At 43.2% G+C, this 72,089-nt stretch overlaps 1 protein-coding gene across 1 annotated transcript; it reads left to right on the top strand.

The window, feature by feature from the left end:
- Window positions 1–13,656: 13,656 nt before the first annotated feature.
- On the top strand, window positions 13,657–44,106 carry LOC106587771 (leucine-rich repeat and immunoglobulin-like domain-containing nogo receptor-interacting protein 1-B). The gene is made up of 2 exons (XM_045708913.2): window positions 13,657–13,941; window positions 39,458–44,106. The coding sequence occupies exons 1-2, from the start codon at window positions 13,930–13,932 to the stop codon at window positions 41,315–41,317; spliced, it is 1,872 nt and encodes a 623-aa protein (XP_045564869.1). The 5' UTR covers window positions 13,657–13,929; the 3' UTR covers window positions 41,318–44,106.
- The last annotated feature ends 27,983 nt before the right edge of the window (window positions 44,107–72,089 follow it).

Below are 72,089 nucleotides of genomic sequence, written 5' to 3'. Positions count from 1 at the left end.
GGTTGCTTCGGCAGAGGCACCCGGACCCGATGTCACCCCTCCAAAAATAAAAAATGAATAAAAAAATCCCTGGTGACAGGTGTGCGTAACGATGAGCAACCTGGCAACCTTGAGTGCCAGAGAGGGGGAGCGGGAGCAGACGTGACAGGATATCTGTTCAACCAGAAACTGAATTGCACCCACCTGGTGTCCCTGGTCTAAATCAGTCCCTGATTACATGAGGAAAACGAAAAGAAGCAGTGGAACGAACTGGCTTCCAAGTCCACAATTGAATTTGAGGGGTCTAAAGTATACCACGGTGGTCATTTATGATTTACTCTATAAAACAGCATAATTACATACCATGTAACGTAGCACATCTCTTACACTACATCTCTGGTTGATACTGGAGCAAAGCAGAACGTCTATTACATTCTAATAAAGACTTTGGAGTTGAAATGTTCATGACATTCTGATAGCAATTCTTCCTCTAGTCATATTCCCATTAGATTAGATATGTTTATATCATTAGACTTCTGACGTCTGTAAACCATGATTTATTATTGACTCAATCAAACAGCCACAGTGCAGTTTGTTTCTGTTGATGTTTACACTAGTGTTTCTGTTGATGTTTACACTAGTGTTTGTTTGTGTTGATGTTTACACTAGTGTTTCTGTTGATGTTTACACTAGTGTTTCTGTTGATGTTTACACTAGTGTTTCTGTTGATGTTTACACTAGTGTTTGTTTGTGTTGATGTTTACACTAGTGTTTCTGTTGATGTTTACACTAGTGTTTCTGTTGATGTTTACACTAGTGTTTCTGTTGATGTTTACACTAGTGTTTGTTTGTGTTGATGTTTACACTAGTGTTTCTGTTGATGTTTACACTAGTGTTTCTGTTGATGTTTACACTAGTGTTTCTGTTGATGTTTACACTAGTGTTTGTTTGTGTTGATGTTTACACTAGTGTTTCTGTTGATGTTTACACTAGTGTTTCTGTTGATGTTTACACTAGTGTTTGTTTGTGTTGATGTTTACACTAGTGTTTCTGTTGATGTTTACACTAGTGTTTCTGTTGATGTTTACACTAGTGTTTGTTTGTGTTGATGTTTACACTAGTGTTTCTGTTGATGTTTACACTAGTGTTTCTGTTGATGTTTACACTAGTGTTTCTGTTGATGTTTACACTAGTGTTTCTGTTGATGTTTACACTAGTGTTTGTTTGTGTTGATGTTTACACTAGTGTTTCTGTTGATGTTTACACTAGTGTTTCTGTTGATGTTTACACTAGTGTTTCTGTTGATGTTTACACTAGTGTTTGTTTGTGTTGATGTTTACACTAGTGTTTCTGTTGATGTTTACACTAGTGTTTCTGTTGATGTTTACACTAGTGTTTGTTTGTGTTGATGTTTACACTAGTGTTTCTGTTGATGTTTACACTAGTGTTTCTGTTGATGTTTACACTAGTGTTTGTTTGTGTTGATGTTTACACTAGTGTTTCTGTTGATGTTTACACTAGTGTTTCTGTTGATGTTTACACTAGTGTTTGTTTGTGTTGATGTTTACACCGGTGTTTATGTTTCTGTTGATGTTTACACTAGTGTTTATGTTTACACTGGTGTTTGTGTTGATGTTTACACTAGTGTTTATGTTTGTCTTGATGTTTACCCTAGTGTTTATTTTTTCATTGATGTTTACTCTAGTGTTTATGTTTATGTTGATGTTTACCCTAGTGTTTGTTTGTGTTGATGTTTACTCTAGTGTTTATGTTTTTCTACAAACTCCACCCGCCCTCCAAAAGACTGCCAAAAAGTCTTCATCCAATGTGTTGTAGACATATCTACCCCCCACACAACAGCTGAACCTCAAACTCCCAACACCAACTATCATAAACATGCTCCCTAACCCCCCTGCCATCAATACCCTCCTCCTATAGGACCAACCAACCAACCCCCTGCCATCAAAACCCTCCTCCAATAGTATCAACCTACCAACCCCCTGCCATCAATACCCTCCTCCTATAGGACCAACCAACCAACCCCCTGCCATCAAAACCCTCCTCCAATAGTATCAACCTACCAACTCCCTGCCATCAATACCCTCCTCCTATAGTACCAACCAACCAACCCCCTGCCATCAATACCCTCCTCCAAAAGTACCAACCAACCCCCTGCCATCAATACCCTCCTCCTATAGTACCAACCAACCCCCTGCCATCAATACCCTCCTCCTATAGTACCAACCAACCAACCCCCTGCCATCAATACCCTCCTCCTATAGTACCAACCAACCAACCCCCTGCCATCAATACCCTCCTCCTATAGTACCAACCAACCAACCCCCTGCCATCAATACCCTCCTCCTATAGGACCAACCAACCAACCAACCCCCTGCCATCAATACCCTCCTCCTATAGGACCAACCAACCAACCCCCTGCCATCAATACCCTCCTCCTATAGTACCAACCAACCAACCCCCTGCCACCAATACCCTCCTCCTATAGGACCAACCTACCAACCCCCTGCCATCAATACCCTCCTCCTATAGTACCAACCAACCCCCTGCCATCAATACCCTCCTCCTATAGTACCAACCTACCAACCCCCTGCCATAAATACCCTCCTCCAATAGTACCAACCAACCCCCTGCCATCAATACCCTCCTCCTATAGTACCAACCAACCCCCTGCCATCAATACCCTCCTCCTATAGTACCAACCAACCAACCCCCTGCCATCAATACCCTCCTCCTATAGTACCAACCAACCAACCCCCTGCCATCAATACCCTCCTCCTATAGGACCAACCTACCAACCCCCTGCCATCAATACCCTCCTCCTATAGTACCAACCAACCAACCCCCTGCAATCAATACCCTCCTCCTATAGGACCAACCTACCAACCCCCTGCCATCAATACCCTCCTCCTTTAGTACCAACCAACCAACCAACCCCCTGCCATCAATACCCTCCTCCTATAGTACCAACCTACCAACCCCCTGCCATCAATACCCTCCTCCTATAGGACCAACCTACCAACCCCCCTGCCATCAATACCCTCCTAACTTAGTACCAACCAACCAACCCCCTGCCATCAATACCCTCCTCCTATAGTACCAACCAACCAACCCCCTGCCATCAATACCCTCCTCCTATAGGACCAACCTACCAACCCCCTGCCATCAATACCCTCCTCCTACAGGACCAACCAACCAACCAACCCCCTGCCATCAATACCCTCCTCCAATAGTACCAACCTACCAACCCCCTGCCATCAATACCCTCCTCCTATAGTACCAACCAACCAACCCCCTGCCATCAATACCCTCCTCCTATAGGACCAACCAACCAACCAACCCCCTGCCATCAATACCCTCCTCCTATAGTACCAACCAACCAACACCCTGCCATCAATACCCTCCTCCTATAGGACCAACCTACCAACCCCCTGCCATCAATACCCTCCTCCTATAGTACCAACCAACCCCCTGCCATCAATACCCTCCTCCAAAAGTACCAACCAACCCCCTGCCATCAATACCCTCCTCCTATAGTACCAACCAACCCCCTGCCATCAATACCCTCCTCCTATAGTACCAACCAACCAACCCCCTGCCATCAATACCCTCCTCCTATAGTACCAACCAACCAACCCCCTGCCATCAATACCCTCCTCCTATAGGACCAACCTACCAACCCCCTGCCATCAATACCCTCCTCCTATAGGACCAACCTACCAACCCCCTGCCATCAATACCCTCCTCCTATAGTACCAACCAACCAACCCCCTGCCATCAATACCCTCCTCCTATATGACCAACCTACCAACCCCCTGCCATCAATACCCTCCTCCTACAGGACCAACCTACCAACCCCCTGCCATCAATACCCTCCTCCTATAGTACCAACCAACCAACCCCCTGCCATCAATACCCTCCTCCTATAGGACCAACCTACCAACCCCCTGCCATCAATACCCTCCTCCTATAGTACCAACCAACCCCTGCCATCAATACCCTCCTCCTATAGTACCAACCTACAAACCCCCTGCCATCAATACCCTCCTCCAATAGTACCAACCAACCCCCTGCCATCAATACCCTCCTCCTATAGTACCAACCAACCCCCTGCCATCAATACCCTCCTCCTATAGTACCAACCAAACAACCCCCTGCCATCAATACCCTCCTCCTATAGTACCAACCAACCAACCCCCTGCCATCAATACCCTCCTCCTATAGGACCAACCAACCCCCTGCCATCAATACCCTCCTCCTATAGGACTAACCTACCAACCCCCTGCCATCAATACCCTCCTCCTACAGGACCAACCTACCAACCCCCTGCCATCAATACCCTCCTCCTATAGGACCAACCAACCCCCTGCCATCAATACCCTCCTCCTATAGTACCAACCAACCCCCCTGCCATCAATACCCTCCTCCTATAGGACCAACCTACCAACCCCTGCCATCAATACCCTCCTCCTATAGTACCAACCAACCAACCCCCTGCCATCAATACCCTCCTCCTATAGGACCAATCTACCAACCCCCTGCCATCAATACCCTCCTCCTTTAGTACCAACCAACCAACCCCCTGCCATCAATACCCTCCTCCTATAGTTCCAACCAACCCCTGCCATCAATACCCTCCTCCTATAGGACCAACCAACCAACCCCCTGCCATCAATACCCTCCTCCTATAGTACCAACCAACCAACCCCCTGCCATCAATACCCTCCTCCTATAGTACCAACCAACCCCCTGCCATCAATACCCTCCTCCTATAGGACCAACCTACCAACCCCCTGCCATCAATACCCTCCTCCTACAGGACCAACCTACCAACCCCCTGCCATCAATACCCTCCTCCTATAGTACCAACCAACCAACCCACTGCCATCAATACCCTCCTCCTATAGTACCAACCAACCAACCCCCTGCCATTAATACCCTCCTCCTATAGGACCAACGTACCAACCCCCCTGCCATCAATACCCTCCTAACTTAGTACCAACCAACCAACCCCCTGCCATCAATACCCTCCTCCTATAGTACCAACCAACCAACCCCCTGCCATCAATACCCTCCTCCTATAGGACCAACCTACCAACCCCTGCCATCAATACCCTCCTCCTACAGGACCAACCTACCAACCCCCTGCCATCAATACCCTCCTCCTATAGTACCAACCAACCAACCCCCTGCCATCAATACCCTCCTCCTATATTACCAACCAACCCCCTGCCATCAATACCCTCCTCCTATAGTACCAACCAACCCCCTGCCATCAATACCCTCCTCCTATAGTACCAACCTACCAACCCCCTGCCATCAATACCCTCCTCCTATAGTACCAACCAACCAACCCCCTGCCATCAATACCCTCCTCCTATAGTACCAACCAACCAACCCCCTGCCATCAATACCCTCCTCCTATAGTACCAACCAACCAACCCCCTGCCATCAATACCCTCCTCCTATAGTACCAACCAACCAACCAACCCCCTGCCATCAATACCCTCCTCCTATAGTACCAACCAACCCCCTGCCATCAATACCCTCCTCCTATAGTACCAACCAACCAACCCCCTGCCATCAATACCCTCCTCCTATAGTACCAACCAACCCCCTGCCATCAATACCCTCCTCCTATAGGACCAACCTACCAACCCCCCTGGCATCAATACCCTCCTAACTTAGTACCAACCAACCAACCCCCTGCCATCAATACCCTCCTCCTATAGGACCAACTAACCAACCCCCTGCCATCAATACCCTCCTCCTATAGGACCAACCAACCAACCCCCTGCCATCAATACCCTCCTCCTATAGTACCAACCAACCCCCTGCCATCAATACCCTCCTCCTATAGTACCAACCAACCAACCCCCTGCCATCAATATCCTCCTCCTATAGGACCAACCAACCAACCCCCTGCCATCAATACCCTCCTCCTATAGTACCAACCAACCAACCCCCTGCCATCAATACCCTCCTCCTATAGTACCAAACAACCCCCTGCCATCAATACCCTCCTCCTATAGGACCAACCTACCAACCCCCTGCCATCAATACCCTCCTCCTACAGGACCAACCTACCAACCCCCTGCCATCAATACCCTCCTCCTATAGTACCAACCAACCAACCCACTGCCATCAATACCCTCCTCCTATAGTACCAACCAACCAACCCCCTGCCATTAATACCCTCCTCCTATAGGACCAACGTACCAACCCCCCTGCCATCAATACCCTCCTAACTTAGTACCAACCAACCAACCCCCTGCCATCAATACCCTCCTCCTATAGTACCAACCAACCAACCCCCTGCCATCAATACCCTCCTCCTATAGGACCAACCTACCAACCCCTGCCATCAATACCCTCCTCCTACAGGACCAACCTACCAACCCCCTGCCATCAATACCCTCCTCCTATAGTACCAACCAACCAACCCCCTGCCATCAATACCCTCCTCCTATATTACCAACCAACCCCCTGCCATCAATACCCTCCTCCTATAGTACCAACCAACCCCCTGCCATCAATACCCTCCTCCTATAGTACCAACCTACCAACCCCCTGCCATCAATACCCTCCTCCTATAGTACCAACCAACCAACCCCCTGCCATCAATACCCTCCTCCTATAGTACCAACCAACCAACCCCCTGCCATCAATACCCTCCTCCTATAGTACCAACCAACCAACCCCCTGCCATCAATACCCTCCTCCTATAGTACCAACCAACCAACCAACCAACCCCCTGCCATCAATACCCTCCTCCTACAGGACCAACCTACCAACCCCCTGCCATCAATACCCTCCTCCTATAGTACCAACCAACCAACCCCCTGCCATCAATACCCTCCTCCTATAGTACCAACCAACCCCCTGCCATCAATACCCTCCTCCTATAGGACCAACCTACCAACCCCCCTGGCATCAATACCCTCCTAACTTAGTACCAACCAACCAACCCCCTGCCATCAATACCCTCCTCCTATAGGACCAACTAACCAACCCCCTGCCATCAATACCCTCCTCCTATAGGACCAACCAACCAACCCCCTGCCATCAATACCCTCCTCCTATAGTACCAACCAACCCCCTGCCATCAATACCCTCCTCCTATAGTACCAACCAACCAACCCCCTGCCATCAATATCCTCCTCCTATAGGACCAACCAACCAACCCCCTGCCATCAATACCCTCCTCCTATAGGACCAACCAACCCCCTGCCATCAATACCCTCCTCCTATAGTACCAACCAACCAACCCCCTGCCATCAATACCCTCCTCCTATAGTACCAACCAACCAACCCCCTGCCATCAATACCCTCCTCCTATAGGACCAACCTACCAACCCCCTGCCATCAATACCCTCCTCCTACAGGACCAACCAACCAACCCCCTGCCATCAATACCCTCCTCCTATAGGACCAACCAACCCCCTGCCATCAATACCCTCCTCCTATAGTACCAACCAACCAACCCCCTGCCATCAATACCCTCCTCCTATAGTACCAACCAACCAACCCCCTGCCATCAATACCCTCCTCCTATAGGACCAACCTACCAACCCCCTGCCATCAATACCCTCCTCCTACAGGACCAACCTACCAACCCCCTGCCATCAATACCCTCCTCCTATAGTACCAACCAACCAACCCCCTGCCATCAATACCCTCCTCCTATAGTACCAACCAACCAACCCCCTGCCATCAATACCCTCCTCCTATAGGACCAACCTACCAACCCCCCTGCCATCAATACCCTCCTAACTTAGTACCAACCAACCAACCCCCTGCTATCAATACCCTCCTCCTATAGTACCAACCAACCAACCCCCTGCCATCAATACCCTCCTCCTATAGGACCAACCTACCAACCCCCTGCCATCAATACCCTCCTCCTACAGGACCAACCTACCAACCCCCTGCCATCAATACCCTCCTCCTATAGTACCAACCAACCAACCCCCTGCCATCAATACCCTCCTCCTTTTGTACCAACCAACCAACCCCCTGCCATCAATACCCTCCTCCTATAGTACCAACCAACCAACCCCCTACCATCAATACCCTCCTCCTATAGGACCAACCTACCAACCCCCTGCCATCAATACCCTCCTCCTATAGTACCAACCTACCAACCCCCCTGCCATCAATACCCTCCTCCTATAAGACCAACTAACCAACCCCCTGCCATCAATACCCTCCTCCTATAGGACCAACCTACCAACCCCCTGCCATCAATACCCTCCTCCTATAGGACCAACCAACCAACCCCCTGCCATCAATACCCTCCTCCTATAGTACCAACCAACCAACCCCCTGCCATCAATACCCTCCTCCTATAGTACCAACCAACCCCCTGCCAGCAATACCCTCCTCCTATAGTACCAACCAACCAACCAACCCCCTGCCATCAATACCCTCCTCCTATAGTACCAACCTACCAACCCCCTGCCATCAATACCCTCCTCCTATAGGACCAACCAACCCCCTGCCATCAATACCCTCCTCCTATAGTACCAACCTACCAACCCCCTGCCATCAATACCCTCCTCCTATAGTACCAACCAACCAACCAACCAACCCCCTGCCATCAATACCCTCCTCCTATAGTACCAACCTACCAACCCCCTGCCATCAATACCCTCCTCCTATAGTACCAACCAACCCCCTGCCATCAATACCCTCCTCCTATAGGACCAACCTACCAACCCCCTGCCATCAATACCCTCCTCCTATAGTTCCAACCAACCCCTGCCATCAATACCCTCCTCCTATAGGACCAACCAACCAACCCCCTGCCATCAATACCCTCCTCCTATAGTACCAACCAACCAACCCCCTGCCATCAATACCCTCCTCCTATAGTACCAACCAACCCCCTGCCATCAATACCCTCCTCCTATAGGACCAACCTACCAACCCCCTGCCATCAATACCCTCCTCCTACAGGACCAACCTACCAACCCCCTGCCATCAATACCCTCCTCCTATAGTACCAACCAACCAACCCACTGCCATCAATACCCTCCTCCTATAGTACCAACCAACCAACCCCCTGCCATTAATACCCTCCTCCTATAGGACCAACCTACCAACCCCCCTGCCATCAATACCCTCCTAACTTAGTACCAACCAACCAACCCCCTGCCATCAATACCCTCCTCCTATAGTACCAACCAACCAACCCCCTGCCATCAATACCCTCCTCCTATAGGACCAACCTACCAACCCCTGCCATCAATACCCTCCTCCTACAGGACCAACCTACCAACCCCCTGCCATCAATACCCTCCTCCTATATTACCAACCAACCCCCTGCCATCAATACCCTCCTCCTATAGTACCAACCAACCCCCTGCCATCAATACCCTCCTCTTATAGTACCAACCTACCAACCCCCTGCCATCAATACCCTCCTCCTATAGTACCAACCAACCAACCCCCTGCCATCAATACCCTCCTCCTATAGTACCAACCAACCAACCCCCTGCCATCAATACCCTCCTCCTATAGTACCAACCAACCAACCCCCTGCCATCAATACCCTCCTCCTATAGTACCAACCAACCAACCCCCTGCCATCAATACCCTCCTCCTACAGGACCAACCTACCAACCCCCTGCCATCAATACCCTCCTCCTATAGTACCAACCAACCAACCCCCTGCCATCAATACCCTCCTCCTATAGTACCAACCAACCCCCTGCCATCAATACCCTCCTCCTATAGGACCAACCTACCAACCCCCCTGGCATCAATACCCTCCTAACTTAGTACCAACCAACCAACCCCCTGCCATCAATACCCTCCTCCTATAGGACCAACTAACCAACCCCCTGCCATCAATACCCTCCTCCTATAGGACCAACCAACCAACCCCCTGCCATCAATACCCTCCTCCTATAGTACCAACCAACCCCCTGCCATCAATACCCTCCTCCTATAGTACCAACCAACCAACCCCCTGCCATCAATATCCTCCTCCTATAGGACCAACCAACCAACCCCCTGCCATCAATACCCTCCTCCTATAGGACCAACCAACCCCCTGCCATCAATACCCTCCTCCTATAGTACCAACCAACCAACCCCCTGCCATCAATACCCTCCTCCTATAGTACCAACCAACCAACCCCCTGCCATCAATACCCTCCTCCTATAGGACCAACCTACCAACCCCCTGCCATCAATACCCTCCTCCTACAGGACCAACCTACCAACCCCCTGCCATCAATACCCTCCTCCTATAGTACCAACCAACCAACCCCCTGCCATCAATACCCTCCTCCTATAGTACCAACCAACCAACCCCCTGCCATCAATACCCTCCTCCTATAGGACCAACCTACCAACCCCCCTGCCATCAATACCCTCCTAACTTAGTACCAACCAACCAACCCCCTGCTATCAATACCCTCCTCCTATAGTACCAACCAACCAACCCCCTGCCATCAATACCCTCCTCCTATAGGACCAACCTACCAACCCCCTGCCATCAATACCCTCCTCCTACAGGACCAACCTACCAACCCCCTGCCATCAATACCCTCCTCCTATAGTACCAACCAACCAACCCCCTGCCATCAATACCCTCCTCCTTTTGTACCAACCAACCAACCCCCTGCCATCAATACCCTCCTCCTATAGTACCAACCAACCAACCCCCTGCCATCAATACCCTCCTCCTATAGGACCAACCTACCAACCCCCTGCCATCAATACCCTCCTCCTATAGTACCAACCTACCAACCCCCCTGCCATCAATACCCTCCTCCTATAGGACCAACTAACCAACCCCCTGCCATCAATACCCTCCTCCTCTAGGACCAACCTACCAACCCCCTGCCATCAATACCCTCCTCCTATAGGACCAACCAACCAACCCCCTGCCATCAATACCCTCCTCCTATAGTACCAACCAACCCCCTGCCAGCAATACCCTCCTCCTATAGTACCAACCAACCAACCAACCCCCTGCCATCAATACCCTCCTCCTATAGTACCAACCTACCAACCCCCTGCCATCAATACCCTCCTCCTATAGGACCAACCAACCCCCTGCCATCAATACCCTCCTCCTATAGTACCAACCTACCAACCCCCTGCCATCAATACCCTCCTCCTATAGTACCAACCAACCAACCAACCAACCAACCCCCTGCCATCAATACCCTCCTCCTATAGTACCAACCTACCAACCCCCTGCCATCAATACCCTCCTCCTATAGTACCAACCAACCCCCTGCCATCAATACCCTCCTCCTATAGGACCAACCTACCAACCCCCTGCCATCAATACCCTCCTCCTATAGTACCAACCAACCCCCTGCCATCAATACCCTCCTCCTATTGTACCAACCAACCCCCTGCCATCAATATCCTCCTCCTATAGTACCAACCAACCAACCCCCTGCCATCAATACCCTCCTCCTATAGTACCAACCAACCAACCCCCTGCCATCAATACCCTCCTCCTATAGTACCAACCAACCAACCCCCTGCCATCAATACCCTCCTCCTATAGTACCAACCAACCCCCTGCCATCAATACCCTCCTCCTATTGTACCAACCAACCAACCAACCCCCTGCCATCAATACCCTCCTCCTATAGTACCAACCTACCAACCCCCTGCCATCAATACCCTCCTCCTATAGTACCAACCTACCAACCCCCTGCCATCAATATCCTCCTCCTATAGTACCATCCAACCCCCTGGTCATTTCAATGTTAATCTCAAACAAACACACACTGCCCTGAATCTCTTTTACCAATCCCTACCAGTCTAAGTGCCCCAAAACTACCCACAACCACCCACCCTTCACCTCAAGAACCCTGTGTCTCTCATTGCCCCCCAGGCAGCACTTCAGTGATCTGCCTGCCTGCCTGCCTTCCTGTCACACTCCAAAGGTCCGCGTGCCTCATGATTACTGTTCTATGTATAATAGGTAGTATTCATCATCCACTAGTGACAGGAAATGATGGAGGAGTCTGGGGCGCGGAATAAAACCCAGAGCCAGGGCACTAATCTCTTCCTCTTCTCTTTTCTTTCTCTGTTAATACAATGACATGCTCATATTCCTCCCATTAACCCACTCATTCCCACTCCACCAATACAATGACATGCTCATATTCCTCCCATTAACCCACTCATTCCCACTCCACTAATACAATGACATGCTCATATTCCTCCCATTAACCCACTCATTCCCACTCCACTAATACAATGACATGCTCATATTCCTCCCATTAACCCACTCATTCCCACTCCACTAATACAATGACATGCTCATATTCCTCCCATTAACCCACTCATTCCCACTCCACTAATACAATGACATGCTCATATTCCTCCCATTAACCCACTCATCCCCACTCCACTAATACAATGACATGCTCATATTCCTCCCATTAACCCACTCATCCCCACTCACATCCCTACAGTAAATCAGATGAAGTGTGGGGATATAGAAGTTAATTTGTTACATTGTTGCCCCTGTTTTAGGAGAGCACCCACCCCCCTCCCTCTCTGTCTCCCTTCCCCTTTCTTGTTTTAGGATAGCACCCTCTACCTCCCTCCCTCTCTGTCTCCCTACCCCTTCCCTCTTTCTTTCCATCTCTCACCCTCTCTGTCTCCCTCCCTCCCTCTCTGTCTCCCTAACCTCCCTCTCTGTCTCCCTACCTCCCTCTCTGTCTCCCTACCTCCCTCTCTGTCTCCCTACCTCCCTCTCTGTCTCCCTCTCTGTCTCCCTACCTACCTCCCTCCCTCCCTCCCTCTCTGTCTCCCTACCTACCTACCTCCCTCCCTCCCTCCCGCTCTGTCTCCCTCTGCCTCCCCCTCTCCCTCTCCCTACCCCTTCCCTCTTTCTTTCCATCTCTCACCCTCTTCCACATATCCTTTTTCGATCTTCCTCATCTTCCTCTATACTCATCTTCCTCTATCCCCATCTTCCTCTATCCTCATCTTCCTCTATACCCATCTTCCTCTATCCCCATCTTCCTATATCCTCATCTTCCTCTATCCCCATCTTCCTCTATCCCCATCTTCCTCTATCCTCATCTTCCTCTATACTCATATTCCTCTATCCCCATCTTCCTCTATCCCCATCTTCCTCTATCCTCATCTTCCTCTATCCCCATCTTCCTCTATACCCATCTTCCTCTATCCCCATCTTCCTATATCCTCATCTTCCTCTATACCCATCTTCCTCTATCCCCATCTTCCTCTATCCTCATCTTCCTCTATCCCCATCTTCCTCTATCCCCATCTTCCTCTATCCCCATCTTCCTATATCCTCATCTTCCTCTATACCCATCTTCCTCTATCCCCATATTCCATTAATCATTTTATTTTTCACATTCAGTCTTTCACAACCCTCTTTCTGCAGCTCCCCAGTTCATTTGAATCCAGCTGGAAATGGGGACGTTCAAGTAAACAGCATAACATATCGCCAATGCAATCAGAGAGCATCCCTCCCTCCCTCCCTCCCTCCCTCCCTCCCTCCCTCCCTCCCTCCCTCCCTCCCTCCCTCCCTCCCTTCCTTCCAATGCATTGCAGCTCCTCCCTGCACCTTGTTCAGCAGCGGCCCCTCCCTCTATCTCTCTCCCCTCTCCCTCTCTCCCCTCTCCCCTCTCCCACTCTCTGTCTCACTCAGCTCGGTGCAGCATGTATGTTAGAGTGTCTGAGACACCGGAGCCTGTGTTTACATGCAAGCCTATCAGTGGAGGTGGATTTAGAGCATCTGGAGGACCCAGGCATCTCCCATGCTCCTCACCGAGGACTCACCTCCTTTTATCTCGCCTCGGGTATCCCATTTCTCCCTTTGAATCCTCCTTTCAATGGCCTCTTCAATCTCTGCCCTGCTCTCTGAGGCATTTTGGATTTCCTTGGCAACGTGGAGCAGCTTAAATTAGAATTCTGTGCATGACAGTCCTGGTAAGTAGCCTCCTCTGTTCTGTGGGTTTCCAGCACTGAGCCACAGAGACAGGCTCATCATGGTGCAGTGTTGGGGCAGAATTGGAAGGAAAATATTTGTCTGGACAAATGGTACGTATTGAAAGGGGTAAAGGGAGAGAGAGAGGGAGGGATGGGATGTTTGATCATTCTACTGAATTGGATTCAGGACCAGGTTTGTTCTGTCATCTGGATGCTGCCATTTATTTAAATGTGTAAGAGCATACATGTAGGCTACTGTGTGTGTGTGTGTGTGTGTGTGTGTGTGTGTGTGTGTGTGTGTGTGTGTGTGTGTGTGTGTGTGTGTGTGTGTGGTGTGTGTGTGTGTGTGTGTGTGTGTGTGTGTGTGTGTATGGTGTGTGTGTATGGTGTGTATGGTGTGTGTGTGTGTGTGTGTGTGTGTGTATGGTGTGTATGGTGTGTGTGTGTGTGTGTGTGTGTGTGTGTGTGTGTGTGTGTGTGTGTGTGTGTGTGTGTGTGTGTGTGTGTGTGTGTGTGTGTGTGTGTGTGTGGGTGGTGTGTGTGTGTGTGTGTGTGTGTGTGTGTGTTTGCATATGTGCACCAGTTTGTACCTGTATGTTGTGTGTGTACGGTGTGTCTGTGTGTACGGTGTGTCTGTGTGTATGGTGTGTCTGTGTGTATGGTGTGTCTGTGTGTATGGTGTGTCTGTGTGTATGGTGTGTCTGTCTGTGTGTACGGTGTGTCTGTGTGTATGGTGTGTCTGTGTGTGTGTACCGTGTGTCTGTGTGTGTGTATGGCGTGTCTGTGTGTATGGCGTGTCTGTGTGTATGGTGTGTCTGTGTGTGTACGGTGTGTCTGTGTGTATGGTGTGTCTGTGTGTGTGTACCGTGTGTCTGTGTGTGTGTATGGTGTGTCTGTGTGTATGGCGTGTCTGTGTGTACGGTGTGTCTGTGTGTATGGTGTGTCTGTGTGTATGGTGTGTCTGTGTGTATGGTGTGTCTGTGTGTATGGTGTGTCTGTCTGTGTGTACGGTGTGTCTGTGTGTATGGTGTGTCTGTGTGTGTGTACCGTGTGTCTGTGTGTGTGTATGGTGTGTCTGTGTGTATGGCGTGTCTGTGTGTATGGTGTGTCTGTGTGTGTACGGTGTGTCTGTGTGTGTGTACCGTGTGTCTGTGTGTATGGTGTGTCTGTGTGTATGGTGTGTCTGTGTGTGTGTACCGTGTGTCTGTGTGTGTGTATGGTGTGTCTGTGTGTATGGCGTGTCTGTGTGTACGGTGTGTCTGTGTGTATGGTGTGTCTGTGTGTATGGTGTGTCTGTGTGTATGGTGTGTCTGTGTGTATGGTGTGTCTGTCTGTGTGTACGGTGTGTCTGTGTGTATGGTGTGTCTGTGTGTGTGTACCGTGTGTCTGTGTGTGTGTATGGTGTGTCTGTGTGTATGGCGTGTCTGTGTGTATGGTGTGTCTGTGTGTGTACGGTGTGTCTGTGTGTGTGTACCGTGTGTCTGTGTGTATGGTGTGTCTGTGTGTATGGTGTGTCTGTGTGTGTGTACCGTGTGTCTGTGTGTGTGTACCGTGTGTCTGTGTGTGTACGGTGTGTCTGTGTGTATGGTGTGTCTGTGTGTGTATGGTGTGTCTGTGTGTGTACCATGTGTCTGTGTGTGTGTACGGTGTGTCTGTGTGTGTATGGTGTGTCTGTGTGTGTACCGTGTGTGTGTGTGTGTGTGTGTGTGTGTGTGTGTGTGTGTGTGTGTGTGTGTGTGTGTGTGTGTGTGTGTGTGTGTGTGTGTGTGTGTGTGTGTGTGTGTGTGTGTACCGTGTGTACCGTGTGTACCGTGTGTCTGTGTGTGAGTACGGTGTGTGTCGGTGTGAGTGTACAGTGTGTCTGTGTGAGTACGGTGTGTCTGTGTGTGTGTGAGTGTACAGTGTGTCTAGGTGTGAGTACGGTGTGTCTGTGTGTGTGTGAGTGTACGGTGTGACTAGGTGTGAGTACGGTGTGTCTGTGTGTATGGTGTGTCTGTGTGTGTACGGTGTGTCTGTGTGTGTGTACCGTGTGTCTGTGTGTATGGTGTGTCTGTGTGTATGGTGTGTCTGTGTGTGTGTACCGTGTGTCTGTGTGTGTGTACCGTGTGTCTGTGTGTGTACGGTGTGTCTGTGTGTATGGTGTGTCTGTGTGTGTATGGTGTGTCTGTGTGTGTACCATGTGTCTGTGTGTGTGTACGGTGTGTCTGTGTGTGTATGGTGTGTCTGTGTGTGTACCGTGTGTGTGTGTGTGTGTGTGTGTGTGTGTGTGTGTGTGTGTGTGTGTGTGTGTGTGTGTGTGTGTGTGTGTGTGTGTGTGTGTGTGTGTGTGTGTGTGTGTGTACCGTGTGTACCGTGTGTACCGTGTGTACCGTGTGTCTGTGTGTGAGTACGGTGTGTGTCTGTGTGAGTGTACAGTGTGTCTGTGTGAGTACGGTGTGTCTGTGTGTGTGTGAGTGTACGGTGTGACTATGTGTGAGTACGGTGTGTCTGTGTGTGTCTGTGTGTACAGTGTGTCTGTGTGTGTCTGTGTGTACAGTATGTCTGTGTGTGTGTGTATGGTGTGTCTGTGTGTGTGAGTACGGTGTGTGTCTGTGTGAGTACGGTGTGTGTCTGTGTGTGTGTACGGTGTGTCTAGGTGTGAGTACGGTGTGTGTCTGTGTGTGTGTGTACGGTGTGTCTGTGTGTGTGTGTACGGGTGTGTCTGTGTGAGTACGGTGTGTGTCTGTGTGTGTGTGTGTACGGTGTGTCTAGGTGTGAGTACGGTGTGTGTCTGTGTATAACTGTTTCTCTTTGTGTGTGTGCATGAATGTCTCTGTATGTGAGTCTCTCATGTGCTCCTGTGTCCCTGCTGTTTCCAGAAGTATTTTAAAAGGTGTGTCATATTACTAGTGTTGGGGTGTGTGTGTGATGGAGCGTGCCTGCTGTGTGTTCCTGTCAGAGTGCTCCTCCACCACCATGCTTATTGTAGCTCCAACTAATCTGTCCTTGTTAGCACGCCTCTTTATAAAGACCCTAAACACGCCGTCTAGCCTGACACTGATTTGCTTCCGGAGGTCAAACCTCATTCAATCACAATGAATTTGCTGTGTTCCCTCTGGGGTTGAAAGAATGGTGTTTCATTTCACCCACAGGTTCCAGGGAAGGCTTTTTGTCCCATTTGTATGTAGGTCAAACACCCCAGCCTCTCATCCGTTCTCTCTCTCTCTCTGTGTGTGTGTGTGTGTGTGTGTGTGTGTGTGTGTGTGTGTGTGTGTGTGTGTGTGTGTGTGTGTGTGTGTGTGTGTGTGCGTGTGTGTGTGTGTGTGTGTGTGTGTGTGTGTGTGTGTGTGTGTGTGTGTGTGTGTGTGTGTGTGTGTGTGTGTGTGTGTGTGTCATCCTTTCATCCTTCCAGCCTGCATTATTTGCATCCCTCATAATTCTGCCTGGCTGCAGTGCTCTGGCACACAGTAGAAATCTATAGAGACTCTTCTACCTCCTATAGAAGTACAGTACAGCAGCTGCCTGCAAGCCACAAGCTGCCACCTCTAGCTGGTGAAGTTGAGGCTGTTTTTGCTTAGAGACACACACTACACTGTTGGTTACTGTACACGAGGCTCCCTAAAATAGGCGAGACTGGAAAGAGACTTCTCTTCCACTGGTTTCACCCCACTGCTATTTTGTAACACTGTGAGACCCAAATATGCAAAAATAAGTTTCCTAAATTGCGTTCTAATCTAAAAAAAAATCCTATTCAACACTACCTGGTTAATCTCCTTCATCACTACCTAGTTCATCTCCTTCATCACTACCTAGTTCATCTCCTTCATCACTACCTAGTTCATCTCCTTCATCACTACCTAGTTCATCTCCTTCATCACTACCTAGTTCATCTCCTTCATCACTACCTAGTTCATCTCCTTCATCACTACCTAGTTCATCTCCTTCATCACTACCTAGTTCATCTCCTTCATCACTACCTAGTTCATCTTCTTCATCACTACCTAGTTCATCTCCTTCATCACTACCTAGTTCATCTCCTTCATCACTACCTAGTTCATCTCCTTCATCACTACCTAGTTCATCTCCTTCATCACTACCTGGTTAATCTCCTTCATCACTACCTAGTTCATCTCCTTCATCACTACCTAGTTCATCTCCTTCATCACTACCTAGTTCATCTCCTTCATCACTACCTAGTTCATCTCCTTCGACCCACATGTATCTCTGTGTAGTATTGTGTCAGTAGGATAAATGTTGGCATCAGCAGCCTCTGAAACGGTAGAAACATGGTCCACTCGTCTGACATCAGACTAGTCCCCTACACAAGGATATGTTGTAGGCCATTACATGAAATCTTTTTCCCTGTCTTCTTTAATATGTAATGATTATGAAGAAAAAAAATACAGAGGGAAGCAAACGATCTGAACCTGAGATAGAGGTCGCTTTGGAAATGTTGAAGAAACCCAACATTGGGCTGAAAGGTTTGACCTGACACACAGGGCTACATTAATATACTGATAGAAAAGGGTTTAAACTGACACACAGGGCTACATTAATATACTGATAGAAAAGGGTTTGACCTGACACACAGGGCTACATTAATATACTGATAGAAAAGGGTTTGACCTGACACACAGGGCTACATTAATATACTGATAGAAAAGGGTTTGACCTGACACACAGGGCTACATTAATATACTGATAGAAAAGGGTTTGACCTGACACACAGGGCTACATTAATATACTGATAGAAAAGGGTTTAAACTGACACACAGGGCTACATTAATATACTGATAGAAAAGGGTTTGACCTGACACACAGGGCTACATTAATATACTGATAGAAAAGGGTTTGACCTGACACACAGGGCTACATTAATATACTGATAGAAAAGGGTTTGACCTGACACACAGGGCTACATTAATATACTGATAGAAAAGGGTTTGACCTTACACACAGGGCTACATTAATATACTGATAGAAAAGGGTTTAAACTGACACACAGGGCTACATTAATATACTGATAGAAACATTAGAGGGATTGTTTTCCTTCCAATATTCTAAAAATATGTACAACCAAATACTTCAAGAGTAAATTCGATGCCTCCTCTACACATCAAAATAACAGAAATGAATATATCTTTTAAAAAAGGTGTGGATTGTGAGGTCAGAATACTGCCGTGACGACCATTCCTTATATGGTAAAGAAGTAAGATAGGAGGTTCTCTCTCCAGATGAAGCCAGAAAGGACAACCAAATATTACTGAAAGTAACTTAGATGTTCTCCATACATAGGAAAAACCCCAGAATACTTGATCCTTTCAAAAAGATACACCACCGTTCAAAAGTTTGGGGTCACATAGAAATGTCCTTGTTTTTGAAAGAAAAGCACATATTTTGTCCATTAAAATAACATCAAATTGATCAGAAATACAGTGTAGAAATTGTTAACGTTGTAAATGACTATTGTAGCTGGAAACGGCTGATTTCTTTATGGAATATCTACATAGGTGTACAGAGGCCCATAATCAGCAACCATCACTCCTGTGTTCCAATGGCACGTAGTGTTAGCTAATCAAAGTTTATCACTTTAAAAAGCTAATTGATCATTAGAAAACCCTTTTGCAATTATGTTAGCACAGCTGAAAACTGTTGTTCTGATTAAAGAAGCAATAAAACTGTCCTTCTTTAGACTAGTTGAGTATCTGGAGCATCAGCATTTGTGGGTTCGATTACAGGCTCAAAATAGCCAGAAACAAATAATTTTCTTCTGAAACTCGTCAGTCTATTCTTGTTCTGAAAAATGAAGGCTATTCCATGAGAGAAATTGCCAAGAAACTGAAGATCTCGTACAACGCTGTGTACTACTCCCTTCACAGAACAGAACAAACTGGCCCTAACCAGAATAGAAAGAGGAGTGGGAGGCCCCGGTGCACAACTGAGCAAGAGGACAAGTACATTAAAGTGTCTAGTTTGAGAAACAGACGCCTCACTGGTCCTCAACTGGCAGCTTCATTAAATAGTACCGGCAAAACACCAGTCTCAACGTCAACAGTGAGGAGGCGACTCCGGGATGCTGGCCTTGTAGGCAGAGTTCCTCTGTCCAGTGTCTGTTTTCTTTTGCCCATCCTAATGTTCAATTTTTATTGGCCAGTCTGAGATATGGCTATTTCTTTGCAATTCTGCCTAGAAGGCCAGCAACCACAGATTTGCCTCTTTACTGTTGACGTTGAGACTGGTGTTTTGCAGGGTACTATTTAATGAACAGTAGTGTATGTTTCTGACAGCAAAATGTTTTAAAAAATTGAATTTGTAAAGTTGATCAATTTGTCTATTTCAGAAAAAATATGACTTCATTTCAGATGTTTATATCATTACACAATATGTTCCTTCACATGTAAATACTTTTGCTCCATTTTGATGGGATTTTAGTTGAATTTCAAATTTTTCTACCATTTAAGCCCAATGTTGCAACGTTTCCAGAAAATTCTACAAATTGATTTTTAAAATATGTATTATTATTTTCATAATCAGAGGCGTATTCCAGGTATTTTTGAAGGGTAGTGAAATGTTTTCCTCGTTTGGATCTATGTTTGGGTCTCACAGGGTAAAATGGGAAAGAAGCAGAAGGTCTATAGTAGTGTTTGTATTGTTTGTGCTGCAGCTTTACAATTTTACAATTTAGTCATTTAGCAGACGCTCTTATCCAGAGCGACTTACAGTAGTGAATGCATACATTTCATGCATTTTTTTGTACTGGCCCCCCGTGGGAATCGAACCCACAACCCTGGCGTTGCACACACCATGCTCTACCAACTGAGCCACAGGTTAATACATACAGTATGTGTCACGATAACAAGGTGACAGTACATATCAACCTACAGAACATCGATGTCACATGAAATGTGGGGCTTTCACATCGTGACTGAGTGAATGATTAAAACCACGACGGTTACCTGGCAACACGTTACTGTAGGTGGTCTAATGTAACAATCTATAAAACCTTCATAAATACTCTTCTCCAATTAGTCTTGCCATAATGCAAGCACAGATTCTTTAGCAAGCCCATCTATTCAAGCACAATATCAACACGTGATTCCTTATAATAAGTACAGTTCTTACAGTTCCGTCTGATAACCAGGCGGCGAATCGCATCTCTGCATGTCTGTCAGACATATCAGTGTGGATGACGGATCACCAGCTCAAGCTGAACCTCGGCAAGACGGAGCTGCTCTTCCTCCCGGGGAAGGACTGCCCGTTCCATGATCTCGCCATCACGGTTGACAACTCCCTTGTGTCCTCCTCCCAGAGTGCTAAGAACCTTGGCGTGATCCTGGACAACACCCTGTCGTTCTCCACTAACATCAAGGCGGTGACCCGATCCTGTAGGTTCATGCTCTACAACATTCGCAGAGTACGACCCTGCCTCACACAGGAAGCGGCGCAGGTCCTAATCCAGGCACTTGTCATCTCCCGTCTGGATTACTGCAACTCGCTGTTGGCTGGGCTCCCTGCCTGTGCCATTAAACCCCTACAACTCATCCAGAACGCCGCAGCCCGTCTGGTGTTCAACCTTCCCAAGTTCTCTCACGTCACCCCGCTCCTCCGCTCTCTCCACTGGCTTCCAGTTGAAGCTCGCATCCGCTACAAGACCATGGTGATTGCCTACGGAGCTGTGAAGGGAACGGCACCTCCATAGCTTCAGGCTCTGATCCGGCCCTACACCCAAACAAGGGCACTGTGTTCATCCACCACTGGCCTGCTGCCCCCCCTACCTCTGAGGAAGCACAGTTCCCGCTCAGCCCAGTCAAAACTGTTCGCTGCTCTGGCACCCCAATGGTGGAACAAGCTCCCTCACGACGCCAGGACAGCGGAGTCAATCACCACCTTCCGGAGACACCTGAAACCCCACCTCTTTAAGGAATACCTAGGATAGGATAAAGTAATCCTTCTAACCCCCCCCCCCCCCCCCCCTTAAAAGATTTAGATGCACTATTGTAAAGTGGTTGTTCCACTGGATATCATAAGGTGAATGCACCATTTTGTAAGTCGCTCTGGATAAGAGCGTCTGCTAAATGACTTAAATGTAATGTAAATGTAAGTACAGCATGTGGATATCAGGCTCATTCATATCAATGATGGTGCAGTAGAAACGTACTGTAGCAATAGAATGTTCATTAAGTACCGCTTAAAGCAGGACAATGTGTGTGAGCGCCACAGCGCCCCTGTTTGTTCCAATACACTCACTGTTCATAGGCTACTACCGTTCGCTGATGTATGAGCTTATTGTGGGCCGCTGCAGTCTTCCAACATGTGATTGCTCAACCGTGACATATCAGACAGGAAGTCATCACTCATCACTGTTTTGACTCTGTAAGCAGATGTGTCTCACGCATAATTCTGTTTTATCCTCTCAGACTACACAACAGAGATGCTACAGAGATTGCGGGCAGTGTATAATGATTGTCTATAGCCTTGCTGTTACATTGTTCTCCTGACCTATAGTGGTCATATGAAGGGTCTGTTCTGAATGTTCACCTCAGGGCCTTGGTACTTAAACTGAACCCAATAACCATTGTCTCTTTCTCCCATTTAACCTTTTTAATTGATTGTGATGTCTGTACAGTTGGGTAGCATGTAAGCACTGGGAACGCCAATCTATATGCAGTTCCAAAATTGATAATTGCACTTTGATTGATTTGATTCAAATGGGAATGTTTTAACTATCTAGCAGAGGATGCCTCCATAGTGCCCTATTTGGTTTTTAATAGGATGGAAAACCAAATAGTGGTTAAGGTTGAGGACAATGCAGACGATGGCTGTACACAGTCTCTGGTGGTCCGACTGGTCATTACAGTAATAAGGCGGTTCACTATCCCCCCTTTTGTTACACACAAGACGGAATAGAATGTAAGTCATCAACAAGCCATTACTAGTTCAACTCTTGACACGCAAAAACAGATCTATAGATTAACATGTACAACGCAAAAACAGATCTATAGATTAACATGTACACTGTAGGCCAACTTCCTGTTCAACAGTCCATCCACACCGCCCATCTCTTACATTATGTGACCCTGTTGTGAGCAGTAGCTTTTCATGTAAATCTGTGCCAAGGATATTTAGTCTGCCTGTCCTGTACACTTGTCCTCCGTGAGATATGGGGGGAAGTTAGAGGGTGAATGAAGCTACAGAATGCTGTAATAGTGATGTTGAAAGATGGACGGATTATAATCTCAACAGGGAGAGTGTTAAGGATGCTGCTGAAACCACGGCATTGCAGTAAACAGATGTAGGATCTTAATTTGATGACACTTTTATTGATGAAAATGTTCCTGCAAAGCAGGAAATAAAAATAGTTGTGTATTCAAGGTTTAAAAGCTTCTGAAGTTTGTAATTTCCACTATAAATTTCAGACTTGATTTTCCCGAACGAAAAATGTATCAACCCCTACAAAAATATCCATGAATTATAATCCACATAATAATTCACACTTCCTGTTGCTGCAGGATTATTTTCCTGCTGTAGCAAATTTGCTCAAATTAGGGTCCTAAATATGTAATGGTTCCTTCCTGTCAGGGACCGTTAAGATGGTCGGACCACGTGTAGACCGCGTGCAGGCGGGAGAGACGGGTGAGACAGACAGACAGACAGACAGACAGACAGACAGACAGACAGACAGACAGACAGACAGACAGACAGACAGACAGACAGACAGACAGACAGACAGACAGACAGACAGACAGACAGACAGACAGACAGACAGACAGACAGACAGACAGATGCAGATCAGTCACGGGGTAGCCTACTCAATCTTGCTCTCTACAAATCTATTCACAAGGTCACAGTGGCGCTTCGCTGCAGCATCCTCTCTCATTTAAATGTAATCATAACAGCTTTATGTAAAATATGATCCAGGCATGGTGGAGGATGGGGTTTGATTCTCCCTCTGACTCCTACACTCCACCGGCTCTATAATGCACTGATCTTTGCATATTCTAAAGCAAAGTGTGGGTTACCGATTAAACACTCCTCCTGCCCATTTGTTGTAATTGTCACTGTGAATATGTATTTATAAGTATTGGCTAGAGTGAGTTATATCAGCTAAATTAATATGAGAACGAAGATAGCTGGTGGTAATTATTATACGGATGATTTGGGATGAAAAAATCTCCCAGAATCGCCCATTGTGCTGTCCATAAAGGGCCTTAAGAAGCTTGGCCGGTGGAAAATTGCCTTCAGGATTGCATTGAGCCACAGTTTTCAATTCTACTGGAAACTTGGATCCCTGTTGATACAGAGGGGAAAAGGTTTGTGTAATTACCAGCTTAGGCTGCTGCTATAGCGAGGAATTTCCAAGAGGAATGGTGTTAATGAGGAAAGAAGCATCCCTTTACAGAATTATTATTAGACATTCAGTCAGAGCAGAGAGAGACAGATCTGTGTGGAAATATTACCAATTAGACTCGGCGCAGGCTTTGCACCGCAAGTCATTTCATACAGAACAAAGCACCCAAATGAAGTGAAACCAACTGAACAGCGACCATTACAATGTGTTCAGCACTTGTACAGGGATGTGTCATGCAGCACCATTTTCTGCATATTACATAAGGAGCTGATGTTCTTACAGATCCAATATTCTATTTGGGTTTTTCACATTTCAGGTATTCTTCATCTGGTGTTTTCCAGTTCCTTAAACACAACAGCTACGGGTATTAGAACATAGTGTAGCTAATTACATAAGACATCTTACTTACTAGTCCCTATGTACTGTACATTGGAGCAGGTAAATTGGTGGCAGTGGTGGGATCTCCTTGTAGGGCCAAGTCCAATGGATAAGCATGACAGAGGCATAGATTAACAGCAGTGGAGGCTGGTGACTTGAAAAATGGAGGAGGATGGGAGACCCACGGTATAGGAGCGGAACGCACGGAAACGACAGTGTGTTTCAAAAATCGTCAAAGACTAATTATTTTAACCTATGTGATTATGTGTTTTCATCTTTGCTAAGTAAATACCGGAGGAAAGTGGAAAGCCTACTTGAGCGCACGCGAAGAAATGCGCCGCTTCAACATCTCTCTTTAATCAACATTTTTTGGATGATGCGATGGAAGCTATCTAATCATTTGGAATTGTTTTCGACATCCTAGAAAAGACAGTTGAACGTTCAATATGTTCAGCAAGTAAAGCATTGTAACGTGCAATTACCTCTGCAAGCTCCATGTAGTTGCCCTTGTTGGCAGAACTTTCCCTCTCACCGTGTCCTCTATCGATGCAGCTTTTTCCCAGAAGCTTGAATCTGATGTCGGCATTCATATGCTCCCTTCTTTTGTTTTGCCGTTTAGCTGAACGATCGATGCTCTTCAGGTCACTGTACCCCCTTTTCGACCAATGCTCAGACTTTCCAAAAAGCAGGCTAGCAATACAGGCGGCTTGATGACAGGCTCCCTGTTAACCAGCTATACTTTTGAAACCAGTTGGTTTTGAACAGAGGTCAGAGGTCGACCCTTGCTTTTAATTTGCACCTTTTCTGTGTACCCCAGAGAATGAAAGGGGTTCTTCAACGAAAAGTCCACAACATTTTCATCAGTGTTGGCCATTCTAACATTCTGGCGGAGAAATATTTTTTTTATAAATTGCACTAACTGGACACATAAATGTAGTTTTAAAACCAAGAAAATAATGTATAATATACCTCCTCCGTGTCCTGTAATTTGAAAAAACAAATTTGAATTGAATAATATCCCAAAAATGCTCAACTATCACTTTTCATCTCTATCCAACAATGTCACAAAGCTTCTCAACACATTGAACCCCCATAATGCTCTGTGGCACAATCCCAATACAACACAAGGTTAATTCAATGACTATAATTCTGTGATTGGATGGACAGAATGTCAATTTATGTTGCAAAAGCTTTGATTGGTTGCAGGACGTACTCCGGAAGTGGTCATAATAACCATGTATGTCTAAGGGGGTGAGGCCTACAAGCCTCCTAGGTTTTGTATTGAAGTCAATGTACCCAGAGGAGGACGGAAGCTAGCTGTCCTCCGGCTACACCCTGGTGCTACCCTACAGAGTGCTGTTGAAGTTACTATAGACCTTCATTGCAAAACAATGTCATCTGAGTATATTTTGACATGGCCTGTGGATTAACCAGACACACCATTTCTCTTATTAGTATAAATAAATTGCCCTTGACCTTGAAACATATTATCATAATGGGGAACCCTTAACTTGAAGAGCATATCAAGATATTATTTCTGAATCAAGAAAAGGTATAACACAAGCTCTCTGGTAGGAGCTCAGCTCTTCGAATCCCCCCTGCCTAGTTTTGCAATCTTCACTTCAGTGTGCAAGGGCTTATTCTGTGGGATTCAAGGCTGCAGATAGAAACGATTTGCAAAGCTGGTAAAATCCCCTATTCTACAAGACAGAGAACAATGGCTCTCCTATTAACACTCCATTTCTGTCTGGATGTGCTGTGACATTGTGCCCTAACAAATCAGCCCATAGGGTGAATCCCAATGTGGTCGTAGTATAAAACGTCTTCTCCTTTCCTGCACCAGCACTGACTGGAAAAAGTGAAAGCAATCATGGTATGGAGGCATTCAATACTTAGCTTTCACCTTCCACATGTTGTCAGATCAGCCAAGAAAAGGAGATGAGGAAGCCTCTTTAGACTATTGGGACCAACTGCTGTCTGGTTGCCATGGTAGCGGACAGTCTTTCCAAGTGTTCTGTGTCTGAGATCCAGAAACCAATTGTAGTTCTTGCTCTGGCAGTTCCTCCCATGGTACACATACATTAGAGAAAAAGGCAGGCCCCTAAAATAGTCCCAATCCAATATCATAGACAAGCAACCAGGACGTTGAAACCGTTGGAGCAAACATGAATTTGAACTGAGATCACCTTTCAGTCCAGTAGCAGCTGGGGAGGCTTTCACCTAACCAAACCTACATATTACAACAATAAATCACCCCAACTACCCAAGTACACTGACTCGGTACCGGTACTACTTGTATATAGCCTGTGACAAATAACATTTTATTTGATTTGTGTTGGGGTTGGAGCCCTGTATTCCAAGCTGTCAATTTTATCCCCTTGTTTTGTGTGTTCTCTAGAGTAGATTTGTCTGCTCGGATCTCCCACAATTCCCAGCAGCAATCTTCCCTCCACTTGGATCACTCCCCTTCAATCAGCTGTCACTCAAATCTCATTAGCATATCCATCACTGTTTTATCGGGGGAAAAGTCCTATTGGAACAGGCTCCTGTTGGAGGTCTAGGTGGAGTCGTCATGATGGCTGATACCTAGTCTTTTGTCTTTCCCCCCTTTTTGGGAGGCGCTAGTAAAAGGGGCATGGTCTAACACAGGTTAAATAAGTGTATTAAATACCTATTCAATCCCTTCATCTGTTTGTGGTAATGAGGGAAAAGGAAGCCATGCAAAAGCATTGAGATGCAACCCCATGTCTGAAAAGCTCCCCTGAAAGAGCATTGAGATGCACCCCATGTCCCTGAAGGAGGGGAGCACAGATGTGCTGCAGGCGAGAGTCTGTTGAATTAGATAAGAGAAGACAGACGAGACAGTTCTAAGTCATCAATGAGCTCTAATTTACTTAATTTCTCATGTAAAATCAACCTGCTACACATGCAAAGTGTACTTTTATGAAGTACTTAATAATACCCAGCTTTTCATTTTACGCAATCTACAGTATGTAGCCTACACTTTAGACAATAGTTTGAAAGTGTTGAATTGCTTTGAAATTATCTTTGTTTGATGGTTTGTGAAATTTGAGAATATTTATTGATTTTGGCACAATCTGTCTGAGAAGTGTCTCTTTACAGTATGTCAACATCAAGGTGTCCAGAGTTTTTGCTGTAAGTCAACTTTTAACAGATTCTCAGCTGTCAAAAACTCTTTGATCTAAATCTTAGAGTAGTCAAACGGAACATCAAAGGAGGGTTGTTTTAGACTAAAAATAAAGCTCAAAGCATAAAAAAGAAGTTGTTTCCATTTCCATTTCAAATTGAACGTATTGGGATGCCAACTGCTTTACCCTCATTAGCTTCATGGTATTACAGTATCATTGAGATGTGAGGCTAACTCATTAGCTTCATGGTATTACAGTATCATTGAGATGTGAGGCTAACTCATTAGCTCCATGGTATTACAGTATCATTGAGATGTGAGGCTAACTCATTAGCTTCATGGTATTACAGTATCATTGATGTGTGAGGCTAACTCATTAACTTCATGGTATTACAGTACAGTATCATTGAGATGTGAGGCTAACTCATTAGCTTCATGGTATTACAGTATCATTGATATGTGAGGCTAACTCATTAGCTTCATGGAATTACAGTATCATTGAGATGTGAGGCTAACTCATTAGCTTCATGGTATTACAGTATCATTGATATGTGAGGCTAACTCATTAGCTTCATGGAATTACAGTATCATTGAGATGTGAGGCTAACTCATTAGCTTCATGGAATTACAGTATCGTTGAGATGTGAGGCTAACTCATTAGCTTCATGGAATTACACTATCATTGAGGTGTGAGGCTAACTCATTAGCTTCATGGTATTACAGTATCGTTGAGATGTGAGGCTAACTCATTAGCTTCATGGAATTACAGTATCATTGATATGTGAGGCTAACTCATTAGCTTCATGGAATTACAGTATCATTGATATGTGAGGCTAACTCATTAGCTTCATGGAATTACAGTATCATTGAGATGTGAGGCTAACTCATTAGCTTCATGGTATTACAGTACAGTATCATTGATATGTGAGGCTAACTCATTAGCTTCATGGTATTACAGTACAGTATCATTTAGATGTGAGGCTAACTCATTAGCTTCATGTTATTACAGTACAGTATCATTGAGATGTGAGGCTAACTCATTAGCTTCATGGAATTACAGTATCATTAAGATGTGAGGCTAACTCATTAGCTTCATGGTATTACAGTACAGTATCATTGAGATGTGAGGCTAACTCATTAGCTTCATGGAATTACAGTATCATTGATATGTGAGGCTAACTCATTAGCTTCATGGTATTACAGTACAGTATCATTGAGATGTGAGGTTAACTCATTAACTTCATGGTATTACAGTACAGTATCATTGATATGTGAGGCTAACTCATTAGCTTCATGGTATTACAGTACAGTATCATTGAGATGTGAGGTTAACTCATTACTTCATGGTATTACAGTACAGTATCATTGAGATGTGAGGCTAACTCATTAGCTTCATGGTATTACAGTATCATTGAGAGGTGAGGCTAACTCATTAGCTTCATGGTATTACAGTACAGTATCATTGATGTGTGAGGCTAACTCATTAACTTCATGGTATTACAGTACAGTATCATTGAGATGTGAAGCTAACTCATTAGCTTCATGGTATTACAGTACAGTATCATTAAGATGTGAGGCTTACCCAACCTGACTTATTGGTTACACTTCATGTGACAGTACCTTTACATTTTACATTTTAGTCATTTAGCAGACCTTTTGATTTATTTAGATGGGATTAATTGAAACAAGTGTCTCTAAATATTATTTGGTCCAATAATTTGAGTAATTTGGTAAAGGAATTTTGAAGCAGGAAAGTACCAATTAGAAGTATCAACCTCTTTTAATTCCCTGGTTTTCACTGATAGGCATACTGAGTCATCTACAGTGTTGATGCCCAGCATAGCAGAATTGCTGCCTGTAAAATCAATCTTTTTCTTGCCTTGAAGGTCAGTCACTATGTTACCAATTTGTGTGGAAGGGGAAGAGAAATACCAACATCCAACATGTTGTTTGCGTTTTGTGTTCCCATGTCTCTATACAAAGTCATAGAAAATCCTTCATACTTCATGTGTTGTGAATGATTGAAAACATGTAGTGAATGATTGACAACTATCCTTATTTGCACAGCTGACACAATAGGCCAAGTTGTCTCATCTATAGTATGTTGTGTAAGGTTGTTTGCTATAGTTAGTTTTGAATAGTTAGCCTTGAATATTTAGCTTTGAAAAGCTAGCCTTGAATATTAAACCTTGAATAGCTGGCCTTGAATAGTTAGCATTGAATAGTAAGCCTTGAATAGTTAGCCTTGAATTGGTCATCCCCAAAGCCAATACCCCCTTTGGCTGCCTTTCCTTCCATTTCTCTGCTGCCAATGACTGGAATGAAATGCAAAAATGGCTGAAGTTGGAGACTTATATCTCCTTCACTAACTTTAAGCATCAGCTATCTGAGCAGCTTACCGATCGCTGCACAGCCCATCTGTAAATAGCCCATCCATCTACCTACCTCATCCCCATATTGTTTTTATTTACTTTTTTGCTCTTTTGCACACCAGTATTTCTACTTGCACATCATCATCTGCACATCTATCACTCCAGTGTTCATTTGCTAAGTTGTAATTACTTCGCTACTTTGGCCTATTTATTGCCTTACCTCCTCACGCCATTTGCACACACTGTATATAGACTTTTTCTATTGTGTTATTGACTGTACATTTGTTTATTCCATGTGTAACTCTGTGTTGTTGTTTGTGTCGCACTGCTTTGCTTTATCTTGGCCAGGTCGCAGTTGTAAATGAGAACTTGGTCTCAACTGGCCTACCTGGTTAAATAAAGGTGAAATAAAAAAATAGTTAGCCTTGAATAGTTAGCATTGAATAGTTAGCCTTGAATAGTAAACATGGAATAGTTATCCTTGAATAGTTAGCATTGAATAGTTAACCTTGAATATTAAGCCTTGAATAGTTAGCATTGAATAGTTAGCCTTGAATAGTTAGCCTTGAATAGTAAACATGGAACAGTTATCCTTGAGTAGTTAGCATTGAATAGTTACCCTTGAATATTAAGCCTTGAATAGTAAACATGGAACAGTTATCCTTGAATAGTTAGCATTGAATAGTTACCCTTAAATATTAAGCCTTGAATAGTTAGCATTGAATAGTTACCCTTGAATATTAAGCCTTGAATAGTAAACATGGAACAGTTATCCTTGAATATTAAGCCTTGAATAGTTAGCATTGAATAGTTACCCTTGAATATTAAGCCTTGAATAGTTAGCATTGAATAGTTATCCTTGAATAGTTAGCATTGAATAGTTAGCATTGAATAGTTAGCATTGCATAGTTAGCCTAGAAAAATTAGGCTCATAGGTCATAGAATAGTATTTGGATTTATTATGGATCCCCATTAGCTGCTGCCAAGACAGCAGCTACTCTTCCCGGGGTCCAGCAAAATTAAGGCAGTTATACAATTTAAAAAACATTCCAATACATCCACAATACATTCAGTGTGTGCCCTCAGGCCACTACTCTACTACCACATATCTACAATACAAAATTGTGTTATCGTGAGTGTGTGTGTGCATGTGTCTGTGCCTGTGTTTCTTCACAGTCCCCGCTGTTCCATAAGGTGTATTTTTATATGTTTTTTTTTTTATACAAATTTACCGCTTGCATGAGTTACTTGATGTGGAATAGAGTTCCATGCGGTCATTGTTCTATGTGGTTCTGTATAGACAGGGAATGTATAGACATTCACAGTGTAAGTGGACCACTCCCTGTGATTACCAGCTTCCTTGCTCAGCTGCATCTTACAGGAGAGAGGGGGGGGGGGGGGGGGGGGGGATAGTAGAGAGAGTAGTTGGGGAGAGAAAAATGTGTCAGAATGTGATGAGAACGAGAGGTCCAGAGAGGAAAGGGCTAGCAGTCCTACAACTGCAGGAGAGAGGAGGAAGAGGAAGGTCCACTGTGCTTCCTCCCAAGGTCATTACTAAGAGGACATGGAGAGAGGGATGGAGAGACAGGGAGAGAGGGATGGAGAGACAGTGAGAGAGGGGGGGGGGGGGCGGATAGTAGAGAGAGTAGTTGGGGAGAGAAAAATGTGTCAGAATGTGATGAGAACGAGAGGTCCAGAGAGGAAAGGGCTAGCAGTCCTACAACTGCAGGAGAGAGGAGGAAGAGGAAGGTCCACTGTGCTTCCTCCCAAGGTCATTACTAAGAGGACATGGAGAGAGGGATGGAGAGACAGGGAGAGAGGGTTGGAGAGACAGGGAGAGAGAGATAGAGAAACAGGGAGAGAGAGATCGCTCTTGCTGCAGGTGATTCCCTGATCCACCTCTACGCAGACGAAACCATTCTGTATACATCTGGCCCTTCTTTGGACACTGTGTTAATTAACCTCCAAACGAGCTTCAATGCCATACAACACTCATTCCGTGGCCTCCAACTGCCCTTAAATGCTATCAAAACCAAATGCATGCTTTTCAACCGTTCGCTGCCCGCACCCGCCCGCCCGACAAGCATCACTACTCTGGACAGTTCTGACCTAGAATATGTGGACAACTACAAATACCTAGGTGTCTGGCTAGACTGTAAACTCTCCTTCCAGACTCATATCAAACATCTCCAATCCAAAATCAAATCTAGAATCGGCTTTCTATTTCACAACAAAGCCTCCTTCAATCACGCCGCCAAACTTACCCTAGTAAAACTGACTATCCTACCGATCCTCGACTTCGGCGATGTCATCTACAAAATAGCTTCCAATACTCAACTCAGCAAATTGGATGCAGTCTATCACAGTGCCATCCGTTTTGTTACCAAAGCGCCTTATACCACCCACCACTGCAACCTGTATGCTCTAGTCGGCTGGCCCTCGCTACATATTCATCGCCAGACCCACTGGCTCCAGGTCATCTATAAGTCTATGCTAGGTAAAGCTCCGCCTTATCTCAGTTCACTGGTCACGATAACACCACCCACCCGTAGCACGCGCTCCAGCAGGTATATCTCACTGGTCATCCCCAAAGCCAACACCTCCTTTGGCCGCCTTTCCTTCCAGTTCTCTGCTGCCAGTGACTGGAACGAATTGCAAAAATCGCTGAAGCTGGAGACTTACATTTCCCTCACTAACTTTAAACATCAGCTATCTGAGCAGCTTACCAATCGCTGCAGCTGTACATTGTCCATCTGTAAATAGCCCACCCAATCTACCTACCTCATCCCCATATTGTTTTTATTTACTTGCAGCTCTTTTGCACACCAGTATCACTACTTACACACAATCATCTGCTCATCATCTGCTTATCTATCACTCCAGTGTTAATCTGCTAAATTGTAATTACTTCGCTACTATGGCCTATTTATTGCCATACCTCCTCATGCCATTTGCACACACTGTATATAGACTTTCTTTTTTTTCTATTGTGTTATTGACTGTACGCTTGTTTATTCCATGTAACTCTGTGTTGTTTGTGTCGCACTGCTTTGCTTTATCTTGGCCAGGTCGCAGTTGTAAATGAGAACTTGTTCTCAACTGGCCTACCTGGTTAAATAAAGGTGAAATAAAATAAAATAAGAGAGGGATGGAGAAACAGGGAGAGAGGAAGGTGGAGACAGGGAGAGAGGGATGGAGAGACAGGGGGAGAGGAAGGTGGAGACAGGGAGAGAGGGATGGAGAGACAGGGAGAGAGGAAGGTGGAGACAGGGAGAGAGGGATGGAGAAACAGGGAGAGAGGGAGGTGGAGACAGGGAGAGAGGGATGGAGAAACAGGGAGATAGGGAGGTGGAGACAGGGAGAGAGGGATGGAGAGACAGGGGGAGAGGAAGGTGGAGACAGGGAGAGAGGGATGGAGAGACAGGGGGAGAGGAAGGTGGAGACAGGGAGAGAGGGATGGAGAGACAGGGAGAGAGGAAGGTGGAGACAGGGAGAGAGGGATGGAGAAACAGGGAGAGAGGGCTGGAGAGACAGGGAGAGAGGGATGGAGAAACAGGGAGAGAGGGATGGAGAAACAGGGAGAGAGGGATGGAGAAACAGGGAGAGAGGGAGGTGGAGACAGGGAGAGAGGAATGGAGAAACAGGGAGAGAGGGAGGTGGAGACAGGGAGAGAGGGATGGAGAGACAGGGAGATAGGAAGGTGGAGACAGGGAGAGAGGGATGGAGAGACAGGGAGAGAGGGATGGAGAGACAGGGAGAGAGGGATGGAGAAACAGGGAGAGAGGGAGGTGGAGACAGGGAGAGAGGGATGGAGAAACAGGGAGAGAGGGAGGTGGAGACAGGGAGAGAGGGATGGAGAGACAGGGAGAGAGGGATGGAGAGACAGGGAGAGAGGGATGGAGAAACAGGGAGAGAGGGAGGTGGAGTCAGGGAGAGAGGGATGGAGAGACAGGGAGAGAGGAAGGTGGAGACAGGGAGAGAGGGATGGAGAGACAGGGAAAGAGGAAGGTGGAGACAGGGAGAGAGGGATGGAGAGACAGGTAGAGAGGAAGGTGGAGACAGGGAGAGAGGGAGGTGGAGACAGGGAGAGAGGGAGGTGGAGACAGGGAGAGAGGGAGGTGGAGACAGGGAGAGAGGGAGGTGGAGACAGGGAGAGAGGGATGGAGAGACAGGGAGAGAGGGAGGTGGAGACAGGGAGATAGGGATGGAGAAACAGGTTCTATGTGGTTCTGTATAGACAGGGAATGTGATTACCAGCTTCCTTGCTCAGCTGCATCTTACAGGAGGGGGGGGGGGGGGGGATAGTAGAGAGAGTAGTTGGGGAGAGAAAAATGTGTCAGAATGTGATGAGAACGAAAGGTCCAGAGAGGAAAGGGCTAGCAGTCCTACAACTGCAGGAGAGAGGAGGAAGAGGAAGGTCCACTGTGCTTCCTCCCAAGGTCAGTACTAAGAGGACATGGAGAGAGGGATGGAGAGACAGGGAGAGAGGGATGGAGAAACAGGGAGAGAGGGAGGTGGATACAGGGAGAGAGGGATGGAGAGACAGGGAAAGAGGGATGGAGAGACAGGGAAAGAGGCAGGGAGGGATGGAGAGACAGGGAAAGAGGGATGGAGAGACAGGGAGAGAGGGATGGAGAGACAGGGAAAGAGGGATGGAGAGACAGGGAAAGAGGGAGACAGGGAGAGAGAGATGGAGAGAGAGATGGAGATGGAAACAGTGAGAGAGGGAGGTGGTGACAGGGAGAGAGGCAGGGAGAGAGAGATGGAGATGGAAACAGAGAGAGAGGGAGGTGGTGACAGGGAGAGAGGCAGGGAGAGAGAGATGGAGATGGAAACAGAGAGAGAGGGAGGTGGTGACAGGGAGGGAGACAGGAAGAGAGAGATGGAGATGGAAACAGAGGGAGAGGGAGGTGGTGACAGGGAGAGAGACAGGGAGAGAGAGATGGAGATGGAAACAGAGAGAGAGGGAGGTGGTGACAGGGAGAGAGGCAGGGAGAGAGAGATGGAGATGGAAACAGAGAGAGAGGGAGGTGGAGACAGGGAGAGAGGCAGGGAGAGAGAGATGGAGATGGAAACAGAGAGAGAGGGAGAGGGAGGTGGAGACAGGGAGAGAGAGATGGAGATGGAAACAGAGGGAGAGGGAGGTGGTGACAGGGAGAGAGGCAGGGAGAGAGAGATGGAGATGGAAACAGAGAGAGAGGGAGGTGGTGACAGGGAGAGAGGCAGGGAGAGAGAGATGGAGATGGAAACAGAGAGAGAGGGAGGTGGAGACAGGGAGAGAGGCAGGGAGAGAGGGGTTGAATTTCCTGTTTTTATGGGTTGAATTTCCTCCAAAGTGGAAAGAAATGAGATCATGCACTAAACTCCAATACAAACATGCAAAGTGATTTGAGACAGAAAGCAACATTGGTAATGGGTTCTCTTGTCATTTTAAGGGTTATTTCAATTACATTATTTGGTTTATTTCTGACCCACATAAAATAACAAATAAAAATACAAACTTTTGCAAGTGAATCCCGGATTACATAATACAGTAGAATATCCATGTAACCATTCTCTCACTGTAACATATTTTCACAGGAGGACAAAACATCAATAAGGCTGCATGACTTTAGGTTAGGATACAACTAAAGCACCAAAGCACAGCAATGCCTCTCATCTACACGTCCATGTTATTGTCTGGACATGTAGTGGGCGATACAGGCTGCGTTTACACAATTCTGATCTTACGCCCAGTTATGAGTTGGTCAAAAGAGCAATTCTTAGCAAAAGATCAGAATTGTTGTGCCTGTGTAAATGCAGCCTTAGTCATGTGTTAGCGAGTTGTTATTCCAGACCCCTTTGACTCATTGTGTTTGGCATTTCATCACAGTTCGAAATGACGTCACAACATTTACATTCAAGTGCTTTTATCAGCTGAAATATCAAAATGTCTCCTTCATCCTTTTTATTTTCCTCGGCTGGTAGACTGATGTCCTGTCTGGGCTAGATAAAGGCCAGCCATTTCCTCTATCAGATATCTAATAGATGTTTTATTGTGTGGTATATTCCAACCCTCAATTAGCATCAGTGAGATTTCACAGTCATTAACCCAATACATTCATGAACCCAAGGTTCAATTCTCATCTTTATTGTGTGGCATATTCCAACCTTCAATTAGGTTGGGTGTTGGTCTGTGAATGCTTTTAAACCAACCTGATCTATCCATTCACAAGCCACACAATAATACTGTATGGTGAAAGGCTGAAACATGTTCTTGCAGTTTGAAACAAACAAAGTAGACTTTGGTGTATTACAGGGGTTGTGTATACTGTCACTATACAACCCCTTGAAAAATGTGGATTTAGATTGGAGGAGAAATGTAGAAGACAGTTAGACCTACTGGGTCGCTGGTCCTGCTAAAATAACAGTCCTAGCTGTTTTAATGGCAGTACTTTCTCTCCGTCTGGCATTTGTAAGGTGTAATTTGTGTTAGCACACTGCTACCAGTGGAATCACTCTCATCCTACTGTCAAGTCTGTTTTGTTAATCGCACAACTATGTGACACAAGTTGCGCAACGAGAGATACTATCGAGCACCTCCGCCGAACAATTGAAGCACTCTTGAAAAACCATTATGTGTTGCAGGGAATGAGCCCCCTCACTTCTCATCTGTGTGAGTTCAAGCTGTTTATATGCTGATTCAGCACCACCACTTATCAGCAGTGACGACATGCTGGTTCTCTGGCAGGAGACTGTTTCTGTTCCACTTGATACTTCCATTCATACTCTAACACACCTGGACAGCTTTGTACAACTCTCTACTTTACACTCATCGTTTTGCTCCTCTCGCTGTGGGAAACCCTGTCGAGGTACAGCTGTGGTACTGATCTAGTGTGTAGTACTACCGGCATATTATACTTTCATTATACTGTAATAGAGTGTTTCTCAGAAATACCTGAAAAACAGATGTATGTAGATCAAAGTGAAATACTTCCTAGAGTAGTTATCTTTTGGAGAATGTATTGGAGACAACAGAAATGTTCAATATGAATGGTTAGCTTACTACTTTATATACCACATAAACCATGAGATCTTACTGTACTGCCCAGTGGTTAAATATGATGTCGACCGCAGCCACTCTTGGAAGCCAAATGTAGCATGTGCCATAGAACTAGAATCCATAGAACAAGCCTCCCTATTCAAGTCAATGATGGCATAATGGGTAGATTCTATTTCTATGGTATGTGCCACATAGTTTTGGTTACTGCGGTTACCGTGGTCCTAAAATGGAACCTTTGATCATTCGTTTATGTCCAGGAATCTGTCCCTGGAGAAATGTACAGTCTAGATAACATGTTTAGTATCTGTCCCTGAAGAAATGTACAGTCTAGATAACATGTTTAGTATCTGTCCCTGGAGAAATGTACAGTCTAGATAACATGTTTAGTATCTGTCCCTGGAGAAATGTACAGTCTAGATAACATGTTTAGTATCTGTCCCTGGAGAAATGTACAGTCTAGATAACATGTTTAGTATCTGTCCCTGGAGAAATGTACAGTCTAGATAACATGTTTAGTATCTGTCCCTGAAGAAATGTACAGTCTAGATAACATGTTTAGTATCTGTCCCTGGAGAAATGTACAGTCTAGTGAAACCACAATATTTGGTTAGTCACTGTATGTTCAGTATGTATATATGCCTACATGACTTGCATACAAGTGATCCTCCCTGTAGCATTTATTTCATCAGATGTTTTTGAACTTGGGCACTTTTCTTTCACCATGCATTTTGGAAAAAACAAACAGTATTTTTGATTGACTTTTGAGGTTGTAGATTCTTGTTGCACTGTGCAGACAGCCTTTCTTCCTCTCGGTCTCTGTGGGCTTTAGCCAGGAGTCAGTGAAATGGTTTGAGGACAGTGACATTTGCCCTGTCCTTTAGGTACATTTAGCAACATTAGCGCATATTGATGGATGGTACAGATTTTAGCTTGACTGTGAAGTAAAGCCCTCTCAATAAAGAGAATGTCCAGAGAGCTATTATTCTAACTTAGCATGGCTTCTTCACAGAGCACATCCCACAGACATGGATGAGCCTCAAATTGTATGATCGATGTGGGAACCAGAGCTTGAAGGCTTTTGCAAGTTAAAGCGCCCCTGAGTCTAAAGCAAATAAGGGTTTAAACAGTCTCTCTCTCTCTGTTTATCGCTTCTCTGAAGCAATCTCCGTTGTATATCACTCCAAGGTCGACAGCTCGCCAGACAGCCGCATGGTAGTGTTGTGTTTAGTTACAGGCAGCACACTTGTTTATTCACGCCATTTAATGCATTGAATTAAAGCACATTTCGGTAAGCTATTTCTCATTCCAACTACTTGTCACAGGGAGATTGACAGGCGACTCAAGGTGCTGTTAAGACCTAGAACAGTAACTGACAGACCCTGGAGCCCACAATGCAGCCCATTCTCCTTTGTCCAGCAGATTAAGAGTTCATAAAGCCAGGATGAAGAATGTATCTGTCCCTCACGGTTGGATGGACAGTAGTTCTTCGGGGTTTACAGAAGACTTAGAGTCCTAAGTCGATAGAGCAGCAGTTGGTGTTTAGGACCCTGACACACAGATAAGAGAAGAGTAACAGAGAAGAGTAACCTGCAATCGGAATAGAGGGTCCTCCAGGCAATTGCACTTGTACAGAACAAAACATTATGTTCCATACAAGCCTGGCATAATTCTCTTTCACATTGGAAGTAGGTATCTCTCCATGATTTGTAAATTAAACTGACATTTGTTTATTGCTGTAAATACTTTGTCTGCTTCATTTAGTTGATTGAGGTTTATGAGAGAGCCTAATCGGAAGTGAAAAGGACTAATTTGAGCTTTGTCGTCCATTGCATTAAAAAACACTATTAAAGCTGTAATTCAGATGTGTCCTCTGTGAGTGGTGTAGTTACTAAACATGACAGAAATAGTTTTAAGAAGATTTTTGTTGTGAAAGGAAATCTGAGGTTTTCTGTTCACCTTCTGGTATTTCAGCGGATATTTCTACCACTTGTCTAACCCAGAGCAGCCTTTAGTCCAAATCTGAGGCGAATGTAACCCTGTGACATCATCTTTTGGGCAAGAGTTGTGATTTTTGTCTGTTGTGTGGCTAAAGTATTGTTTGTTAAATAAACACAATTGTTTTTTTATATCAATAATACTTCAGGAGATAAGCGTCAAACCTGACAAAATAATATATTAAAAAAAATGTGTTTATAGATGTAGTTGTCCTTTAAATGTACCAACCATCCCTCTTACTTCTGTCTCCGCAGGGAAGCAGTAGAATGGTGTCCGGGGAGGCAGGTGGGCACAGCTACCTGGTGGCGTGCTGGCAGCCCATCCTGGTCCTAATGCTGGGCACTGTCCTCTCCGGCTCCACCACCGGCTGCCCGTCCCGCTGTGAGTGTAATGCTCAGGAACGTTCCGTGGTGTGCCATCGACGGAGGCTGGCCTCGTTTCCCGAGGGCATCCCCATCGAGACGAAACTACTGGACCTCAGCAAGAACCGTCTGAAAAGCCTGGGGCCTGAGGAGTTCATCAACTACCCACAGCTGGAGGAGCTGCAGCTCAATGAGAACAATATCTCTTCCATGGAGCCCGGGGCTTTTAGCAACCTTGTCGGCTTGCGGACTCTGGGGCTGCGCAACAACCAGCTTAAGCTAATCCAGTTGGGAGTGTTCACAGGCCTCAGCAACCTCACCCAGCTGGACATTAGCGAGAACAGAATTGTCATCCTGCTGGACTACATGTTCCAGGAGCTGTACAATCTGAAGGCTCTGGAAGTCGGCGATAACGACCTGGTGTTCATCTCTCACCGAGCATTCCACGGCCTCAGCAGCCTGGAACAGCTGACCATGCAGCGCTGCAACCTGACCTCGGTGCCCACCGAGGCCCTGAGCCATCTGCACAACCTGCTGTCACTGCGACTACGCCACCTCACCGTCAACGCTGTCAGGGATTACTCCTTCAAGAGGCTTGACCGCCTGAGGGTGTTAGAGATCTCCTACTGGCCCTACCTGGACACCATGACCTCCAAATGCCTGTATGGCCTCAACATCACCTCCCTGACCATCACAAACTGTAACCTCACTGCCATCCCTTACCAGGCCATCCGACACCTTGGGCACCTTCTCTATCTCAACTTGTCTTTTAATCCCATTCACACGGTGGAGGGGAACAAGCTGCACAATCTAATGAGGCTCCAGGCCTTCCACTTGGTAGGAGGGAGATTAGCCACAATCGAGCCCTACTCCTTCCGGGGCTTGAACCACCTCCGTGTCCTCAACGTATCCAGCAATAGCCTGAGCACCCTGGAGGAATCTGTCTTTCACTCCGTGGGGAACCTGGAGACCCTGGCACTGTACGATAACCCACTGGCCTGCGACTGCCGGCTGCTCTGGGTCTTCCGCCGCCGCTGGAGGCTCAACTTCAACCGGCAGCAGCCCGCCTGCTCTTTGCCCAAGGCCGTGCAGGGCAAGGAGTTCAAAGACTTCCCCGACATCCTCCCCTCCGATTCCTTCACCTGCCAGAAGTCCAGGATACAAGACCACAAGGCACTGCAGAGGCACGTGGACGAGGGCACAACGGTCCATTACACATGCCAGGCGGACGGCGACCCAGCCCCCGTGATCATGTGGCTGTCCCCCAAGAAGCAGTTCATCACCACCAAGTCTGTGGGGCGTCTCAGCGTGTCCCCCGAGGGCACGCTAGAGGTGCGCTACGCCCAGATCCAGGACAACGGTACCTACCTGTGCATCGCCAGCAATGCAGCAGGGAATGACACCAAGCCTGCCCACCTGCATGTGCACAGCTACTCGCCCAACTGGCCGCACCAGCCCAACAAGACGTTTGCTTTCATCTCCAACCAGCCCAGCGAGGACGGGGCCAACGGGACCCTTGCCCAGGTTCCCTTCCCGTTCGACGTGAAGACTCTGATCATCGCAACCACCATGGGATTTATCTCATTCCTCGGTGTCGTCCTCTTCTGTCTCGTCATCCTCTTCCTCTGGAGCAGAGGAAAAGGCAACGTCAAGCCAAACATAGAGATTGAGTATGTACCCCGTAAGGCGGAGGCAGGTGAGAGTAGTCCAACCGGCGATGCGCCGCGTAAATTCAACATGAAAATGATGTGAGACTCAAGTTTACTGACTTCAAAATGAGGGTGGACACACTATATTCTCTTTAAATATATGTGGAATCTATGAGAGATAGACATCTTGATACTATACCCAAGACTGTTTTACCTTCAGGGACTGAATCTTAAACAGCGAGTGTTGGATTTAAAAGTATTCAAATCTCTGTGCGTTTTTATGGGCAATAGTCATTAAGAAAATAAGCCAGAATAAGCCAGTCATGTTTTATGCTCCTTTCAACCTGAAAATGGAGATTGTCTTTATCTAGTCTTTTGATTGTTTTTTTTCTCTGTATCTTGTTCTTCTTACCATGTACAATGAGCAAAGGAATGGTCGTAATACCACTTAAAGGGGTAGTTCACAAAAATACTGAAATTGACAGCAGCAACGGTAAGAGGAATATCATGTCAATTTGTTTGAACTATACCTTTAATGGTTATGGGTTTTGAGCATATTACTGTATTACGAGCAGGCGCAATTCAAGCAATGTACGTACAGTGCATTCGGAAAGTATTCAGACCCCCTTGACTTTTTCCAAATGTTGTTATTTTACAGCCTTATTCTAAAATTGATTAAATAGTTTTTTTTTAACTCATCAATGTACACACAACACCCAATAATAACAAAGCAAAAACAGGTTTTCAGACCCTTTACTCAGTAAACACCGGTATTTGGGGAGTTTTTCCACATTCTTCTCTGCAGATCCTCTCAAGCTCTGTCAGGGAGCGATGGATGGGGAGCGTTGCTGCACAGCTATTTTCAGGTCTCTCCAGAGATGTTCGATGGGGTTCAAGTCCAGGTCTCTGGCTGGGCCACTCAAGGACATTCTGAGACTTGTCCCGAAGCCACTTCTGCGTTGTCTTTGTTGTGTGCTTAGATCATTGTGCTGTTGGAAGGTGAAACTTCGCCCCAGTCTAGGTCCTGAATGCTCTGGAGCAGGTTTTCATCAAGGATCTCTCTGTACTTTGCTCCGTTCATCTTTGCCTCGATCCTGATTAGTCTCCCAGTCCCTGCTGCTGAAAAAAATCCCCACAGCATGATGCTGCCACCACCATGCTTCACCCTTGGGATGGTGCCAGGTTTCCTCCACACGTGACGCTTGCCATTCAGGCCAAAGAGAGTGTTTAGGTGCCTTTGGCAAACTTCAAGCCGGCTTTTACTGAGGAGTGACTTCCGTCTGGCCACTCTACCATAAAGGCCTGACTGGTGGAGTGCTGCACAGATGGTTGTCCTTCTGGAAGGTTCTCCCATCTCCACAGAGGAACTCTGTCAGAGTGACCATCGGGTTCTTGGTCACTTCCCTGACCAAGGCCCTTCTCCCCCGATTGCTCAGTTTGGCCAGGCGGCTAGCTCTAGGAAGAGCCTTGGCGGTGCCAAACGTCTTCCATTTACAAATGATGGAGGCCACTGTGTTCTTGCAATGCTGCAGAAATGTTTTGGTATCCTTCCCCAGATCTGTGCCTTGACACAATCCTGTCTCTGAGCTCTACGGACAATTCCTTTGACCTCATGGCTTGGTTTTTGTTCTGACATACACTGTCAACTGTGGGACCTTATATAGACAGATGTGTGCCTTTCCAAATCATCTCAAATCAATTGAATTTACCACAGGTTGACGACAATCAAGTTGGAGAAACATCTCAAGGATGATAAATGGAAACAGGATGCAAATCATTTTAAAATTGTAATACCTTTTCAAAAAATTCAAAAAACCTGTTTTTGCTTTGTCATTATGGGGTATTGTGTGTAGATTGATGAAGATTTTTATTTATTTAATCAATTTTAGAATAAGGCTGTAACGTAACAAAATGTGGAAAAAGTCAAGGGGTCTGAATACTTTTCGAATGCACTTAAGAGATAAAAGTAAGCTAGAAAGGCATAGAATGGCATATTCTAATTTGTAAAAAAATATATATATTATGCTTGACAATCATCAAAATCACAAAGGTCATTGGTATAAATCACAGAATGAGTACAATATAAAATATCAGCAATGAAGTTAGGGTCCTCTGATGCCATTTTGTCTACTTAATGTGCAGTGGCTCAAATCCTTTCCTAGCAAACTAGGAACATTCCCTGAACATTAGCTAATATTCCCCTTAAGTTCTAGTTAGGGTTTTAGGATGATAACATCCCAAAAACATTAAAATAATGTTTTTATTAACAAAATAATTTTGTACAATATTTATTTTTAAATGAAATATCCTTGGAATGTTCTCCTAACATTCCCTAAAATGTTGTGCACAACATCTGTAAGAAACACCACAGAACATTCCCCAAACGTTCACATTAGGTTACCAGGTAATGTAATAACACAATGCAGCAGTAACATTTTTTACAACATACTGCTGCAACAAAATATGAGAGCAACGTTCTGGGAAACTTCTTGCAAAATGCAAATGTTTTATACAAACATTGTATAATCATCAGCACAAGTGAACTGTTTTTGTGTTGTGAGAACATTTGCCGCAACCTACCAAATGTTCTGGGAACTTTCACAAAATTAATTTTGGTTTGCTGGGTTGTTTGCATAATCACAAACATGCTTCAAACGATCATTGTGATATTCAATTTGAATCCCTATGTTGTTGTTTTGTCAGTGTGTTCTCCTGTTTGCAGTGATCAGGAACCAGTTGTTGTAATACAGTTGATGTGTTAACAGGGTTTTATGTGGTGAAATACATTTTACAGCCATAGTCTGCTCTGAAAGTAATGTGTTCATAAACCCTTAAACCCCTGGTTATGAAATAATGGACGGAATGAACGCATATTAAAACAATAAAGTTTTATACAGTAATTGTATACATTTTTTATGCTATTCCATTCAAGCACATTGAAAGGATACCAAATTAGTCTATTTGCCTGCTGTATATCCCCGAATGTGAATACCGTAGTAGGCTAAACACTGTTGACAAGCCTAGGATTTCAGGTCTCAGAGTTGGTTTTCTCCCTTTTGTATGCGGTAGCCTAGCCAGATGGGGGATGCTATAACGAGTTTATTCTTTCATGCTGTGAGTGCAGCTGTGAATAATTTACAGGGGATGACGTTGCTATGAGAACACCAAAGAAGCGAATATGAAACTGTGTCATCCTGACACTCTAGGAGTTGTATACGAAAGGATATTATTGGAGTAGATCCTGCAACAGTATCAGAGGCCAGGGAGGAGCTATGAAATATAGCAGTGGTTCCCAAACTTTTTATAGTCCCGTACCCCTTCAAACATTCAACCTCCAGCTGCAGCTGCAGCTGCAGCTCTAGCACCAGGGTCAGCACACTCTCAAATGTTGTTTTTTGCCATCATTGTAAGGCTGCCACACACACACTATACGATACATTCATTAAACATAAGAATTAGTTTTTGTCACAACCCGGCTTGTGGGAAGTGAAAAATAGCTCTTATAGGACAAGGGCACAAATAATAATATAATAATAATCAATAAATTAGCTCTTTGTTTAACCATCTTACATATAAAACCTTATTTGTTGATCGAAATTGTGAATAACTCACCACAGGTTAATGAAAAGGGTGTGCTTGAAGGATGCACATAACTCTGCAATGTTGGGTTGTATTGGAGAGTCTCAGTCTTAAATCATTTCCCACACACAGTCTGTGCTTGTATTTAGTTTTCATGCTAGTGAGAGCCGAGAATCCACTCTCACATAGGTACGTGGTTGCAAAGGTCATCAGTGTCTTAACAGCACGATTTGCCAAGGCAGTACACTCTGAGCGCAGCCTAATCCAAAAATCTGGCAGTGGCTTCAGATTAAATTCAATTTTCACAGAACCGCTTCTTGCAATTTTGATGAGGCTCTCTTGTTGAGATATCGGTAAGTGGACTGGAGGCAGAGTATGAAAGGGATAACGAATCCAGTTGTTTGTGTCATCCGTTTCAGGAAACTACCTGCGTTATTGTGCACCCAACTCACTCAGGTGCTTTGCTATTCGCTATATCACGTTTGACATTGTCAGTAAGCCTGAGTTCATTTGCACACACAAAAAAATACAGTGACGGAAAGACCTGTGTGTTGTCATTGTTAATGCAGACAGAGAAGAGCTCCAACTTCTTAATCATAGCCTCAATTTTGTCCCGCACATTGAATAGAGTTGTGGAGAGTACCTGTACTCCCAGATTCAGGTCATTTAGGCGAGAAAAAACATCCCCCAGATAGGCCAGTCGTGTGAGAAACTCGTCATCATGCAAGCGGTCAGACAAGTGAAAATTATGGTCAGAAAAAAAACTTTAAGCCCGTCTCTCAATTAAAAAAAACATGTCAATAGTTTGCCCCTTGATAACCAGCGCACTTCTGTATGTAAAAGTATGTATGTAAAAGCGTTACATGGTCGCTGCCCATATCATTGCATAGTGCAGAAAATACACGAGAGTTCAGGGGCCTTGCTTTAACAAAGTTAACCATTTTCACTGTGGTGTTGAAAACGTCTTTCAAGCTGTCAGGCATTCCCTTGGCAGCAAGAGCCTCTCGGTGGATGCTGCAGTGTACCCAAGTGACGTCGGGAACAACTGCTTGCACACGCATTACCACTCCACTATGTCTCCCTGTCATGGCTTTTGCGGCATCAGTACAGATACCAACACATCTTGACCACCAAAGTTAATTTGATGTCTCAAAGCTGTCCAGTACTTCAGAAATATCCTCTCCCGATGTCCTGGTTTCCAGTGGTTTGCAGAAGAGGATGTCTTCCTTAATTGACCCCATATAAACGGAACGGACATATACCAGGAGTTGTGTCAGGCCCGCCACGTCTGTTGACTCATCCAGCTGTAACGCATAGAATTCACTGTCTTGTATGCGAAGCAGTAATTGTTTCAAACCATCTCCCTCCATGTCACTGCTGCGTCGTGAAACAGTGTTGTTTGATGAAGGCATTGTCTTAATAGTTTTTTTTTGCCTTTTCCCCCAGCATTGTCCCAGCCATATCCGAAGCAGCAGGAAGAATTAAGTAATCCACAATAGTATGGGGCTTGCCTGTCCTAGCCACTCGGTAGCTCACCATATAAGACGCTTCTAGACCATTCTTATTAATGGTATCTATTGCTTTTATACATGCCTTACTATTCGAAAGTCGGCTTAGTTCTCGCTCAAAAAACTCCTGTGGCTTATTTTTCAAATTGGCATGTTTTGTATCTAAATGTCTGCGCAAGAGTGAAGGCTTCATTGAGTTGTGAGATAGTACTTTTGCACATATAACACGCTGTGGCTGAGGAAAGGCACTACTCCCATCATACACTACTGTTCAAGAGTTTGGGGTCACTTAGAAATGTCCTTGTTTTTGAAAGAAAAGCACATATTTTGTACATTAAAAAAACATCAAACTGGCTCTAACCAGAATAGAAAGAGGAGTGGGAGGCCCCGGTGCACAACTGAGCAAGAGGAAAAGTACATTAGAGTGTCTAGTTTGAGAAACAGACGCCTCACAAATCCTCAACTGGCAGCTTCGTTAAATAGTACCCGCAAAACACCAGTCTCAACATCAACAGTGAAGAGGCGACTCCGGGATGCTGGCCTTCTAGGCAGAGTTGCAAAGAAAAAGCCATATCTCAGACTGGCAAATAAAAATAAAATATTAAGATGGGCAGAAGAACACAGACACTGGACAGAGGAACTCTGCCTAGAACTCTGCCTGGAAGGCAGAGTCGCCTCTTCATTGTTGACGTAGAGACAGGTGTTTTGCGGGTACTATTTAATGAAGCTGCCAGTTGAGGACTTGTGAGGCATCTGTCTCTCTGTACGCCTATATACACTGCGTGCACAATTATTAGGCAAATTGTATTCCTCGGGATTCATTTTATTGTTGAACAAACACAATGCTCTCAGTCAATCCAAAAACTGAATGTTTAACAAAGGAAAAGTGAGTTTTGTCTTTCTCAGGGAAATATATAAGTGTGCACAATTATTAGGCAACTATTAGTGTGCACAATTATTAGGCAACTAAATTACAAAAATAATTTCTCTCAACTCACTTGTTTATTCTAAATTTTTAGAGTAAGTGTAACACAAAATGACAATTATATAACATTTTTGGCCTTTCAAAAATATTCAGTGACCAATATAGCCACCCTTATTTTCAATAACTGCCATTAGCCTTCCGTCCATGGAGTCTGTCAGTTTCTTGATCTGTTCACGATCAATTTTCGCTGAAGCAGCAACCACAGCCTCCCAAATGCTGTTCAAAAAGGTGTATTGTCTTCCATCACTGTAAATCTCACGTTTGAGAAGGGCCCACAAGTTCTCAATAGGATTTAAGTTAGGTGAGGAAGGGGGCCAGGTCATTATTCAGGCATCTTTGAGGCCCTTGCTGGCTAGCCAAGCAGTGGAGTACTTGGATGCATGTGATGGAGCATTGTCCTGCATAAAGATCATGGCCTTCTAGAATGCTGAGGACTTCTTCCTGTACCACTGTTTGACGAAAGAATCTTCCAGAAACTGGCAGTAGGTTTGGGAGTTGAGTTTCAGTCCATCTTCAACCCGAAAAGGTCCAACTACCTCATCCTCAATGATAGCGGTCCATACCAGTACCCCTCCTTCACCTTGCTGGCACCTGACTCAAAGTGGTGCCCTGTGTCCATTACTGATCCAGCCACGGGCCCATCCATTTGGTCCATCAAGAGTCACTTTCATTTCATCTGTCCATAAAACCTTTGAAAAATCTGTCTTCAGGTATTTCTTTGCCCAATCTTGACGCTTCAACTTGTGAATCTTATTCAGTGTTGGTCTTGTTTCAGTCTTCTTGACCTTGGCCATGTCTCTGAGCACTTGACACCTTGTACTTCTGAACACTCCAGGTAGGTTGCAGTTCTGGAATACGGTGGCACTGGAGGATAATGGGTTCCTGGTAGTTTGACGTTTAATTCTTCTCAAGTCTTTTGCAGTTCATTTGCGCCTTTTCTTCCCCATGCGTTTTTTGCGCCCCAGTTGACTATTCGCAACAAAACGTTTGAATGTCCAGTGTTCACACCTCAATAGTTTAGCTATTTAAAGAGTGTCGCATCCGTCTGAAAGGCATTTTACATTTTTGGTTTTTCAGTGTCAGTTAAATGTATATTTGGCCCATTTTACCTGAGGTAATGAGGCTGCCTAACAATTATGCACACCTTGATATAAGGTGTTATTCACTTTCGCCACACCCTCCCTCATTACACAAATACATATCACCTGAAAATGATTAAATCCAATAAGCATTCAAGTTTATATGGATTGGAGTTTGAAAATGTGAATAGAAACAATGATAAGATCAGAATACTCACTTGCCTAATAATTGTGCACGCAGTGTAGATATTCCATTAAAAAACAGCTGTTTCCACCTACAATAGTCATTTACAACATTAACAATGTCCACACTGTATTTCTGATCAATATGATGTTATTTTAATGGACAAAAAATTTGCTTTTCTTTAAAAATTAAGGACATTTCTAAGTGACCCCACACTTTTGAACGGTAGTGTAAGTGAACCCCAAATCAATGTAGTTCATCATATTTGCGCCTCTTTGATGGTCCAAAGTCCCTGTCTGATGTTCGGTGCTTTCCCAGGTAAGGGGGCAGTAGCTCTTCGGCTGCATCAGATTCACAACTGTCAGTGTCCATTCTAGCTGGGCTAACAACAAATGTAGAATTACTGATGCTTGCATTGGATGTGCTTGTGGAAGCAGAACAACTTGTGTAGTCGACAGGTGCAGGTGTAGTACTGCTGGTAGTAGCAGTATTACCAGTAGAGCTGGTATGTGTCTCTATGGGCGTGGCCCTTCCTTTTTTTTAACCATTTATCAATTTTCGAGCAAATGTAATGAGCTGCAGCTACGTTTGGCTACATATGGACCATTGGTGGAATTCCCGCGAGAGAGTAACGGTTAATGTGATTGGATGTTAATTATTTAAAAAGGCTACCTGTATTTGACATTGTGTTGTTATTTGGCTGAACACTAGATGGTTTAATTTTATTTTTGGCAGTGAAATGAGGCTACTCAGGCGAGAAAAATACCTCACCCAAAATGTATAGCCCTGCTGAAAAATATAAACGGACTGATTGAAAATGTGAAGGAAAAAAAGAAGACATTTTTAATTTTAATTGTATTTTTTGATGTGAATCACATTTTTATTTGGCGTACACCCGAGGGCATTGCGCGTCCCCCTCCCCCCAGATTGGGAATACCTGAAAAATAGGAATAATTTCAACCTAATGTGGAGTTTAAGTTGAGTACATAGGGATTGCTTTAATTCATTACACTATCAAATGCAACCTGGCTACTATATATCCTATACCTCATATATCTCCTACAGCTCCTTAAGCTAAAAAAGCTAATATAGCTCCTATAGCTAATATATCTCCTATAGCTAATATATATCCCATTGCTAATATAGCTCGTATAGCTAATAAATCTCCTATAGTCCTTAATCTCCTATAGCTCCTATAGCTCCAATAGCTCCTATGGCTAATATATATTTATTATAGCTCCTATATCTCCTATATCTCCTATATCTCATATATCTCCTATAGCTCCTATAACTGTTAAATCTCCAATTGTTCCTATAGCTCATATATTTCCTATATCTCCTATAGCTCCTAAATCTCCTATATCTCCTATAGCTAATATATATACTATAGCTCCTATATCTTCTATAGCTAATATATCTCCTATAGCTCCTATATCTCATATAGCTCCTGTATCTCCTATAGCTCCTGTATCTTCTATAGCTAATATTGTTCCTATAGCTCCTATATCTACTATAGCTTCTATATCTGCTATAGGTCCTATATCTCCTATATCTCCTATGTCTCCTATAGCTAATACATCTATCATAGCTCCTATAGTGAATATAATTCCTATATCTCCTATAGCTCCTACAACAAATATATATCCTATAGTTCCTATAGCTTCTATATCTCATATTGCTAATATATCTCCTTTATCTCCTATAGTTCCTATAGTTAATATATCTCCTATAGCTCCAATGTCTCCTATAGCTCCTATAGATAATATATCTCCTATACCTCCTAATGCTAATATATCTCCTATAGCTCCAATGTCTCCTATAGCTCCGATAGATAATATATCTCCTATACCTCCTAATGCTTATATATCTCCTACATCTCCTATGGCTCCTATAACTAATATTTCTCCTATAGTTCCTATAGCTCTTATATCCTCTATAGCTCCTATAGCTAATATATCTCCTATAGCTCCTGTAGCTCCTATAGCTCCTATATCTCCTATAACTAATATAGTTCATACAGCTCCAATATCTCCTATATCTCCTATAGCTAATATATCTCCTACAGCTAATATATATCCTATAGCTGCTATATCTCCTATAGCTCCTGTATCTCCTATAGCTCCTATATCTCATATTGCTAATATATCTCCTTTATCTTCTATAGTTCCTATAGTTAATATATCTCCTATAGCTCCAATGTCTCCTATAGCTCCTATAGATAATATATCTCCTATATCTTCTAATGCTTATATATCTCCTACATCTTCTATGGCTTCTATAACTAATATTTCTCCTATAGTTCCTATAGCTCTTATATTTCCTATATCTCCTATAGCTCCCATATCTCCTATAGCTCCTATAACTAATATATCTCCTATAGTTCCTATAGCTAATATATCTCCTATATCTCTTATAGCTAATATATCTCCTATAGCTACTATATCTCCTATAGCTAATATATATACTATAGCTCCTATATCTTCTATAGCTAATATATCTCCTATAGCTCCTATATCTCATATAGCTCCTGTATCTCCTATAGCTCCTGTATCTCCTATAGCTAATATTGTTCCTATAGCTCCTATATCTACTATAGCTCCTATATCTTCTATGTCTCCTATAGCTCCTATAGCTAATATATCTATCATAGCTCCTATAGCTAATATAATTCCTATATCTGCTATAGCTCCTATAACAAATATATATCCTATAGTTCCTATATCTCTTATAGCTAATATATCTCCTTTATCTCCTATAATTCCTATAGTTAATATATCTCCTATAGCTCTAATGTCTCCTATAGCTCCTGTAGATAATATATCTATCATAGCTCCTATAGCTAATATAATTCCTATATCTCCTATAGCTCCTATAACAAATATATATCCTATAGTTCCTATATCTCCTATAGCTAATATATCTCCTTTATCTCCTATAGTTCCTATAGTTAATATATCTCCTATAGCTCCAATGTCTCCTATAGCTCCTGTAGATAATATATCTCCTATATCTCCTAATGCTAATATATCTCCTATATCTCCTATATCTCCTATAACTAATATTTCTCCTATAGTTCCTATAGCTCTTATATCTCCTATAGCTCCTATATCTCCTATATCTCCTATAGTTCCTATAACTAATATATATCCTATAGTTCCTATGTCTCCTATAGCTCTTATAGCTAATATATATCCTATAGCTCCTATAGCTAAAATATCTCCTATAGCGCCTATAGCTCTTTGTTTTATTGAACCTTTATTTAACTAGGCAAGTCAGTTAAGAACAAATTCTTATTTACAATTACGGCCTACCAAAAGGCAAAAAGCCTCCTGCGGGGACGGGTCTGGGATTAAAAATAAATAAATAAAATATAAATACACAACAAAACACACATCATGACAAGAGAGACAACACTACATAAAGAGAGACCTAAGACAACATAGCATGGCAGCAACACAACATGACAACATGGTAGCCACACAACATGGTAGCAGCACAAAACATGGTACAAACATTGTTGGGCACAGACAAACAGCACAAAGGGCAAGAAGGTAGAGACAACAATACATCTCACAAAGCAGCCACAACTGTCATTAAGAGTGTCCATGATTGAGTCTGAATGAAGAGATGGAGATAAAACTGTCCAGTTTGAGTGTTGTTGCAGCTCGTTCCAGTCGCTAGCTACAGCGAACTGAAAAGAGGAGTGACCCAGGGATATGTGTGCTTTGAGGACCTTTAATAAGGTAGTTGTTACCAAACTGTGTACATCAAGCTGCCTCAGGCTACAAAAACAGGAGATAGGCTCACGTGTTACGACACTCACACTCAGTCATATTAGGCAGTCCTCGCTAATTTTAATTTACACCACTCAGATTCATGCATGCATTCCAAATAGACAGCTCACATCCCTCTCGCTCTCTTTCTTACACATACACACACAGTACATTTCATTAGCACTTCTTGTTGTTCATCAGCAGACTACACTTTGGCGCACCGCCTCCTCCTGCGTTAAGCCCCCTCACTCCCTGAGGCCGGTCTGGCTCGTGGACCGGTTGTTTCTTCATGGCAGGGGGTTTAGTCACTGGCAGGGAACAGGGCTGGAGGGAACAGGGCTGGAGGGCAGGGTGGTTGGAACACACACAGCCACAAACACACACCTCACCTGAGCACATACTAACATTCCATTTAGCAGCAGGCTAACACTGGAACCCTCTGGCAGCAGGTCTACATACCAGGGTTATACCATAGACTAATAATTGTATGACAAATGCCGTTCATAGTCATGGCATCCGTTGACTAGTAATTGAATATTTTATGATACAAACCATTATTTAGGTCAGTTGATTGGCTATGCAACCTGGCAGTTAACTAACATAACATTGAACTTACCTAAGGCTCTTGCATCCTTTGACATGATGATGTAGCACAGCATGGCAATAGCAGAAATGTCTAACTTTCTAACCTGCTTGTTGGCAAAAACATGCTAGAGCCTGTTGCATCCTAATTGGTTTAGGATAAGTGTAATTGTTGTGCCCTTTGCATGCAAATGGCAGAAATCTCTGTTAAGTCTATTATCATCAGCTTGACAACAGTGTCTAATCAGGGATTCAGAGGAAACTGCTTAACATGGCTAATATTGCACTATATAATTTTTTTTTTTAAAGGCCTCAGTCTCATAAAAAAATACAATAATTTGTTTGAAAATAATGTAAAACAAAACCAACAACAGTATCTTGGCACACATAAGAGGGAGATATAGGATATATAGGAGATATAGGAGCTATAGGCGATTTGGGAGCTATAGGCAATATAGTAGCTATATGAGATATAGTGGCTATAGCAGATATAGGAGATATATGAGCTATAGGAGATATATGAGCTATATTAGATATACCAGCTATAGGAGGAGATATACCAGCTATAGGAGGAGATATACCAGCTATAGGAGGAGATATACCAGCTATAGGAGATGATATACCAGCTATAGGAGATGATATACCAGCTATAGGAGATATACCAGCTATAGGAGATATACCAGCTATAGGAGATATACCAGCTATAGGAGATATACCAACTATACGAGCTATAGGAGATATACCAGCTATACCAGCTATAGGAGATATACCAGCTATATGAGATATAGGAGATCTACCAGCTATATGAGATATAGGAGATATACCAGCTATATGAGATATAGGAGATATACCAGCTATATGAGATATAGGAGATATACCAGCTATATGAGATATTCCAGCTATAGGAGATATTCCAGCTATAGGAGATATTCCAGCTATAGGAGATATACCAGCTATAGGAGATATACCAGCTATAGGAGATATACCAGCTATACCAGCTATAGGAGATATACCAGCTATAGGAGATATACCAGCTATAGGAGATATACCAGCTATAGGAGATATACCAGCTATACCAGCTATAGGAGATATACCAGCTATACCAGCTATAGGAGATATACCAGCTATAGGAGATATTCCAGCTATAGGAGATATTCCAGCTATAGGAGATATTCTAGCTATAGGAGATATTCCAGCTATAGGAGATATTCCAGCTATAGGAGATATTCCAGCTATAGGAGATATACCAGCTATAGGAGATATACCAGCTATAGGAGATATACCAGCTATAGGAAATATAGGAGATATACCAGCTATAGGAGATATACCAGCTATAGGAGATATACCAGCTATAGGAGATATACCAGCTATAGGAAATATAGGAGATATACCAGCTATAGGAGATATAGGAGCTATAGGAGATATAGAAGATACACCAGCTTTAGGAGATATAGGAGATATACCAGCTATAGGAGATAAAAATAATCTGCTGTCTCAGCTACTGCGTGTCACCAAGGGAGTGCCCCAAGGCTCAATCCTAGGCACCATGCTCTTCTCAATTTACATCAACAACATAGCTCAGGCAGTAGGAAGTGCTCTCATCCATTTATATGCAGATGATACAGTCTTATATCCAGCTGGCCCTTCCCCGGATTTTGTGTTAACTTCTATGGGCTAGGTGTGACGCTAGCACAGCCAGTGAAATATCAGGGCGGCAAATTCAAAAACAACAAAATGTCATAATTCAACTTTCTCAAACATACAACTATTGTACACCATTTTAAAGATACACTTCTCCTTGATGTAACCACATTGTCCGATTTCAAAAAGGCTTTACAGCAAAAGCAAAACATTAGATTATGTTAGGAGAGTACATAGACAAAAATAATCACACAGCCATTTTCCAAGCAAGGACATGTGTCAATAAAACCCAAAACACAGCTAAATGAAGCACTAACCCTTGACGATCTTCATCAGATGACACTCCTAGGACATTATGTTACATAATACATGTATGTTTTGTTCGATAAAGTTCATATTTATATCCAAAAACAGCATTTTACATTGGCGCATGATGTTCAGAAAATGTATTCCCACCAAAATGTACGGTGAATGTGCACATCAATTTACAAAAATACTCATCATAAACGTTGACAAAATATATAACAATTATTTCAAGAATTATAGATGGACTACTCCTGGATGCAACCGCTGTGTCAGATTTTAAAATAGCTTCACGGAGAAAGCACATTTTTCAATATTCTGAGTACATAGCTCAGCCATCACGGTGAGCTATTCAGACACCCACCAAGTTTGGGGCAACCTAAACTCAGAATTAGTATTAGAAATATTCTCTTACCTTTGCTGATCTTCGTCAGAATGCACTCCCAGGACTGCTACTTTCACAAGAAATTGTGTTTTTGTTCGAAATAATCCATATTTATGTACAAATACCTCCGTTTTGTTCGTGCGTACAGATCATTTATCCAAAGGCATAACGCGCGAGCGCGGAACCAGAGACGAAAAGTCAAAATGTTCCATTACCGTACTTAGAAGCATGTCAAACGCTGTTTAAAATCAATCTTTATGGTATTTTTTACGTAAAATTGCAATAATATTCCAACCGGACAATAGCATATTCATTCAAGAAGAAGAAGAAGGAACGGCGCGCTCGCATGACGGCGCATATCCAATCCCTTTGTTGCCAGGCAGACCACTCAGTAACTGAGCTCCTATTATCGGCCCAGTGACAGGAAAATGCTCAAACCACTTTCTGAAGGCTTTAGCCTGTTGGGGGTAGGGGGCAGTATTTGCACGGCCGGATAAAAAACGTACCCGATTTAATCTGGTTATTACTACTGCCCAGAAACTAGAATATGCATATAATTATTGGCTTTGGATAGAAAACACCCTAAAGTTTCTAAAACTGTTTGAATGGTGTCTGTGAGTATAACAGAACTCATATGGCAGGCAAAAACCTGAGAAGATTCCTTACAGGAAGTGGCCTGTCTGACAATTTCTTGGGCTTCTTCACTCTCTTTATTGAAAACTGAGGATCTCTGCTGTAACGTGACACTTCCTACGGCTCCCATAGGCTCTCAGAAGGCGGGAAAAAGCTGAACGCGTCGGGCACGTCACCCTTCTTTACCCTTCGGATAGTGTCTTGAACGCACGAACAAAACAGAGGATATTTGAACATAACTATGGATTATTTTGAACCAAACCAACATTTGTTGTTGAAGTAGAAGTCCTGGGAGTGCATTCTGACGAAGAACAGCAAAGGTAATCAAATTTTTCTTATAGTAAATCTGATTTTGGTGAGGGCTAAACTTGGTGGGTGTCTAAATAGCTAGCCCGTGATGGCTGGGCTATCTACTCAGAATATTGCAAAATGTGCTTTCACCGAAAAGCTATTTTAAAATCGGACATAGCGATTGCATAAAGGAGTTCTGTATCTATAATTCTTAAAATAATTGTTATGTTTTTTGTGAACGTTTATCGTGAGTAATTTAGTAAATTCACTGGAAGTTTGCGGTGGGTATGCTAGTTCTGAACGTCACATGCTAATGTAAAAAGCTGTTTTTTGATATAAATATGAACTTGATTGAACAAAACATGCATTATGTTATACAATACATGTCCTAGGATTGTCATCTGATGAAGATCAAAAGGTTAGTGCTGCATTTAGCTGTGGTTTGGGTTTATGTGACATTATATGCTAGCTTGAAAAATGGGTGTCTGATTATTTCTGGCTGGGTACTCTGCTGACATAATCTAATGTTTTGCTTTCGTTGTAAAGCCTTTTTGAAATCGGACAGTGTGGTTAGATTAACGAGAGTCTTGTCTTTAAAATGGTGTAAAATAGTCATATGTTTGAGAAATTGAAGTAATAGCATTTCTAAGGTATTTGAATAATGCGCCACGGGATTCCACTGGCTGTTGAGTAGGTGGGACGATTTCGTCCCACCTACCCTAGAGAGGTTAGACAGCCAATGGAAGCCTTAGGAAGTGCAACGTCCCCCACAGACACTGTAGTTTCGATAGAGAATCAAAAGAAGAATTACAATTCTCAGACTTTCCACTTCCTACTTGGATATTTCTCAGGTTTCTGCCTGCCATATGAGTTGTGTTATACTCACAGACACCATTCAAACAGTTTTAGAAACTTCAGAGTGTTTTCTATCCAAATCTACTAATAATATGCATATTCTAGTTTCTGGGCCAGAGTAGTAACCTGTTTAAATTGGGTACGTTTTTCATCCGGCCGTGAAAATACTGCCCCCTAGCCCAGATAGGTTAAATGCTCTACAACGAAGCTTTCTTAGTGTCCAACAAGCTTTCTCTACCCTTAACCTTGTTCTGAACACCTCCAAAACAAAGGTCATGTGGTTTGGTAAGAAGACTGCCCCTCTCCCCACAGGTGTGATTACTACCTCTGAGGGTTTAGAGCTTAAGGTAGCCACCTCATACAAGTACTTGGGAGTATGGATAGATGGTATATTGTACTTCTCTCAGCACATATCAAAGCTGCAGGCTAAAGTTAAATCTAGACTTGGGTTTCCGCTATCGTAATTGCTCCTCTTTCACCCCTGCTGCCAAACTAATCCTGATTCAGATGACCATCCTACCCATGCTAGATTATAGAAACATAATTTATAGATCGGCAGGTAAGGGTGCTCTCGTTATAGGACACGTCACTGCACTCTATACTCCTCTGTAAACTTGTCATCTCTGTATAGCTGTCGCAAGACCCCACTGGTTGATGCTTATTTATAAAACCCTCTTAGGCCTCACTCCCCCATATCTGAGATATCTACTGTAGCCCTCATCCTCCACATACAACACCCGTTCTGCCAGTCACATTCTGTTAAAACTTCTTTGGGACTGTGACACCGCTCCTTGGTTGGAAAATGGCTGTATGGTTTTCTGTGGCTAGGCGCTGACCTAACATAATTGCATGGTGTGCTTTTACCGTAAAACTTTTTTGAAATCTGACACAGCGGTTGCATTAAGGAGAAGTTTATCTTTAATTGTATGTTTAACACTTGTATCTTTTATCAATGTTTATGATGAGTATTTCTGTAATTTGATGTGGCTCTCTGCACTTTCACCGGATGTTTGTTTGAGACAATGCATTTCTAAACACAATATACCAATTTCAAATGAAGTTTTTGGACATAAAGATGAACTTTATCGAACAAAACACACATTTATTGTCTAACATGGAGTCCTGGGAGTGCCATCCGGAGAAGATCATCAAAGGTTAGTGATTAATTTTAACGCTATTTCTGTCTTTTGTGACACCTCTCCTTCTTTGGAAAATGGCTGCAAGGTTTTCTGTGGCTAGGCGCTGACCTAACATAATCGCAAGGTGTGCTTTCGCCGTAAAGCCTTTTTGTAATCAGACACTCTGGCTGTATTAACAAGAAGTTTATCTTTAAAATGGTGTATAATACTTGAATGATTGAGGAATTTTAATTATGAGATTTCTGTTGTTTTGAATTTGGCGCCCTGCAATTTCACTGGCTGTTGTCGAGGTGGGACGCTAGCATCCCACATATCCCAGAGAGGATAACCTGTTTGGGATAGGGGGCAGTATTTTCATATCCGGATGACAAGCGTGCCCAAAGTAAACTGCCTGCTACTCACGCCCAGAAGCTAGGATATGTGTAACCGATGTGAAATGGCTAGTTTGTTAGCAGTGGTGCGCGCTAATAGCGTTTCAATCAGTGACATCACACGCTCTGAGACCTGAAGTGGTTGTTCCCCTTGCGTCGTGGGTGTCAGTTGTTGATGTGTGCAAGGGTCCCTGGTTCGAGCCCAGGTTGGGGCGAAGAGAGGGACGGAACCTACACTGTTACATATGCATATAGGTAGATTTGATAGATTTGGATAGAAAACACTCTAAAGTTTCGTATTTGGCAGGTGAAACCCAGAGGACAAACCATCCAGGATTTGTTTTTTTTAGTTCACTGTGTTTTCAATTTGTTTTCTGTGGGAACCTAGATTTCTGTGGCACTTGGTTGCAGTTCCTATTGCTTCCACTAGATGTCAACAGTCTTTAGAAATTGGTTGATGTTTTTCTTTAGAGAAATGAAGAAGTACGGCTATTCAGAACGAGGGTCCAGCCTAGTGCTCTCTAATGTTTTTGTGCGCGTGACCTGGAACGTGCTTCACTTTGTTTTCGTCCGGTATTGAACGCAGTTTATCTCGTCTTAAATTGTATCGATTATTTACGTTTTAAAATATCTAAAGTTGGATTAGGAAAGTTGTTTGAAATGTTTTGACAAAGTTTACAGGTGACTTATTAGATACTTTGTAGTCATGTTGGGCGAGCTGGAACCGGTGTTTTTCTGAATCTAACGCGCCAAATAAATGGACATTTTGGAGATATAACAACGCGATTAATCGAACAAAAGGACCATTTGTGATGTTTATGGGACATATTGGAGTGCCAAAAGAAGAAGCTCTTCAAAGGTAAGGCATGAATTATATCGTTAATTCTGAGTTTTGTGTCGCGCCTGGCGGGTTGAGATATGACTGCCATGTGTTTGTTTGATAGGGTGCTGTCCTCAGATAATCGCATGGTTTGCTTTCGCCGTAAAGCCTTTTTGAAATCTGACACGGTGGCTAGATTAACAAGAAGTTAAGGTTTAATTTGGTGTATTGCACTTGTATGAAAGTTAAATATTTCGAATAATTTTTGGGGAATTTCGTGCTCTTCAATTTCACCGGATGTTGTGGAAACGTTCCGCTCGCAGAACCCCTAGCCATAACAGGTTTAAGACTATATCCAAGTGCTTATTAATGTCAATGGTTGTGAAAGCTCAGAATACAATACTGTACCATCTATGGAGTAGTGACAGTACATAGCAATGTTGTACAGAGGAACCATTCATAATTCAATAGATATGGATGGATGGATTCTTGAACAAGCAACACACATTCATCTATTATGATTAGGAGGGCTTAGAGATGTAGGTTACTGTAATAAATACAAGCATGTTGTATATGAATGACATGGATTCATGTGGCAGGGATGTGTCTGCTGTCTAAGAGACCGGGCGGGAATCAGGTGCCTGCTGGGATTTTAAAGTAAAACCACAACACATGGATACCCTATAGATTCAGTACCAGGAAGTAGAACAGTTGGAAGTTCTCTCCAGAGAATCTCTGAAGTGAAATGTCTGCTGCCTGTGACGTCTCCGACTCTGTCATATCAAGCTAACAGGCATGATTTATGTGTGCACTGGCTCTTTTCCCCCGGAATGGATCGATACCTCTCAGGCACTGACATGCTGTTACGATCAAAGCATAAGGGGGACCTGTTCATAATTCCACACAGCTAATGTCTTAGCTTCCATTAACCCTATACGTGCAAACAAGAGACACATCATTTAAAACTAGCTGCTGTGGCAAGATGAAGACAGCAACATTGACCCAGGGTTTATGCTCCATATTGCAGGTTGCGTGATAACTTGATCCATTATGAATATCAACAATAGCTGAGTTGCTAAGTGTGGGTGTGTGCAAATAGTAGTCTTTATATAGACTTATACAAATGCCTTCAGAAAGCATTATTCAAATATTGTTGTGTTACAGCCTGAATTCAAAATGGATTACATAGATTTAGTCCCTCCTCCATCTACACACATTACCCCATAATGACAAAGGGAAAACAGGTTTTTAGACATTTTTGCAAATGTATTTGGCAGCAATTACATCTGTTAGTCTTTCTGGGTAAGTCTTTAAGAGCTTTGCACACCTGGAGTGTACAATATTTGCACATTATTCTTTATAAAATTCTTCAAGCTCTGTCAAGTTGGTTGTTGATCATTGCTAGAATGCCATTTTCAAGTCTCTTGCCATAGATTTGTAAAAATGATTCCATTTTCACATTATGGGATATTGTGTGTAGGCCAGTGACACAAAATCTCAATGTAATCCATTTTAAGTTCAGGCTGTAACACAACAAAGTGTGGAGAAGTCAAGAGATGTGAAAACATTCTGAAGGCACTGTATATGGAGATGTAGGCATTGGAGCTATGCCACAATAACATTTAAATTCTAAACATATTAAGATAGACATATGAAGGCATTATAGCTTATGGTGAAATGTAGCGTAGGATATGTATACCGTAGACATATATAATGTACACATGAAATGTGGCCTTGTGGGTAGAGTGTCTGCCCTGAGATTCTAAGGTTGGGAGTTCGATCTCCAGCCGAGTCATATAAAATAAATTGGACCCGATACATAAAGGTGATGTATTGGGGCTAATGCCCTGCGATAGACTAGCGTCCTGTCAAACTGCTATAGAAACAGGGGCAGGCTCCTGCTCCAATGAGCCATTCCAGCTTGCACATGCCAAGGATACTTACTACAGTAACTCAAATTCAACAACCTTCTTGTTGTCGTCTCAAATGGACTCATCTGTCATTTGTAAAGTCATACAGTATTACTGGATGCCATTTCCTCCAGCCATTTCCTCCAGGGAGTAAACAACTGAAAGCTCTGAATACAAGGCCACAAGATATAATGGGTCCCAGGAGAAAGGATGGGGATTGAATGTGGGAGTAGGGCAGCACCTTAATAATATAGGATTATGCCTCTGTAAGCCCATGTGAATTTTCAGGGCTTAAGATATCGGTCTAAAGAGCACTGAGTAGATTGAAACATGGACTCTCTAGAGGGGAAATGTGATTTGTGATGGACGAAGTGTTTGTGTGTGTGTGTGTGTGTTCATGAATGTGTGTGTGTGTGTTCATGAATGTGTGTGTTTGTGTGTGTATTATGTTCCTGCAATGTCATTGCTATTGTGTGTGTGTTCATGAATGTGTGTGTGTGTGTGTTCATGAATGTGTGTGTGTGTGTGTGTTCATGAATGTGTGTGTGTGTGTTCATGAATGTGTGTGTTTGTGTGTGTATTATGTTCCTGCAATGTCATTGCTATTGTGTGTGTGTTCATGAATGTGTGTGTGTGTGTGTTCATGAATGTGTGTGTGTGTGTGTGTTCATGAATGTGTGTGTGTGTGTGTGTGTTCATGAATGTGTGTGTGTGTGTTCATGAATGTGTGTGTTTGTGTTCATGAATGTGTTTGTGTGTGTGTGTGTGTGTGTATATGTTCCTGCAGTGTCATTGCTATTGTGTGTGTGTGTGTGTGTGTGTGTGTGTGCACGCACCAGCTGTGTGACTGACATCCGTGAAGAACCACCAGGGACAAACAAGATCTCTGTCCTCTCTGTGAAGAACCACCAGGAACAAACAAGATCTCTGTCCTCTCTGTGAAGAACCACCAGGAACAAACAAGATCTCTGTCCTCTCTGTGAAGAACCACCAGGGACAAACAAGATCTCTGTCCTCTCTGTGAAGAACCACCAGGAACAAACAAGATCTCTGTCCTCTCTGTGAAGAACCACCAAGGACAAACGAGATCTCTTTGCACATTATTCTTTATACAATTCTTCAAGCTCTGTCAAGTTGGTTGTTGATCATTGCTAGAAAGCCATTTTCAAGTCTCTTGCCATAGATTTGTAAAACACACACAGGTCAAAAGAGGAGAGGAGTGGAAAGAAGGAGGCAGTGAGAAATGAGTCAAAGGTAGACGTAGGGAGGTTAAAGTCACCCAGAACTGTGAGGGGTGAGCCATCATCAGGAAAGGAACTTATCAAGGCGTCAAGCTCATAGATGAACTCTCCAAGGGAACCTGGAGGGCGATAAATGGTAAGAATGTTAAGCTTGAATAGGCTAGTGATTGTGACAGCATAGAATTCAAAGGAGGAGATAGACAGATGGGTCAGGGGAGAAAGAGAGAATGTCCACTTGGGAGAGATGAGGATTCCAGTGCCACCACCCCGCTGGCCAGATGCTCTCGGGGTGTGCGAGAACACGTGGTCAGACGAGGAGAGAGCAGTAGGAGTAGCAGTGTTTTCTGTGGTAATCCATGTTTCCGTCAGCGCCAAGAAGTCGAGGGACTGGAGGGTAGCATAGGCTGAGATGAACTCTGCCTTGTTGGCCGCAGACCGGCAGTTCCAGAGGCTGCCGGAGACCTGGAACTCCACGTGGGTCGTGCGCGCTGGGACCACCAGGTTAGAGTGGCAGCGGCCACGCGATGTGAAGCGTTTGTATGGCCTGTGCAGAGAGGAGAGAACAGGGATAGACCGACACATAGTTGATAGGCTACAGGAGAGGCTACGCTAATGCAAAGGAGATTGGCATGAAAATTAACTAAACAACTGGGGAAGCGAGAGAGCAGGGCCTCCCTCACTAACCATTCACTGAAACACTAAAACGCTAAAATATAACTTTTCTAGCTACCACTAGAAATTAAAATGTATGTAAACTACAGTGGTTCAATGTTTCCAGGAATAGGCTCAAACTTAGTTTATTCCGCTAGATAACTTGGTACAGTATTCTTCCGTGAAAACCCACCTAGTGCACCGTGTCCTATGACGCCGTAGCTAACTAGCTAACTAGCATGCTAGCATCCTATAACACATGGTTAGCACCAATACTTGGTAACAACAAGCTACCAATGGATCATTCGTGTCCGTGTCTAGTTCATAACGCAGAAGTAATTAAACGTTGGCTAGCTAACACAAAGTCAGTCCTGCTAGCTACACAAGTGGACTACACATCTCGAATGTTCAGAAAGTTAAGCTAATGTTGCAGAAATCTTATTGACTAAAAATGATGGGCGCGTTGTTGACTATGTTAGAGAATGTAGCTGGCTAGCTAACCTCGATAGTTACTCTGTACTACGCCTTTATCTTGATACAAAGACAGCAGATACAACTATGTAGCTAGCTAACAATACACTAATCAAATCGTTCCAATGTAATGTAATGTAATGTAATGAAATGTAATATAAGTTGGCTAGCTAGCTGTGGTGTTATGGTGTTGACGCCGTTTCGAAAACGGCGCGAACTAACGAATACAGCTGGCTAGCTAACCTTGTTAGTTCCTCAGAGCTACACCTTTATCCTTGATACAAAGACAGCAGATACAACTATGTAGCTAGCTAACAATACACTAATCAAATCGTTCCAATGTAATGTAATGTAATGTAATGTAATGAAATGTAATATTACCCGCGGAGCGAGGTGCAGCACGACCACTCACTCCAGCAACCTCCAGCAACCTCACATAGAGACCTAACAGGGAACAGATCAGGGTGGTGCTGACCTCGCATAAAGACCCAACAGGGAACAGATCAGGGTGGTGCTGACCTCACATAGAGACTTACCAGGGAACAGATCAGGGTGGTGTTGACCTCACATAGAGACCTAACAGGGAACAGATCAGGGTGGTGCTAACCTCACATAGAGACTTACCAGGGAACAGATCAGGGTGGTGTTGACCTCACATAGAGACTTACCAGGGAACAGATCAGGGTGGTGTTGACCTCACATAGAGACCTAACAGGGAACAGATCAGGGTGGTGCTAACCTCACATAGAGACTTACCAGGGAACAGATCAGGGTGGTGTTGACCTCACAGAGAGACCTAACAGGGAACAGATCAGGGTGGTGCTGACCTCCCATACAGAACTAACAGAGAACAGATCAGGGCTGGCAATTAAGCCCTTTTTCTAGCATTCTAGTCTATTTCACTGCTGGTCCTTCAACCCTTAGTTTCAGTAAAGGCCTTGTTTAAAACGCCATAGCACTTTTAACCATGTCCCTTATCACACGAATAGAAAACAAATGAATTATTGACCGACAGTCCAACCATGCATTATTCAAATACAGTACCATTGCATTTCATATTGGATGTTGTACTGTACCTCACAAGAGGCAGGTTGCCTTGCACTGCATATGACTGGGTGAGGTGTTTAATATTAAAATATCAACATATAAAACAGCCAGTCCCAGAAAACATAGAACTCTATTGTGTCTGTGTGAACTGAGAGGAGCTTCTGAGATATAACTCTAGAAAGTGATTGATGACGGTCCCAGAAAACATTTGACCGTTTCTTTTCAGGAACATATTATTCTCATGAGTCAACAGAGAACAGGTATTGTGGTAAGTCGTTAGAGAGTACAGGGAGCTAATCGTCAAAGTGAATACGTAATTGCTTTATCAGTTGGTCTGTGAAAGAGAGCTAGATATACAGTACCGTTCAAAAGTTCGGGCTCACTTAGAAATGTCCTGTTTTTTTTTTAAAGAAAAGCACATTTTTGGCCATTAAAATAACATCAAATTGATCAGAAATACAGTGTAGACATTGTTAATGTTGTAAATGACTAATGTAGCTGGAAACGGGTGATTTTTTAATGGAATATCTACATAGGTGAACAGAGGCTCATTATCAGCAACCATCAGTCCTGTGTTCCAATGGCACGTTGTGTTAGCTAATCCAAGTTTATCATTTTAAAAGGCTAATTGATCATTAGAAAACCCTTTTGCAATTATGTTAGCACAGCTGAAAACTGTCGTTCTGATTAAATAATTAATAAAACTGGCCTTCTTTAGACTAGTTGAGTATCTGGAGCATCAGCATTTGCGGGTTCCATTACAGGCTCAAAATAGCTAGAAACAAAGGACTTTCTTCTGAAACTCGTCAGTCTATTCTTGTTCTGAGAAATGAAGGCTATTCCATGCGAGAAATTGCCAAGAAACTGAAGATCTCGTACAATGCTATGTACTACTCCCTTCACAGACCAGCGCAAACTGGCTCTAACCAGAATAGAAAGAGTGGGAGGCCCCGGTGCACAACTGAGCAAGAGGACAAGTACATTAGAGTGTCTAGTTTTAGAAACAGACCCCTCACAAGCCCTCAAATGGCACCTTCATTAAATAGTACCTGCTCAACACCAGTCTCAACGTCAAAGGTGAAGAGGTGACTCCGGGATGCTGGCCTTGTAGGCAGAGTTGCAAAGAAAAAGCCATATATCAGACTGTCCAATAAAAATAAAAGATTAAGATGGGCAAAACAACACAGACCCTGGACAGAGGAACTCTGCCTAGAAGGCCAGCATCCCAGAGTCGCCTCTTCACTGTTGACATTGAGACTGATGTTTCGTGGGTATTGTTTAATTAAGCTGCCAGTTGAGGACTTGTGAGGCGTTGTACGAGATCTTCAGTTTGTTGGCAATTTCTCTCATGAAGGAATAGCCTTCATTTCTCAGAACAAGAATAGACTAAAGAGTTTCAGAAGAAAGTCCTTTGTTTCTGGCCATTTTGAGCCTGTAATCTAACCCACCAATGCTGATGATCCAGATACTCAACTAGTCTAAAGAAGGTCAGTTTTCTTTCAAAAACAAAGATATTTCTAAGTGACCCTAAACTTTGGAACGGTAGTTTATATAACGTATGACTAAAAAGAGAACACATTTTAATATGTGACTTCTATGTATCTCTTCTTAGTCATACATGTATCCCCCAAATCTCTTAACGGCAACGTCAAAATCGAATCAAATGAACGTTTTTTTGGTTCGGTAAGAATCCAATTAATAACCCAATAGCACTGTAACAGTAATCCAATTAACACTGTAACAGTAATCCAATTAACAACCCAAATAGCACTGTAACAGTAATCCAAGAGCAATCTATACATATATACACCGGATGATACTACACAAGATATACTAAGAATGATATGTACAGCAGTAGAAATATTAGTGAGCTTTGTCAATAATCCAGTATATTAATACATATGCGGTGTGTAAAAACAGTGTAACTAAAATGTGATGTACACTAGTAGAAATATTAGAGTGAACTATGTCGAGATTACAGTATTTAAATACACAGTGCAAACCCCATAGCAAAATGACCTGAGTTCAGAATACAGTATTTAAATATACAGTACAAAACCCCATAGCAAAATGACATGAGTTCAGAATACAGTATTTAAATACACAGTACAAAACCCCATAGCAAAATTACCTGAGTTCAGAATACAGTATTTAAATACAAAGCACAAAACCCCATAGTTAAATGACCTGAGTCTAGAAAAAGGTATTTAAACACAGTACAAAACCCCATAGCAAAATGACCTGAGTTCGGGAATACACTATTTAAACACACAGTACAAAACCCCATAGCAAAATGACCTGAGTTCAGAATACAGTATTTAAACACAGTACAAAACCCCATAGCAAAATCACCTGAGTTCAGTATACAGTATTTAAATACACAGTACAAACCCCATAGCAAAATGACCTGAGTTCAGAATACAGTATTTGAACACAGTACAAAACCCCATAGTAAAATGACCTGAGGCTAGAATACAGTATTTAAACACAGTACAAAACCCCACAGCAAAATGACCTGAGTTCAGAATACAGTATTTGAACACAGTACAAAACCCCATAGTAAAATGACCTGAGGCTAGAATACAGTATTTAAACACAGTACAAAACCCCACAGCAAAATGACCTGAGTTCAGAAAACAGTATTTAAACACAGTACAAAACCCCATATCAAAATGACCTGAGTCTAGAATACAGTATTTAAACACAGTACAAAACCCCATAGCAAAATGACCTGAGTTCAGAATACAGTATTTAAACACAGTACAAAACCCCATAACAAAATGACCTGAGTCTAGAATACAGTATTTAAACACAATACAAAACCCCATAGTAAAAGGACCTGAGTCTAGAATACAGTATTTAGACACAGTACAAAACCCCATAGCAAAATGACCTCAGTTCAGAAAACAGTATTTAAACACAGTACAAAACCCCATTGCAAAATGACCTGAGTCTAGAATACAGTATTTAAACACAGTACAAAACCCCACAGCAAAATGACCTGAGTTCAGAAAACAGTATTTAAACACAGGACAAAACCCCATATCAAAATGACCTGAGTCTAGAATACAGTATTTAAACACAGTACAAAACCCCATAGCAAAATGACCTGAGTTCAGAATACAATATTTAAATACACAGTACAAAACCCCATAGCAAAATGACCTGAGTTCAGAATACAGTATTTAAACACAGTACAAAACCCCATAACAAAATGACCTGAGTTCAGAATACAGAATTTAAACACAGTACAAAACCCCATAGCAAAATTACCTGAGTTCAGAATACAGTATTTAGACACAGTACAAAACCCCACAGCAAAATGACCTGAGTTCAGAAAACAGTATTTAAACACAGTACAAAACCCCATATCAAAATGACCTGAGTCTAGAATACAGTATTTAAACACAGTACAAAACCCCATAGCAAAATGACCTGAGTTCAGAATACAATATTTAAATACACAGTACAAAACCCCATAGCAAAATGACCTGAGTTCAGAATACAGTATTTAAACACAGTACAAAACCCCATAACAAAATGACCTGAGTTCAGAATACAGAATTTAAACACAGTACAAAACCCCATAGCAAAATGACCTGAGTTCAGAATACAGTATTTAGACACAGTACAAAACCCCATAGCGAAATGACCTCAGTTCAGAAAACAGTATTTAAACACAGTACAAAACCCCATTGCAAAATGACCTGAGTCTAGAATACAGTATTTAAACACGGTACAAAACCCCATAGCAAAATGACCTGAGTTCAGAATACAGTATTTAAACACAGTACAAAACCCCATAACAAAATGACCTGAGTTCAGAATACAGTATTTAAACACAATACAAAACCCCATAGTAAAATGACCTGAGTCTAGAATACAGTATTTAAACACAGTACAAAACCCCATAGTAAAATGACCTGAGTCTAGAATACAGTATTGAAACACAGTACAAAACCCCATAGCAAAATTACCTGAGTTCAGAATACAGTATTTAAACACAGTACAAAACCACATAGCAAAATGACCTGAGTTCAGAATACAGTATTTAAACACAGTACAAAACCCCATAGCAAAATGACCTGAGTTCAGAATACAGTATTTAAACACAGTAGAAAACCCCATAACAAAATGACCTGAGTCTAGAATACAGTATTTAAACACAGTACAAAACCCCATAGTAAAATGACCTGAGTCTTGAATACAGTATTTAAACACAATACAAAACCCCATAGTAAAATGACCTGAGTCTAGAATACAGTATTTAAACACAGTACAAAACCCCATATCAAAATGACCTGAGTCTAGAATACAGTATTTAAACACAGTACAAAACCCCATAGCAAAATGACCTGAGTTCAGAATACAATATTTAAATACACAGTACAAAACCCCATAGCAAAATGACCTGAGTTCAGAATACAGTATTTAAACACAGTACAAAACCCCATAACAAAATGACCTGAGTTCAGAATACAGAATTTAAACACAGTACAAAACCCCATAGCAAAATGACCTGAGTTCAGAATACAGTATTTAGACACAGTACAAAACCCCACAGCAAAATGACCTGAGTTCAGAAAACAGTATTTAAACACAGTACAAAACCCCATATCAAAATGACCTGAGTCTAGAATACAGTATTTAAAAACAGTACAAAACCCCATAGCAAAATGACCTGAGTTCAGAATACAATATTTAAATACACAGTACAAAACCCCATAGCAAAATGACCTGAGTTCAGAATACAGTATTTAAACACAGTACAAAACCCCATAACAAAATGACCTGAGTTCAGAATACAGAATTTAAACACAGTACAAAACCCCATAGCAAAATTACCTGAGTTCAGAATACAGTATTTAGACACAGTACAAAACCCCACAGCAAAATGACCTGAGTTCAGAAAACAGTATTTAAACACAGTACAAAACCCCATATCAAAATGACCTGAGTCTAGAATACAGTATTTAAACACAGTACAAAACCCCATAGCAAAATGACCTGAGTTCAGAATACAATATTTAAATACACAGTACAAAACCCCATAGCAAAATGACCTGAGTTCAGAATACAGTATTTAAACACAGTACAAAACCCCATAACAAAATGACCTGAGTTCAGAATACAGAATTTAAACACAGTACAAAACCCCATAGCAAAATGACCTGAGTTCAGAATACAGTATTTAGACACAGTACAAAACCCCATAGCGAAATGACCTCAGTTCAGAAAACAGTATTTAAACACAGTACAAAACCCCATTGCAAAATGACCTGAGTCTAGAATACAGTATTTAAACACAGTACAAAACCCCATAGCAAAATTACCTGAGTTCAGAATACAGTATTTAAACACAGTACAAAACCACATAGCAAAATGACCTGAGTTCAGAATACAGTATTTAAACACAGTACAAAACCCCATAGCAAAATGACCTGAGTTCAGAATACAGTATTTAAACACAGTAGAAAACCCCATAACAAAATGACCTGAGTCTAGAATACAGTATTTAAACACAGTACAAAACCCCATAGTAAAATGACCTGAGTCTTGAATACAGTATTTAAACACAATACAAAACCCCATAGTAAAATGACCTGAGTCTAGAATACAGTATTTAAACACAGTACAAAACCCCATATCAAAATGACCTGAGTCTAGAATACAGTATTTAAACACAGTACAAAACCCCATAGCAAAATGACCTGAGTTCAGAATACAATATTTAAATACACAGTACAAAACCCCATAGCAAAATGACCTGAGTTCAGAATACAGTATTTAAACACAGTACAAAACCCCATAACAAAATGACCTGAGTTCAGAATACAGAATTTAAACACAGTACAAAACCCCATAGCAAAATGACCTGAGTTCAGAATACAGTATTTAGACACAGTACAAAACCCCACAGCAAAATGACCTGAGTTCAGAAAACAGTATTTAAACACAGTACAAAACCCCATATCAAAATGACCTGAGTCTAGAATACAGTATTTAAAAACAGTACAAAACCCCATAGCAAAATGACCTGAGTTCAGAATACAATATTTAAATACACAGTACAAAACCCCATAGCAAAATGACCTGAGTTCAGAATACAGTATTTAAACACAGTACAAAACCCCATAACAAAATGACCTGAGTTCAGAATACAGAATTTAAACACAGTACAAAACCCCATAGCAAAATTACCTGAGTTCAGAATACAGTATTTAGACACAGTACAAAACCCCACAGCAAAATGACCTGAGTTCAGAAAACAGTATTTAAACACAGTACAAAACCCCATATCAAAATGACCTGAGTCTAGAATACAGTATTTAAACACAGTACAAAACCCCATAGCAAAATGACCTGAGTTCAGAATACAATATTTAAATACACAGTACAAAACCCCATAGCAAAATGACCTGAGTTCAGAATACAGTATTTAAACACAGTACAAAACCCCATAACAAAATGACCTGAGTTCAGAATACAGAATTTAAACACAGTACAAAACCCCATAGCAAAATGACCTGAGTTCAGAATACAGTATTTAGACACAGTACAAAACCCCATAGCGAAATGACCTCAGTTCAGAAAACAGTATTTAAACACAGTACAAAACCCCATTGCAAAATGACCTGAGTCTAGAATACAGTATTTAAACACAGTACAAAACCCCATAACAAAATGACCTGAGTTCAGAATACAGAATTTAAACACAGTACAAAACCCCATAGCAAAATGACCTGAGTTCAGAATACAGTATTTAGACACAGTACAAAACCCCATAGCGAAATGACCTCAGTTCAGAAAACAGTATTTAAACACAGTACAAAACCCCATTGCAAAATGACCTGAGTCTAGAATACAGTATTTAAACACGGTACAAAACCCCATAGCAAAATGACCTGAGTTCAGAATACAGTATTTAAACACAGTACAAAACCCCATAACAAAATGACCTGAGTTCAGAATACAGTATTTAAACACAATACAAAACCCCATAGTAAAATGACCTGAGTCTAGAATACAGTATTTAAACACAGTACAAAACCCCATAGTAAAATGACCTGAGTCTAGAATACAGTATTGAAACACAGTACAAAACCCCATAGCAAAATTACCTGAGTTCAGAATACAGTATTTAAACACAGTACAAAACCACATAGCAAAATGACCTGAGTTCAGAATACAGTATTTAAACACAGTACAAAACCCCATAGCAAAATGACCTGAGTTCAGAATACAGTATTTAAACACAGTAGAAAACCCCATAACAAAATGACCTGAGTCTAGAATACAGTATTTAAACACAGTACAAAACCCCATAGTAAAATGACCTGAGTCTTGAATACAGTATTTAAACACAATACAAAACCCCATAGTAAAATGACCTGAGTCTAGAATACAGTATTTAAACACAGTACAAA

Source organism: Salmo salar, chromosome 26 (genome assembly GCF_965601325.2).
Source record: "Salmo salar chromosome 26, fSalSal1, whole genome shotgun sequence".
In the NCBI taxonomy this organism is placed as follows: Eukaryota; Metazoa; Chordata; class Actinopteri; order Salmoniformes; family Salmonidae; genus Salmo; species Salmo salar.
Note: the sequence above shows the minus strand (reverse complement) of the source record. Positions and strands in the feature narration are given on the sequence as shown.